This window comes from Camellia sinensis, chromosome 3, assembly GCF_055761805.1.
Source record: "Camellia sinensis isolate YWXY chromosome 3, ASM5576180v1, whole genome shotgun sequence".
NCBI classification, from domain to species: domain Eukaryota; kingdom Viridiplantae; phylum Streptophyta; class Magnoliopsida; order Ericales; family Theaceae; genus Camellia; species Camellia sinensis.
Window position 1 is genome coordinate 139,694,632 of NC_138963.1, and position 72,089 is coordinate 139,766,720.

Genomic DNA, 72,089 nt, shown 5'->3' on the forward strand with positions numbered 1-72,089 from the left:
AAAAAATTTATCAAAAAACAATCCAAAAAATAATAATTCACATTGTCCTAAAACTTGTACAATTACGATGAATTTGAAATAAAAATAAAAAATGTGTAAATTTATTTAAAAACAACATTTGAATTTAATGAAAAACTCTTGAATCTCATCTTAATAAGAGCATCTCCGACAATGAGTAAAAAAATTTTTTTGATATTAAGCCTCCGTTTGGAAAGTAGATTGGCTTTTTGATTTTTTAATTTTTTTGACTATTTTAGTCTGGGGCTAAAAAGCCTAGTTTGGGAAGGACTTTTTGGCTTTTTTGACTTTTTGACTTTTTGATGAGGTGTCTTCCTGTTCATTTACCAAAGTGCCCTGGTTGTTGTTGTTTTTTTTTTTTTTTTTTTTTTCTTATTTTCGGTTTGGATTTGGCTTTTTTTGCTAACTTTTTTTTTTTTTTTTTTTGATTTTGGGTTTGGATTTCGCGTATTTTGCTTAAATTTTTATATTTTGGTGTATTTTGGTAAAATATTTCTTTTTTTATTTTTTTATTTTGGGTTTGGATTTGCCGTATTTTGCTTTATTTTTTATTTTTTTTAAATTTATGTTTTTGTCATTTTTATTTTTTTATACATTAATTAGTTCTTGTTTTTTAATTTACGTTTTTTGTCTTATTTATTTTTATTGGTATACAATAACATTTTTTTTATTTATGTATTTCATTTATTTGTAAATTACGTGGCAAATGGTAATTTATGTTTTTATGTTTTTTTTATATATATTTTTGAATGAGGCGTATTTTTCTCGTTATTTTTTTTTAATTTACATTTTTGTCATTTTTTAATTCGTACATGTACGGGGAAGAAATAATTCTCCTCGTATAATCCTGTTGACTAAGTCCACGCTCCTCCGTACGACGTCGCTTTGTTACCTGAAAACACAAACATGAGCTAGCCGGCGGGTGTGTGTCGGAAACCTCTCCGATGCCTAAGTCAGAAAACTTGACAAATAGACAAAGCTCAATGTATTCAGGAAGCAAAATTGTATGTTGTGTTATGTTACCTCCTCCAAGGTGATGCTGTAAGCTTTTATAGGTTTCGAGTGGCCCAATCCTAGTAGGACTTTTATTTCTCCATGCAGAGTCCTCCTAGGATTCATACTCCTAAAGGATAATGCTTATCCTTTTACACCCCCCCACTACTTAAACCAAGTGGGATGGTTTTTACTACGGCCGAACTACCATTTAACCGAAGTAAACTGGCTAAGCTGAGCCACAGAGTAGGTCGAACTATCCTTAGCTCGGTTTTCTCCATCCACTCCTTATCTCGGTTCTCCTGTTCAACCATGGTGTGTTTAGACCGAACTACCGAGTAGCAAAGTTTTGGCCGTTCTAACCATACTACGTCGTAACTCTGAGACCGGCCTAACTCCAAGTTGCCTCCGGACCCGAAGTAGCTTTACAATTCCTGAGCCGAAGTAACTTCATCTCTTTTGACCGAAGTAACTTTATTTCTCATGGGCCGGAGTAACTTCTCGGCCCATTTTACCCGGTCCTTCGTACTTTGGGGCCATAAAGTTCATTTCATAGCTCGGCCCAATTTTCACCAAAAATTACCCTCTCAGTACACATTAATTTGTTTTTATATTTCAAAAATAGGTTTTCATGTGTTTTATTTATTTGTAAATTACATGGCAAATGGTAATTTTTGTTTTTTTTTAATCTTTTTTGATGAGGCGTATTTTTGTCGTTCGTTTTTTTTTTTCAATTTACGTTTTTGTAATTTTTTAATTCGCACTAAATATTTTTGAATGAGGCATATTTTATTTAAAATAATTTATGTATTTTAAGTTTTTTTTTTTTTTTGCAAATGGTTTTTTCATGTGTTTTTTATTTTTATTTTTTTTTTATTTTCATTTTCTGTGAAATGATAAAAAGTGAGGTTTTATTTTATTGTCCTGTGTAATTTAAATAATTTAATTTTAATTTAATTTTAATTTTAATTTTTATTTTAATTGTAATTTTATTTTAAATATTTAAATAATGTAAATAATCTAAAAAATTTAATAAGCAAAAATTTAAAATAAATATTCAAAAAATTTAAAGCGTAAAAATTTAAATAATTTAAAATGTTAATATTTTAAATTTAAAAATAACTCTACACTCAAATCGTAACCAAACACATAAAATAAAACTCAATTAATAAATTATTTTTAAAACTCATAACCAAACACATAACTTGAAACTCCATACTACTTTCAGAAGTCTACACTGAAATCATAACCAAATACATAACAAAAAAAATTAAAATATTTAAAACTTTTTTTTTTTGGATGAGCAGTATTTTTGTCATTCTTTTTTTAAAAATTTTCCCTACACACTAATTTATACAATTTGTTAATACATATTTTTTCATAAAAATCAAAAAGTTAACCCAAATATTCTTTTTTTTTTTTCAATTTTGTAGTCAAAAAAGATAAAAAAGTATACTTATTTAGGATACCCTAAACAATCTCTTAATATAATATTTTATTTTATTAAACTAAAAAATTTATTTTTATTCTTTTATGATTATTTTAGGGGGGGAAAAAAACCCAAAATCCTTCCATGTCAAAAAATAGTGACAGTGGGTCAGTACCCCAAAAGTCACGCTGAGGGAACAATGCCAAGAATAGCTTCTTCTCTTTTCAGGGTATTTTGGTAAATTTACCCTACAAGGGATTGAACCCAACACATTGATTTCTGTTTTGTCTGGACGTGGCTAAATAAACCTAATTTGTCCAGACGTGGCTAAAATAGCCTCAATTTTGCTTCCCAAACGGTACCTAAATGTTCTAACAGAGAGTTTTGGCTTTTCATCAAAGCTATTGAATAACTAGGTGGATGACTGGCCGGTCGACCAACTAGTGTGATTTTTTTTTATAGATTTTTACCTTAAGGTGGCCATTCAGGAGACATCCAACAACGACAATAAACAGTGATTTGATGAAAAAAAAAATTATTGATTTTCAGTTTGATAAAAGACAAGTAAAATCTTCAATTTAATACCTATTTGAAGCAATCGTTGGAGCAGAAAAATAACTTATTTTTTATCAAATTCAAATTTTTTAATGAAAAATTTAAGTAGTCATTAAAAATGATTTAACAGTACTAAGCCTATTTAGTATAACCCTTTCCACACTGAGGGCCATTTGACAATTTGATTTCTTTTTGTGTAATTGTTGTATATTCTTAGCAATATTGCTACCTAGTTTGCTTTTTTGGGCTGGATTCTGTAAGGTGTTGTTTGGACAATGGGGCTAATTACGGGAATAGTTTTGAAAATTCAAAATTATTTATATAAAGAACTAAGTTGATTTGATAATTTTGGTATATTTTATTTTAGGGCCTGTTAACATGTGTTTTAAAGACACATGATAAGGAAGCACCAAGGATCCTTTAGAGTATTTTTTTCTTAAAATTTTCTAAAGTGGTGTATTGTGTGGTTGAGATTTAATGTTGAAAAATTGATGTGACTTGTCATTAAATCTCAACCACACAATGCACCACTCTAGGAAATTTTAAGAAAAAAAAAACTCTAGAGGATCCTTTCTCATAAGGAAGTTTGAAAGTACTGTACATTCTTTATTACATTTACTTTCATGCAAAACGTATAAATAGACAAAATATCTTAACATATGTCTTAAGAGCACACATTAACAAAACTCTTTATTTTACAGCATTTGTCTCAAAAAAATGAATGGTTAGTGTATTTTTAAAAATTGACCATTTATTTTTTTTCCAAGACAAATGTGATAAAATAAATATTTTACAATTATTAGATCGACCAAATTTTTTGCGTGAATAATATAAATGAACAGCCCTAAAAAATTAACAGTATGAATCGTTGAAATGGGATGCCTAATAGATTTCATACACCCAAAACAAAACCTGTCCAGTTCAGATTTGGATTCAAGAGAATCTAGTCCCCTTTTTTAAAAAAAAAAATTGTGATTGATTGATCTAAACAGCGGCCTATAAAAAATAAATCGACAATGCTAGGTAACTCAAATTTTTGTGGCTCAAATGGCTCAAAACTGTTAAAACGACGTCGTTTTGACAGATTTTGAGTGTAAAACGACGTCGTTTTAACAGATTTGAGCCATTTGAGCCACAAAAATTTGAGCTACCAAACATTTTTCAAAATAAAAAGATAATGTAACTTAAAAAAAAAAAAAAACTTTTAATTAGTGTTTGAAAAATAACTTAATAATTACATAATATTTTGTAACCGAGAAAAGATATAACATAAAAATGTGTGGGTACCCCACCCTCTTATAATAATTTAAAAAAATTACAATTCAGTAAATTCTCCTCAAAATAATTATAAATTTATATAACATTTTATAAATCTTTAATAATTAAAAGGGAGATGATTCAGGGCCCGAAAACGGGGGGGCTCGAATGCCCCGTATTTCCACTTTAGGTAAAAAAAAAAAAAAAAAAAAAGGAAAAAAGAAAGAAAAAAAGAAAACAGTTTCCAAAATTAGAAATTAGGGGTATTAGGGGCAAATTTTTTAGGGCCACCAATCATTTTCCTAATTAAAATTATAATTTTTTTTCATGAATTTACAATTATTTTGAGAATCCTTTACAATTTCTCCTAATAATTTTCTTGAAGTCTCAAACTAGAGTCCGAACAATCCCAAAAGAAAATGCACGAAGAATTTGCTAGTATTAGCTTTTGTTTTCTTTTTGGTTCGTACAACACAACCTTTTGTGATTTCAAACGTTCTGTTCTATTTTGTATCCATCATCGTTTGACTTTCACTGAGCCACGCAAGCTACAAACCTCAACAAATACAAAACAGAGAGAGAGAGAGAGAGCTTGTTGTTTGTTATCTTTCTCTGAGCTGTATCATCCATGACCCTGTGCCATTTCGGCCTAAATCCATATAACACCCTTTGGTGATTTCAAACGTTCTGTTCTATTCTGTAGCCATCATCGTTTGACTTTCACTGAACCACGCAAGCTACAAACCTCAACAAGTACAAAATTGAGAGAGAGAGAGAGAGAGAGAGAGAGAGAGAAGCAACCGAGCTTGTTGTTTGTTATCTTTCTCTGAGCTGTATCATCTATGACCCTGTGCCATTTTGGCCTAAATCCATATAAGGTGTCGTTTGAGAAGTGGGTTGATTTTTTAATTTTTTGATTATTTTAGTCTGGTTTAAAAAGTTCGGTTTATGAAGGATTTTTTGATTTTTTAGGCTTTTTTTTTGTGAAAGAAGAATGTAATGATTATGGGTTGGATGTGATATTTTATTTGTTGTGATTAAAATAATTTATTTTATTTTTTGTAATTAAAATAATCAAAAAAAAAAAATCCCAAATAACTCTTTCCAAACGGAGCCTGAGACAGCCTATTCTCAGTTCATGGCATGGACACACTACCTTTTGGATCCTTTCGGACTTTTGGGAAAGTGAGTTAGAAATTAAAAGTTAATTTTTAATTTATTTTGAATTTTTGTTTGGTTTGTATCTCAAAATATAATTTTTAAAAAAAGTTTTTAGATTTTTGTTTAGTTTAAATTTTTAAATTTTTTTTTCTAAAATCACCTCTTCTATATATCAATCAATCATTTTTTTTTCTCTCATCTCTTATTCTCAATTACTTTTTTCATCACACACATCTACTCTACTTTACTCTACTCTAACAAAATATCAAATCATCCCAAATTCCTAAACTCTAAAACTATTTTCAAAATATATAACCAAATAAACTAAAAAAATTTCTAAAAAAAAATTTATTTCAAAACACAAACTAAACACACACATAATTTTTTACATTTTTATATAAATTTTAAAAAAACAATTAAAAAATAAAAAATTTAACTCTTAACTATCTTTCCAGAATAACTATTGGTGTTTTCATTCATACCATTTATCTATTTGCCTGCAGATACTGGAAAGCCCCTTGCTAATATAAAGGGAAATGATAAAGACCAATAAAAGTGGTGTTCTAAAGCAACTAGTAATGATGTGGCATTTACTCTTTTTTTTAAAAAAAAAAAATTAGACACAATAACACTGTGGCAGTAGGTAAGACCCACTGCCACATCATAAATAGTGACACTAATTAGTGCTCTCACTCATTTTCCATATAAAGGCATTGTTTATTGTTCTTATTACTATATGAGAGGGAGACTTATGGCCTGGCTTTGGGCCGTGGTAGAAGCCGGACAGGATAGGGCAGGGCATGTTTGGGCCGAGCTAAAGTGAGCCTGTTCAGAGTAGGTTTTACTCGGTCGATGCGCAGGCCCCGTTTAGACCGAGCTAGCTTGGCCGAGATGATCGCCTGCCAACCTGGGTTGCATGGGTCGCGCGTGTAGCTCGGCGGGTAAGGCCTTCTGTTCACCGACTCGACTTGTCTTTAGCTCGGCTCTGCTGGGATGCTACCGAGCTCGGCTGTTATGGAGCTTGGCAGGTGGAGCACTTGGGCACGTTATGCAGCACGGTCGTAGGAGACCAAGGTGATGCCTTCGATCTGCCGAGCTCCCGCCAATGTTGTCTGACGGTTTGGTTAGGTGGAGATTACTAGATTTGTGCTGACGGATAGGAGAGCAGCTCCACTTGTCAACAGGATAATGGGAACAGATTTGAGCGCAGAAAGTATAAAAGCATGACTGTGCCCCCCATGCTGGAGGGGACATCATTTTTGATGAGATAAGACCTATATTCGTTGAGTTTCTTTCTCTTTCTCTCTCTAAGTTAACTTGACCGTCGGAGGGGTTTTCGGCAACACACCGCTGGGTAGCTCACTGCCGTTGTGCTTGTAGGTCGATTGGATAGACAAGGAGCTTGGACGAAAGGAGTACGGGCTCCGCGGAATATTTGCTCCCCGTACAATTGGCGCCATTTGTGGAAAGTTTGATAGACAAAACCTTGTCTTCCAAGCTCATCTGATCGCCTTCAATGGCGAACAACGACGAGATATCGTTGTCCGCCATCGACGATGTTACCTCGAAGTCTGCCAGACGGAGAGACTGACTTCCCGCCGTTCCAAACATGGTGGGCCTGGAGATTTCCCCAGGAGGACATTCAAGAGACGTGCGGGATAAGTGCGGTAGAAGTTTTGGCAACTCTTAGAGCCCAGACGGGCACCGGCGGCGAAGAGAATCGCACGCTAGGCGTCAGGAGCACAAGTTAAGGGACCAAGACGTCGTCATCCAGAGAATAGCAACGGAGATGAAAGATCTCAAACGGCATGTCAAAGGAAGGGTGTTGCTGGAGTGGGAGACCACAGTGAGCGTACCCAACCACGCCGTTCAGGCAGTCAGAGCCAGCAGCACACTCCCTTCCTTTCTATCACCAGAAGCTACAGGGTTGGAGAATCTGACGCGCCTGTAGAGAAGTCTAGCGTGCAAGATAGTACCTATCAACCCTCACATCCGGCGACGACATCGAGGTATTCCTATTCCGCTTGCTCGGAGGACTTGCGGGCAGTCTTGAAGGAGCGGGCTCGCCGGCGAGAGACTCAAAGGGTGCCGGCGCTTCAGCGGCTATCTTACGGGGGCCGCGCCAATGAAGAGGTCATAATGCCACTACCCCGCCCAGCCATGCCTCTCCTTCTAGACACAGATTTGGCGAGGCTGAACGTTACCCCCTTCTCCCTTGAGATAGAAACCACTCCGCTCCCTGCGGGCTTTCACCAGCCCAAGTTTACGCTCTACGACGGAAAGACCGATCCATACATGTATGTAAGCCACTTCCGACAAGTCATGGCCGGACATAGGCACAATGACCCTCTTATGTGCCTTATCTTCCCGTCGAGTTTGGGCGAGCTGAGCTTGAAATGGTTTGAGACCCTGCCGGAGGGAAGTATCAAAAGGTAGCAGCAGTTGGCGGAAGCCTTTGTAACTCATTTCAAGACCAACACTAAAACGCCGAAGGAAGTGAAACACCTTCTTAGTGTCAAAATAGAGTCGAGTGACACACTCAAGGCATACAACTCCAGATACTAGGAAACCTTCAATGAGATTTTAGATTGCCCGATCAACCTGGCAATCACCCAATATAAGCGCGGTCTACCGGTCGGACATAGGCTGCGAGACTCGCTTACCATGAACCAGCCGACGTCCATGGGCCAACTAATGCAGCGCATCAATGAGCACATCCGAGTAGAGGATGATGCGGCGGCGTCCACCACGAAGACAACTCCGGTGGTAACAGACAAGAGGCCGGCTGGCAAGGTGCACGCGGTCGGACAGGATACTAACCGTCAAAATGACTGCGCCGAGGAATCTGACCGAGGGTTGAATCGTCAAAATCGGGAAAGGAGACGTCGGAACAACCGAGATAAATACCCCCGCGATGACGTAGCTGCTGCCAACAGAAGGTTAAAAGCTCGGACGGGCATCACCACGGTCTTTAAGATTCCAATCTATCGCATACTTAGTGAAATCCGTGACGAGGATTACGTCCGGTTTCCTGCTAAGTTAGGCGACGCGCAAAAGGGCTTCAACTCGCGGTACCGCTGCACATATCACCGGGAGCGAAGACACCGGACAGAGGACTGTTTGCCTCTGAAGCAACAGTTGAAGGAGTTAGTCACAGCCGGACACTTAGATCTTTACATCGATGGGGGTGTTAAGGCCGCGCATCTCGCCCTGGCTGATCCACATGGACCGGCTGACTTGGAGGCACCCCCTCAAGGAGTGGTTAATGTGATCCACGGCATAGTGGAGCCGGCGCGTGTATGCAAGCTCTGCGGAATGATCAAAAAAACAAAACACATGAGGGAAGTTTTGTCAGTCCAGCTCGCAATCAAAAGGGGGAAGATCGAGGAAAAAGATGTGATTAGTTTCTCCACAAGGGACCTAGAGCGCATTCAAACGCCACACAACGACGCCCTAGTGGTCACCCTCCGCGTCAAAGAGTTCGATGTCAAGCGCATCTTGATTAACCAGGGAAGCTCGATTGAAATTATGTACTACGATGCGTTCAAACAACTCAAACTCCAAGATACAGACTTGGCTCCAGCTACTTCGCTACTGGTAGGTTTCAACTCGCAACCGCAATGGCCTTTAGGAAAAATAATTTTACCAGTCAAAGCCAGAACCGTGGTTAAGCAGGTGGAGTTCTGGGTACTGCAGATGCCGTCTACGTACAATCTGATCCTCGGTAGGGGATGGCTTCACGCTATGCAAGCTATAGCGTCGACCTACCACCAGGTTATGAGATTCCCCTCGACTATGGGGGGAAATTGAGAAAATTTAGGGCGATCAAGTCATGTCGAAGCAATGCTTCCAGGCTGCCAAAGGCTTCGTCCAAATGATCAAAGGACCGAAGGACCAGGGAGTCCTTGAAGATATGGGCGCCAAGGTTGAGGACAAAGCTGCTGAAGAGTTGGTGGAAGTGCGGATTGACACGGAAAGTCCGAACAAGTTCTTTTTGCTCGGATCAAGCCTTACCGCCCAAGAAAGAACGGAGATGGTAGAGTTCTTGATGGCAAATATCGAAGGCTTCGCATGGTCGCCCTATGAAATGCCCGGCATCGATCCAAGCTTTATTTGTCATCACCTCAATGTTTTTCCCGGTGCACGGCCGGTCATTCAGAGAACGAGAAGATCGGCGCTGCACCACGTCGAGGTAGTCGCGAAGGAGGTAAGAAACTTGCTTGAGGCACGGGCTATTCAGGAAATGCACTACCCTCGGTGGGTTTCAAACATGATCGTAGTGCCCAAGAAGAATGGGAAGTGGCGAGTTCACGTCGACTACAAGACCGTCAACCGAGCTTGCCCTAAAGACAGCTTTTTCCTGCCCTGAATAGGCCAGCTGGTGGATCTAACGGCCGGACATAACAGGCTCAGTTTCTTGGATGCCTACAGCGGTTATCATCAGATTTCCATGCATGGCCCCGACCGTGAAATCACCTCATTCACTACTCCAAGGGGACTCTTCTACTACCGAGTCATGCCTTTTAGTTTGAAGAACGCCGGGGCAACTTTCCAAAGGATGGTGACCAAAATGTTTGCTTATCTGCTAGGTCGGACAATGGTAGCTTATATCGATGACATGGTGGTCAAAAGCCAACATCAAGCAGACCACTTGTCCGATCTAGCCGAGATGTTCGCCATTCTCAAACAGCACAAGCTACGCCTGAATGCATCCAAGTGTGCCTTTGGTGTGGGATCCGAAAAATTCTTGGGCTTCCTAGTCACAAATCGAGGCATTGAGGCAGACCCCACACAAATCAGAGCCGTACAAGAGTTAAAGTAGTCAAACTCGGCGAAGGACGTGCAGTATCTTGCCAGTATGGCAACCGCGCTTAACAGATTCATAAGTCGGTCATCAGATCACTGCCGCCCTTTCTTTCGAGCCTTAAAATCCAAGTTTTCATGAGACGAGGAATGCGACAAGGCTTTGGCCGAGCTAAAGGCATATTTGTCTTCTGCTCCATTATTGGTGACACCAAAGCCCGGCGAAGAACTCTACCTTTATCTGGCCGTCTCTCAGCATGCAGTTCGCGCGGTGCTTGTTCGGTCAGAAAGCATCCAGCATTTTCCCATTTTTTACGTCAGCAAAACCTTGCTACCAGCAGAGCCGAGATACTTGCCGTTGGAAAAACTTGCCTTGGCGTTGATGATGGCCTCAAGGAAATTGGCGCACTATTTTCATGCTCACACAATCATCATTTGACCGAGTTCCCCCTCAAAGCCTTGTTCGAGCGGGCGGATTTCTCCGGTCAAATCCTCAAGTGGGCGGTCGAATTGGGACAATTTGACGTCAAGCTCCAACCACGAACTGCCATAAAAGCACAGACCTTGGCCGATTTCGTTGCTGAATTCTCACATGGCATTCATCCGGTATGCCTGGTGAATCTTGCCACGACAGCTGAGGAGGTGAATGCAAGCTCAACCGAATTACACGGCAGGGCGATATTGGCGACACGGACTTGCGCGCCCCGCCGTAGAACCTCCAGCCGGCATGATACTGCAGCCCGGCGATGTGGCAACAGACTTGGGCATAACAGACCAACTTGTTGGGTCCGGTGTCGTATCACCGAGGGGGGATGAAATGGAACCGATCAGCATTGAACCTGAAGTCGAACAACCGAGTGATCGCGATCCAATCAACCTTCAAGCCTCCTAGGACCCCTCAGAGTGTTGGAAGCTCTTTGTCAGTGAAATATGAAAACTCTTTGTAGATGGAGCCTCGAACCGTCACGGTGCCGGGCTGGGCATAGTTCTGATTTCACCAGATGGTCTGACCATCGAACACTCCATCACCCTCGGGTTCCCTGCATCAAACAACGAGGCTGAGTATGAGGCACTATTGGCCGGGCTCAAGAGCACCCTTCAGGTGCACGCATCCAAGCTAATGGTTTACAGTAATTCCCAACTCGTTGTCAACCAAGTGTCTGGGGTTTACGAAGCTAAAGATGATAGAATGGCAAAGTACCAAGCTCTAGTGAGAGAACATATCAAGCGATTCCAGGCAATCAGGGTCCAACAAATTGGCCGGGAAAACAACGGCCGTGTGGATGAGTTAGCCGGTTTAGCTTCCATGATCGATAAAATATCTCCCAGCCCTCTATTGATTGAGTTTCTTCCTCGACCTAGCATCGAGGAAACTGAGCAGACAGAGGTACTTTGCACTGAGCTAGGTCCTTCTTGGATGGACCCTATTATCCTCTTCCTCAAGGAGCGGACCCTCCCGGCCGATAAAAAGGAAGCGCATAAAGTCCGGGTGAAGTTAGAGTGGTTTTAGCTCTCTCCATCTGGCGTTTTATACAAGAAGTCTTTCACTGGCCCTTATCTCAAGTATGTACACCCAAACAGCGTGAAAGCTTTCCTGTACGAAATTCATGAAAGTATATGCGGCAGTCACATCGGGGGTAGATCTTTGGCCTACCGAGCTATCTCGCAAGGGTATTGGTGGCCGTGCATGCAAGCGGACGCTCAAAAATATGTTCGCAAATGTAAGAAGTACCAGAAGTTCGACCACCAAATTCACCAGCCGGCTAGAGAACTTCTTTCTCTCATAAGCCCTTGGACTTTTGCGATATGAAGGCTGGACATAGTGGGACCACTCCCAACGGCACCAAGCAACCGAAAGTTCTTCATCGCGGCTATGGACTGCTTCACCAAATGGGTTGAAGCTGAGCCCTTAGCAACTATCAAGAAGAAAGACGTCAAACAGTTTGTCTGGTAGAATGTGGTAACGTGGTTTGGCGTCCCTAAAATTCTATTATCTGACAATGGCACCCAGTTTGATGGGCGTCTATTCAAAGGATTTTGTGAAGAATTGAAGATCGAATTTTACAACTCCACCCCGGCTTACCCGCAGTCCAACGGCCAAGCCGAAGCATCAAACAAGACCATTCTTGATGGGTTGAAGAAAAGACTTGAGAAAGCCAAAGGAAAATGGGCTGAGGAACTCCCAAGTATCCTTTGGGCATACCGGACGACCCCGAGGCGATCTACCGGGAAAACTCCTTTTGCCTTGGCATATGGCATGGAGGCGGTCATCCCATTGGAAGTTGGCATGCCCACCCTCTGTAGTGAAAGTTTTGAGTCCGAGCTGAACTCTGAAGCCATCGCCTTGGAATTGGACCTAGTGGAAGAGCGCCGAAAAAGGCTCTAATCCATGTGGCCGCATACCAACAAGAGCTTTCTAGAAAATACAACAAAACGGTGCACCCCAGACCGTTCAAAGTTAGGGATTGGATTTTAAGAAAGGTGATGGTCAACACACTGGTGCTGAGGGAAGGCAAGCTAGGGGCAAACTGGGAAAGACCCTACAGGATAACCGGTCTAGCAGGGAAGGGGGCATACCACTTGGAACATTTGGATGGCAAAGGCATACCCCGGCCATGGAATGCAGCCAACCTCAAACTGTACTATTTTTAAGTTTTTCATAGTTTTTATGTTATTCTTTTGAGTAAAGACTTGTTTGCCTTACACTTCAGAATGTAATACCCTTTTTTGTCAATATAATAGAAGTGACTTATTCTTGCTGAAGCATTCTGCTGTTTTCGATGCTTATTTTGAGATTTCAACCGAGATGTTTTACTCCGATTGAACGAGTTGATGATTTACTTAGCTTAAACTGAGATGTTTTTCTCCGGTTGGATGAGTTGAAGATTTACTCAGCTTAAACCGAGATGTTTTACTCTGGTTAAGCGAGTTGATGATTGTACTCAACTTTGTGATTTTAACCAAGACGTTTTACTCCGGTTGAACAAGTTGATGATTTTACTCAACTTTGTGATTTCAACCGAGATGTTTTACTCTGGTTGAACAAGTTGATGATGTACTCAACTTTGTGATTTCAACCGAGATATTTTACTCCGGTTGAACGAGTTGATGATTTTACTCAACTTTGTGATTTCAATCGAGATGTTTTACTCCAGTTGAACGAGTTGATAATTTACTCAACTTTGTGATTTCAACTGAGATGTTTTACTTCGGTTGAAAAAGTTGATGATTTACTCAACTTTGTGATTTCAACCGAGATGTTTTACTCCGGTGGAACAAGTTGATGATGTACTCAACTTTGTGATTTCAACCGAGATGTTTTATTCCGGTTGAACGAGTTGATGATTTACTCAACTTTGTGATTTCAACCGAGATGTTTTACTCTGGTTGAACGAGTTAATGATTTACTCAGCTTAAACCGAGATATTTTTCTCCAGTTGGATAAGTTGAAGATTTACTCAGCTTAAACCGAGATGTTTTACTCCGGTTAAGCGAGTTGATGATTTGCTCAACTGTCATTTAGCCCGAGATGATTTTGCTCTGGTTGAATGAGTTAATGTTTTATCAACCAAGATGGTTTATCTCGGCTATATGAGTTGATAATTCATTTAAGGACGAGTTGATGATTTGCTAAGCCAAGGTGCTTTACCCCGGCCAAAGTTGTTTAGTTTAAACACAGTGTAAACACTTAACAAAATCAGAACTTTTCATTAATGAGGAATAAAATTACATACGGTGGGGCTGGCAGCCCGGTTACATTCTTAAAAACGAAGAAGAAAAAGACAGAAAACTCCACTAAGGGCGACAAGTCGGCGAAGTCATCCCCGGTTGTGGTTGCCTCCAGGTCGACCGTGTTTCTTTGATGCTGGTCTCAACTTGGCCGGCCTGCTTTGGGCGGTTATCTCCCTCGGTAGTTTCCTCGGCTGCCTCCAAACCTTCTTTTTCCTCGGCCTCAGCCTGCAACGTGCTGAAGACGTCATTGGCATATGGCACCATGTATGCCGGCAGAAAGGCAATAGGGGAAGAGGCAAACACGTCGGTCTCAAATCCTTGGCCGAGCTGTTCGCAAGTAGCTTTCCACCCGGACTTGAAGAAAATGTCCTTGGTGGCCTCCACTTGCTCGGTATAGTTTTCCTCGACCTCATTGAAACCTTCGTTGTTTGCCTTGTCCAGTTTGTCCTTCCTCGATTGCTTCAACGCTTCCAGCTCAGCCCGGAGAGCGTCTCTTTCTTTCTCGGCAGTACCCAGCTGGTCGAGCAATCTGGAGTTGTCGGAGTTTGCGATCTCCAAAGAAGCTTTTGATTGGCCCAGCTCGGTCTGAAGGTGCTCAACCTGGCTAGCAGTGTCGGTTGCCTTCTGCCGGAGTCTGTGAATCCGCTCCATTACAAGGTTTTGTTTTTGGATGGCCTGCAAGAAGAGAGTTGATTAGAGAGGGAACCGAGCAAACACTTGGAAAAATTTGAATAAAGCATGCAAAACTCTTACCCGAGTCATGGACTTGACCGAGGACTTCACCAGCCTGGTGTCGGCACTTGATCGCTGTCGACCACGTCGCTCGGCAGTAGGAGGGCTTTTGTCAGGTCGAAGGCTAGGAGGTGTTCCTTGTCGCCTTTGACTGAGGCGGTTGCCGGGATCTCCTTACCCTGGTGCTTCAACTGGGGCTTCCAGGGCGGTGGTAGCTAGGTTGTGATCGTGGGTTGCTCAGTGTTCGGCTCCGCGACAAGCTCGGCTGAAGGATCGGCGGTTCGAGGCCTTTTTCCAACTCGGCGAGTGTTCTTGCTGGCCTGTGATGGGGGGGTTAATGCCAAGGCAATGACGGCCTCAGATGTTTGCCCGGCTCTTGAAGTGCGAGGTAGGATGCTCGGCAGCTCGGTGGATGTGGCGGTGATGAAATTTTTGATGCGGCTTCGTTTGGCCATCTCCTCTGCCTCGGTCAGCCGGATGAGGGGCACGTCAGGTAATGTGGGGTCAGGAAGTGGCGACGGCACTCGAAGGAAGTCTGTCACTCTGCTCCGGCGTGGAGCGGAGTATCGGTAGGTTGGTATGTAGCCGAGAAGTTCGTGACAATCTCGATTTCAGTACCGCAGCACGGTTCTGATGGCTGCTTCGTTGGGATAATGGTAGTTGGCTTGCAAATCCTCAATTGCTGCAAAAGAAGAAAATATATTAAGTACGGAATTTAGAAAGGAAGAAATTTTGACCGAGTAGTTAGCACGGCTTACATGTTTCACCGAAGTTTTTGCTTATATACCAGCCCGGCACGTCGGTCGTTTCGTAATTACCGGACACCTAAAAAAAGTCATCATTGTACATGTCTTTGTTCGGGGTGCCGGTCACTATCTTCTCCTTGCCCGGTCTGATCTTTAAATAATAGGCAAGGTCGTCGCCCGTATGCCCGAGGGTATACTGGCAAAGTATTTCGGCTAATCCTAGGTTGGTTCCTAGCCAGTTCTTCAGTTCGTGGATCCCGTTAATTATCCTGTAAGTGTTGGTTAAGACTTGGGTCGGTGCTAGCCTGGTGCGCCACAAGAACTCGCACAAAAGGGGGTTAACCGGGAAGCGGAGGCCACCTTCTATTATGGAGAGCATAGTGAAAAGGCACTGGTCTAGTCTGCCCCAGGGGGTTGTTTCCTCAGCACCGAGCTCGAGATGTACGTCGACTGGGATACCGTATTCTTCTCGGAACGCGGCTAGAGAGACCGGCGTATCGACCAGGAAGCGGTAGTGCCCCATGTGTAGCCGGCTGGTTTTAGCACGGTTGTGTTGATTTGGCACAAACTCTTGTTTTGTGGCTGCTTGGTCTTTGAGAGCCTCAGTGTTAGTGCGTGGTCCTCTTGGACTCTGCAGGAGAAGAAGGGTAAGTGTAAGTAGGAGCGCGGTCGCGCAAAACGAGCTTGACTTTAGCTAGGTCAGGTGGAGTGCCAGACCACCCCAGTCATGAAGGTAAATCTAGAAGCTCGGCCGCTCAAGCGGACCAGATGTTAGCCCGGTCAAGCGGTCAAACCCTCTATCTACCTCGGTTCCTACATGAGTTTTTTGCACACTCATAATTTGCTCGGTTTAGATGTTTTTTGGGATCAAAAGAAGACCTGGAGCCCGGTCCGCCCCTGATCTTCATGTGTTTATCACTGGAGCTAAAGAACAGCAAGGAGAATAGGGGGCATAAGAGGTTTTTGGGAGCTATATCCTAAAACCTATTACTTTTATGCCTTAAGATATGAAATACCGAAGGAAAAAGCAATAAAGGGGTTCGAAGAACTTACCAGAATGGGGCAGAAGTCGAATCTTCAAACACGAATACAGAAGAGGGCAACAATGGAGCTTGATGAGGGCACTGCAACATTAGGTCGTCTGGAATGGAAGTGAGTCAGTAAGAAGAAAATGAAGGGGGAGTTGGCATGTTTGTAGGGGAAAACAACCGCCAAAATTCGAATACGAAAAGACGTCGGGGTTTGCTGCACGAGGCCAATAAATGATCAACGCGCATCCCTATTGACGGCGGCGTCAGTACTGAAGAGACAAGATGTAAAGTTGAGGCGTCAACCGAGCAAGCCTTGAAACCGAGCATGGGAAGTAGCGCGGTTAACGTCTTCTAAACTGAGGAACAGCGGAGAATATACCCCGGTTGGATCATGTAATCCCAATCACGCTTTCGCGGACGGAATTAAGGGGCAATTGAGAGGGAGATTTATGGTCTGGCTTTGGGCCGTGGTAGAAACCAAACAAGATAAGGCTGGGCATGTTTGGGCCGAGCTAAAGTGGGCCTGTTCAGAGTAGGTTTTACTCGGTCGATGCTCAGGCCCCATTTAGACCGAGCTAGCTTGGCCGAGATGATCGACTGCCAACCTGGGTTGCATGGGTCGCACGTGTAGCTCGGTGGGTAAGGCCTTCTGTTCATCGACTCGACTTGTTTTTAGCTTGGCTCTGCCGGGATGCTACTGAGCTCGGCTGTTATGGAGCTTGGCAGGTGGAGCACTTGGGCACGTTATGCAGCACAGTCGTGGGAGACCGAGGTGATGCCTTCGGTCTGCCGAGCTCCCGTCAATGTTGTCTGACGGTTTGGTTAAGTGGAGGTTGCTGGATTTGTGCTGACGGATGGGAGAGCAGCTCCACGTGTCAAGAGGCTAATGGGAGCAGATTTGAGTGCAGAAAGTATAAAAGCATGACTACGTCCCCCATGCTGGAGGGGACATCATTTTTGGTGAGATAAGACCTACATTCATTGAGTTTCTTTCTCTCTCTCTCTCTCTCTCTGAGCTAACTTGACCGTCGGAGGGGTTTCCGGCAACACACCGCCGGGTAGCTCACCGCCGTTGTGCTTGCAGGTCGATCGGATAGACAAGGAGCTTAGACGAAAGGAGTACGGGTTCTGTGGAATATTTGCTCCCCGTACACTATACGAGGAGTAAAATAATGTTTCCTAAAAATCCCTAAAAGGCCATCTGAACTTTCCAAAGGGATCATGATGACAAACCCCAAAGTTGCACCTCCTTCCAAAATATTTAGGTTTTAAAAATGAAAAATGCGTGAGAGCTCGAAATTGAACGAGCTCGAATCCCTCGAATGTTAAAACGATGTCGTTTTGGCAATTTTTTTTTCTTGTTTATATCTGAGTTCAGAGGGGAGTGAGAGAGGGGGAGAAAGAGAGAGGAGGAGAGAAGAGAGACGGAAACAGAGAGAGAGAGGCGACGGCGATAGCGGGGCAAGCCGACGGTGATGAAGGGTGCGACGGTGGACGGTGATGGAGGGTGGGTGCGACGGTGACCGACCAGATCTGATGGAGCACCACCTAGATCTTAATATTTCTCTCTTTTTTTTCTTTTTTTTTCCTTTTTTTTCTGGCTCTGTGTTGATGATGGTGATGTTGATGAAGATGTTTTTTTTTTTTTTTTTTTTTCTCTGTAGTTCTGTGTTGATGATGGTGATGTTGTTGTTGATTTTTTTTTTTTTTTCTAGTAGATCTAGATCTGATGGATCTTCTTCTTCTTCTCTCATCTTCTTCTTCTTCTTCAAACAAACGAGGAAAAAAGGAAAAAAGGAAAAAAAAAAAAAAAAAATCCCAAAACGACGTCGTTTTGGGATTTCGGACGATTCAAGCCGTTGGTAATTCGAGCTACGTAGCGGAGTTGTTTAAAAATTTTGACCCAATTTTCCATATATATTTTATTTTTGGGTGCAAATGATTTTGTTATATATTTCAGTCTTTCTGTAGTACAGTATTATTAGTAGTCCTTGTTTACAAATAAGTTATTTTGATTTATTATTTACCCTTGAAAAATCTAATTATATATTCAATTGTCCTTATTTGGAACAAGATTCAAAATTCAGGTTCAAATGTGTCACAATTGAAAAGTCAAGGATCAAAGTGACACAAGTTCCAAACTATAGGAACTATTTGTATAATTTGTCTTTTTTTTATTATTTTAAGTTTGGCCAAAAAAAATTATGTTTGGAATAATAATTGATTTGGTGATGGTAAAAAAGATAATAATAATAATTATGGATTAAATGTGATATTTTGTATTATTAACTATTTTAATTTATTTTGTTTTTATTGAGCATTATAACTGAATAGCCTCTAGTCAAACAATGCATTTATTATTGGCCTTGCTTAGGAAGTTAACTATTTTAGTTGACTATTTAACTTTTTAGCTATTTTAACCTATCTAAAATGATTGTGTTTGAAAAGTTAGTTAATTTTTTATTATAGGTGATTGATGATTATGAGTTAAATGTGACATTTTAACTTATTTTTATTTTAATAAATTATTTTAATTTAATTTTATATTTTTAACTTTATATTATGAGTTAGACGTGACAGTCAGACTACTTATAGTCGAATATTTGCTAGTACACAGTTTCCATTCTAGTTCATTAGTACGCCTATAATTTTGGACTTTGACCATGTCCACTATATGTTTGTATTGAAATATTTTTATTTTATATCTAATGGTTATGAAATAAAAATATAAATTTATAATTATTTTAAATTAAAAAAATTACCATAGAGCATCTCCATCAAAATAATTATTTTTATTTTTTAGCTAAAATAATAAATAAATCACTAAATTTCACCTCTATCAAATTAGCTATCAAGTTAATTATTTTAGTTTTAATAATTTTAACTTAACCTATGTAATAGTAGTTTACCATACAGTATTATTTTTTATATTTTTGAAATAACTGTGTTGAGTTTTAACAAATAATTTCAAATTAAAATGAATAAAATAATATTTAAATAGTATAGAAAGTAATAAAAAGTTTGTTGAAAAATATACTAAGGGCTAGTTTGGCATGTACTAATAAGTCAAAAAGTCAAAAAGTCACTATCTTATTTAAGTCACATTATCTTATTTAAATCACATCACCTCTCTAACACATCAAACCCAACCCAACCCAAACCCACCAATAAGTTAAAAAGTGCACTTTTTTAGGACATCCCAAACCAACTCTAAAACGGATATAAAATCATAATAAAAAAAGTAATTTTAAATGAAAATATAATAAAATTTTAACTGGTTTAATATTGATACTTTAACGGAACCTAGCTATTATAAGTGGGTGGTTGGGAAGTGGATTTTTTTAGTTGTAGGATATTATTGGAGAATTTTTTTTTTTTGTGTTTGGGAAGATAGTTGAATTTTTTTGTGATTGGGTGTGATGTTTGTGAGAGCAAAAGTGAAATGATTATGGAGTTTGATGTGTTTGTTTGGATTTATTTTTTTTGATTTTGTAACCACTTTGTCTTTTAGTGAAAAAAAACAAAAAACAAAAACCAAAAAATTTCCTTCCCAAACATAGCCCAAATATGTAATATTGAGGGGTTGTTTGGGATGAACTATATCACTTTTTGACTTTTTGACTAAAAAAAATAGAGAAAAAAAAGATGTATGTTTTGGACAGCTTCTGACTTTTTTACAAAAAAAAAATGTGCATTAAAATATTGTATCAACTAGCAAAATTACCTTCCTACACTTCTCAGCACTGACATGTTTTTCGTGCATGTCAGTGAATTCCCACATCAGTGCATTGTGCTACACTTTTTTTTTTTACCAAAAAATGCAATGTTGGAAGAGGACAAAACCAAGGGTATTTTTATCTTTTTACCCTCTGTCTATTCAGCCTTTTTTTCTCACCCAAACATGTGAATAGTGTTAACTTTTTTACTTTTTCAATAATTTTTTAACTTTTTATTTTTTTTAAGAGATGTCAAACACCTACTCAATCTTTATATTTCTACCAGTTATTAGTACCCAATTCAAGTCCGCAGGGCCGGCCCTGAGTTCGTTGGGGCCTAAGGCGAATTTCAGAAATGGGGCCCTTTTATATTGAAAAAAATTCATGAATAAAACGATAAGTTACAATTTTTTTATTTGTTTGTAACCATAAAAAAATTTAATTACACATATAATCATTAAAATTATAAATAAAATAATTTAATAAAACAAAATTAGAACAAAAAAATTAGGAAAAAATTATTCAATTAAAATTGATATAGACCTAGGTAAAAAAATTTGAGCAAAATTATTTATTTCACTAAAATCTAATATATAAAGAAGGTAAAAATAAAAAATAAAAAAAAATAGGGCCCATATATTGTATGTATTATTTTTCTTGAGCCCAAACACTTTTTTTTTAATATATATTTTCATTTTAATAAATATGAACCAAACTACACTTATAAATAAATATGGAGTAAATCATACATGGACCCAAAAAAATATTTTGGAGCCCTTTAAATTGATCCTAAAACCAAAAAAAAAAAAAACATTGAGCCTATAATATTTTACCAAATTTAGGGGGTCTATGTTATATATGTTTATATGTTTTACCAAATTTAGAGGCCCTATTGTTTTTTATTTATTTATTTATATATTTTCATTTTAATACATATGGGCCAAACACATTTATAAATAAATATGAGTTAAATTATACATGGACCCAATAAAACATTTGGGGCCCTTTAAATTGATCTTAAAATCAAAAAAAAAAAATAAATTTGAACCTGCAATAATTTTTTAAATTTAAAACCTTATTTTTGGACCAAAATATGAGGCGTAAGGCACAAACCTTACATGCCTTAGGGCAGTGCCGGCCCTGCAAGTCCGGTCCCTCTAAAGTGAAAACGTGCAGTAAAATCATGCAATAACTATGGGATTAGACCAGGTTTCTCTCTACCTAGTTACTACTCAATTACAATTAGGTACTTTATTTCTCACTTTCACTTCTCTTATTTTTAGGGCTGGGCATAGGGTTATCCGACCCGTCCAACCCGCCCAACCCTACCCTACCCGCAGACTTTTGGGCGGTTTCGCAAACATGTTAGGGTAGGGTGCGGTTTGGATTATGGCTGAATTTCGGGTTGCGGGCGGGTTGCGAGTTTGAACCGCACCCGCCCAACCCGCCCGCTTACACAGATTTTTTTTTTTTTTTTTTTTTTTTTTTAAATGTGTGAATTCTGAACCGTTGATTTTCATCTTTATTCTACAAACAAAGGTAAAAAAAAAAACCCTAACAATTCATTGTCATCTCATCTCACACATTTGCGCAGCTGGAGCTTGGAGGAGAGAGTTGAGCTCCTTCTCTCATCTCATATCAGTCTCTCTCTCGTTTTTCATCGTCGATCGACCTCTGGTCTGTCTGCTCATCCTTAACTTTGCTTCCTCATCGCCGATCGATCTCTGCTTTCTCATCGCAACTCTGTGCGTGCGCAGCTTCACTTCGAATCTCACTCTCTTCGTGTTTCGCAAGATCGACTCTGCTCAGGTAAGACTCGGTCTCTGTTTTTTTTTTTTTTTTCTTCTTTGAATTTGTTGATGTTGAATCTGTTTTTTTGAATCTGTTTTTTTGATTCACAGGTAAGCTTCACTTCGACTCAGCTTCACTTCGAATCTGTTTTTTTTTTTTTTTTTTTTGAATTCGTTGATGTTGAATCTGTTTTCTTGAATCTATTTTTTTGATTCACAGGTAAGCTTCACTTGGACTCTGCTTCACTTCGAAGGCACACTATGATCACTGCTCTTCTCACTTCACACATACTCAACTTAAATAGGTAAATCAATGAGAAAACATTTGCATGTTAGAAGGTGCTAAAAATAGTGGAACAGGGTAATAATGTAGTTAGTAAGAAGAGATGTAAATGCTCATGTTTCATCTGAAAGAAGAAAAAAAAAAAAAAAAAAAGAGAAAAAGAGAAAAAATTATTGTTAGGATGAAGTGGCAGAGGAAACTACTTTAGTTTAAATTTCAAAAAATCAGTGCTGTATTTAATGGTCTTGGACTCTGCAATTAGATTGATTATAAATTCCCAAATTAATTTACTTTGTTTTTTTAGCTACAGATGCTGGCTTATGTGTTCTTGCAGTGAATTTAACTTTATTTTTTTAGCTACTGATCTGCTGGTTTATTTATATTTGTGATTCTGCATCACTTCATTGTTGATCATTCTGTAAGCTCTTTTAAATGTGTTTCATTGTTTTGTTAGGAGGGTCTTAGTAATGGAATATATTGATGGAATCCCAATTCTAAAGCTTGGAGATGAAATAGCTAAAAGAGGCATAAATCCTGGCGGTAAGATCGCAGCTGCGGCAAAGAGGTAAGCCCATTGATTACCTCAGAGAGTATGAAGTCCTTTTCTGCCAATTTTTTTCTTATCATAATCCCCATTTTTATGCAAAAAGTTCATATCATCTACTTTAAATCCATAACTTACTAGCTTATATCTTAGTTTCTTCTTTTAAGCTGTAAGACATTTTGGGCAGTTTTAATATGTTATTGTAGACGTGTGAGAGAGGTATTCAAACATTGGTTGTTGAAACTTCACATGACAGCCAATCTAATAACTGGTTGGCAGTCCAATGTAGTATAAAAATGATAACATAGTAATCAAAATGATGATATATTTAAAAAAGTTTGAGAATCCCACCATGTTTAGTTTCTTGTGATTCCAGCATTTTGCTCTTAAAAAGTATTTTAATGTAATTAACAAAACAAATGCATGGAATTAGAATTGGAATTAAAAAAAAAAAGGTTTAAAAATAAATTTTTGAAAAAAAAGTTCAATCCGCAAACCGCCCGCAACCGCCCGCATATCCGCGAACCCTATCCGCACAAACCGCAAACCGCATTGCGGGCGGTTGCGGGTTGACTTTTCCCCAAACCGCATACATGCGGGCGGGTCCAAACCGAACCGCAAACCGTCCCAAACCGAACCGCGGACACCCCTACTTATTTTTAATGGGTTATATATGTATACATATATATAATGTTAAATTGTATTTAAATCATGAATTTAAATAGTAATTTGAAAAGAAACTATAGGAAAGCCTGAAAAACTCAACAAAATATTACAATAACGTTTAAAATTTTCATCGTTGATATGACTGCCGCAATAACTTTACAACGTTTGAAAGCCATTGCTAAAACTATTAGACGACGTTTTTTAAAACGCTACAACTTCTGTTTCCGTCACAAACTAACGTGTGATGTCATCATGACATCATCTAGTGATGTTTTTGAAAAAAAATGCCACTTTTTTTTCTTCTCCTGATTCTAAAATAAACTAACGTTTTGACGTTTTGTAGTGTCATAAAATACTCTAGTTTGAAGGAGAATGAATGAGAGATGAGTCTAAGCTATTAAATTAGTGAGGTTCCTTCAAGCTTTAGCTTGTCTCAGTATCAAGAAATGTACTCCAAAAACATTCATTCTTTCTCCTATCATTCATTCATTCATGAAACAATAGGGGAGACCAAAAAAGTAGTATAAGAAACAAGTACAACAAAACCAATTACAATTAACTAACAACGACCTAAAACAATTTAGCCATAGCTGAATAAATGTAGTCTAACCAGTAAAATTTTTTTAATCTTTTTGAAACCAAAATGCATCACCAAACAAGGGTATAACAGTAATCTGTGCCTTGAATCTTTGTTTGTTGGTGGATTTCCTGCTCTTCGAATATTTCCATGAAACCAAATGTTGTTCTGCACTCTCTACTGTTGTGCTCCTCTGTCCCATCTCTTCTTCATTCCAAAGTGATTTCCATAATTCTTCGTTTTAGACATCACGCGATTTCTATATATTGTATTGAAAACAAAATAAACAAACAAGTAAAAGAAAATCAAATCAGTTATTTACACAAAAGTAATTTAACTCTTTTTGGGAAAGAGATTATAAGCAGTTATATATTGGTTTCGTTGCGCTTTTTCTCTCTCACCTATTAGTTAAAGATTCTGGCGCATGATTTAGACCCAGTAAAGCTTCACCGTTTTCTAAGAACGACACATGATCATCATCAGCCAAAAAAGTATTCCTACCAGCACTTGAGTCGACTGGCCATGTCATTGGGATTGCTAAATTCCTGCGCCAATAGAGAAAAAAAGAAAATCAAGAAAAAAAATAATAGTTATGGCTTCTAAATCATGTGTACAAGTAAATAAATCAATAAAATTGGGAAAAATATATGTCAAAAAAGGAAGATACATATCATGCATACCCTTCGAATCTTTTGCATTTGCATCGGTTCATAAAATCGATTGTGTAATTCCCAAATACAGTGTTAAGACAATTAGCTAGTTTTGGTATGTCAAACAATGGAATAATGTCCTAGACCTTTAGAACCTGGACGTCTTTTGAGTTTTCTCTTACAATGTCTACGCTCCAAGCGAGATTCAGTAATCCAATGACCTTGTACAGCTCCAACAGCTCAGAAGAAGTCCCATTCATGTCGAGAACTTTGTCCTATTCATGATACAGTCGCCACCCACTTGAAAGCTTTTCTAATGAATTCATATCTCATCTTGAAAAACTCATCAAATGTCAAAAGGTTATCGAACTTCAATTGAATTTTTCTCTGGCAAGGCTCCATCTTGTTCTGTTTTTTCTTGTTCTTGTTCTTTCTTTCCTTCAATGCTTGGACAATTGCCTTCTTCTAAATTTTTATTTTATTTTATCCGTGTCTTTCAAATCTTGATCATAGATATTGCCCTCGTTATCTTGATTGTTATTTACCTTCCTAATTCCAAAATTATCTCTTTCTCCTCATCCTCCTCATTGTCATCCTCATCCTTGTAATTTTTCGCCTTTTTTTTTCCAAATACAATTGGTACAGCAGTTCAGCATCTTCAAGCAGACATATCATTGACTCCACACTATTGTTCCACCGGGACATTAGAGCAAAACAACTAGCAAGAACAGAGATGCAGTAATCAAGAAAAACATCGATAAGGTCTTCATGATCATCGATCTTCGCTTTCTCCCCATTACAAAATGAAACTATATCTCCCAAACCATAAGTATCATACTGGAATGATTTTCTTACTAAACTCATAAGCCTTGTCGCGACTCCCAACACTGCAATGTTAGTTGGAGCACAAGTCAGTGTTCTGCATTTCATCCTAAATAAAACAAATAGTAATGAACCAACTGTCTTCGTCTTCCTGGTCCTAGGAGGACCCCAAATTAGTTTGACAGAAATCTGATGATGACATTCTCTTGTATCCAAACAACTTAGAACATCTGCCTTTTGGGAATCGTCTAGATTGAAAGAACTGTTGGCATTTCTAGCATTGTGTACAACAACACTGTCATTCTCTTGAGAGTCATACTGGGTACAATCTGTCTCCACCTGTAGAAAGAGTTAACACGAGAAAATCGAAATGAAGAAAAATCTAGCCTAAATCCACAGTAAGGAGAGAGAATGCTATGAGATTCTTACATTTGTCTCAGTACCAAATGCAACAACATAATAGAGCTATTATAAATTTGTTGTTTGTACATTACAAGTCAATGGTTGGAATATATAAGAATTTTCCCATTTCTATTGATGCAGTTGTTAGAATTGAACTTGTAGAAATGTGTTATTGGGCTTTCTTACATAGTTGATTGTCCAAATTTAAATAATTCTCTTGATATTAGTAAATAATCCCTTGTTAATTGAAAATAAAAACAAAAAAGGGACAGTTCTAACCTTGAATTCAGTAGACTCTAGCGGCCTTCTTTCATTGAATTTGTCCAATCTACTTATTCTTCTTCTTTTTTCTTTTCTTTGATATGTGAACCTGCATTTGATAAGAACAAATAACATGAATAAAATGTCATATTGAAAATTTCATAATTAACGATTTACTCACTTCCTCGCACGAACAATGGCAATTAAACGATGAGGTGTATGCATGGGACTGTTGTTGTGAATGCACATGTGTAGAAGCTGGTGCAACAGGCCCACCCATGGCCTGTTGAGACTCTAATTGCTCTATCTGTGCTTGTTAAGATTGGTTTGTGCTTTGCATCTCCATTTGTACTTTATGTTGATTAAGTGTAAAAATTGATGTATTATTGATTGATATTATATGTTGTGTTTACAATGATTCCTATATATAGGAGAGGGTGAGTGTGTAGTAGGTGAGGAGTAGGTGAAGTAGGTGAGTGTGTAGTGGTAGTGGTAGGTGTGTAGGTGTAGTAGGTGAGGAGTAGGTGGAGAGTAGGTGAAGTAGGTGAGTGTGTAGTGGTAGTGGTAGGTGTAGTAGGTGATGGTAGGTTTTAACAGCCCCCCGCAAACTCAAGGGGGATAGGAACTAACCAACTTGAGTTTGGAGAGAGTAACAAAACAAGAAAATAATCTGAAAAATAAAAAATGAATAGGAGACACTGTATGGTCGTGTCAGACCATTGGTGAAGACACTGGATGGTGGTGTCATAACGTTGTAGAGGACACTGGATGGCGGTGTCAGACCGATGTAGAAGACAGTTTATGGGGTCATGTCGGACCGTTGTAGCAGACAATGCTGTAACAGTTGTTGTGACAGTTTATGGAGTCTTGCTGGACCCTTGTAGAAACTAACCGGAATCAATGTCGGGACAGTTTACAGAGTCTTGTCGGACCCCTAAAAAGTCGCACCCTCAAAAGGTGTGCCCAATCTTTCAAAAAGGCGTGCTATCAAAAGGCGTGCCCAATCCATAAAAAGACGTGCCATCAAAATGCGTGCCCAATCCATAAAAAGGCGTGCCAGATATGATGGCGAGGCACGTGAGTGCCTTGGCTGGCGCGCCCGTTTGTCGTCTGGCGTCAAGTGGCGCGCGATACGCGTGGCTGCCTCGGCTATTTAACCAAGGTTGATGCTGAGGCTGAGGCAGACAAAAAACTTCTGAAAATCCTCTGAAAAAACTCTTCCTTTGCTGAGAGAGAAACTCTGTAATACGCTGTAACCAACCCGTCTCTGAAACACTCAGCAACATGGCCTCTTCTTCCCGTCCAGCTACCCAGAACATGGCCTCCTCTTCCTGTGGTTTGCTCACGCTCTTTCCAGAACTGAACGAGTCCACAAGAGAAATAACTGGTGCGGTGGCCAGTGAACCTCAACCAAACACCTCTAGTTTTGCTCCGTTGAACTTTCCGATGCGGTCGGTGGAGCAAAAAATGGCGGTGCAAACTGATATTGAGGCCAATCAGTATACTCTGAAGTCATGTGTGGAAACCATGACTGCGGTCACAAACTTGTCGCACCGGCTGCAGAGCAGGACAAATGAGGTGCAACAGTTAAACTCCCAGCTGGCTTTGCTCCAACGCATGTATAAGGATGCGCGAGCAGAGATAAGTGTGCTAAAGGCGGAAAACAAGGAGCTGAAACGGAAGGCCACCGTGATGTTCCGATTTGGAGGGCCGCCATATGCTGCAGTGGAGGAGCAGGGAGTAGTGATCATGCCCAGTGGAGTGGGAAACACGGAGGCAACACCGGCAAGGGCCGCCCAGGACGGAGGCAAGAAGAAAAGGCCGGCGGCAGAGTAGAGAAGAAAAATCCCACTGTTCCGATTTGTGTTGGTTGTGTTGTGTTTTGTTTTGTTTTGTGTTTTTTTTTTTTTTTTTTTTATGGTGTAAAATGCTGATCGGGGTTGATCCCCAGCATGAAGAAATGACAAGTTTGTAAAATGTTGTTTTTTTTTTTTTGTTTTTTTTTTTGTTTTTGTTTTTGTTTTGAGAGTGTTTTGTTGAAAAAATAAAAATAAAATGAAAGAAAACAAGGGAGAAAGAAAATAGATAAAAAATATTTATAGATGGATTATATGAAAAACATCAGTGCGATTGTTTCAAAATAAAGTGGGGTATTTAAAAAAAGAGGAAAAGTGATTTGGAAAAAATAAATAAAAATAAGTGATTTTTGAAATCAAATGGAGGAGAGAGAGGGACAAACCCATGTGATAAAGTGGAGAGAGAGTCGGTGAGTGGGGTGCAAAAGGTGAAGGAGAAATGATGGATTGAAAATGGTTTGGGTCAAAAGTGGACACTATTAGTGGGGAACATGAGTGCATTGATTATTTGATATAATAATAATAATAATAATAAAAATAAAAAGTTAGAACAGTTGGAGAGAATGAGTGGAGTATGGTAAGGGTTTCATCCAAAGCCAAAATTCCTGCAGCGAATCACTTCGCAAATCCTAGCATGAGCTTTTTCTCTTTCCAGGCTTATTCATGAATTTCCTGGTGATTTCAAGAGCCTCTGGTGGCATTGTGGCAGAGAACACCCCAACCTGGATTTTGGGTGGCAGCAACTGGAAAATATCATTGATCTGATTTTTAAAAACCTCGTGACAGCATTTCATCAGCTTCATCCAAGACAAACATTTTGATGCAAACAGGGCGAAGTGATTGTCTCCGCAACATGTCAAACACACGACCAGGAGTACCAACAACAACATGAACCCCACTTGAGAGAATGCGCTGATCTTCGCGCACACTAGTCCCTCCAACACAAGCATGAACCTTCACACTTTGCTGGGCAAGTTCACGAGTGGGTGGAAGAACCAAAGCTTGGCACTCAACCAAGCTATAATCTAGCTGCTGCAGAATTCCAGAGCAGAATGTTGCAGTGTTTCCAGTTCCAGACTGTCTCGTCATATGAGGTGAAGAATTCTTCTCCATCAGCCTCACACATGACTACAGTTGCACAAATCTTTGTTGATTTTATCAGCGGAATAGGTTGAGGTCCGGCGGGCGGCCAAGGCGAAGTTGCCGCCCGCCGGTGAAGCAAAAATACTAGATTCTAAACCTGCTCTGATACCATGTAAAAATTGATGTATTATTGATTGATATTATATGTTGTGTTTACAATGATTCCTATATATAGGAGAGGGTGAGTGTGTAGTAGGTGAGGAGTAGGTGAAGTAGGTGAGTGTGTAGTGGTAGTGGTAGGTGTGTAGGTGTAGTAGGTGAGGAGTAGGTGGAGAGTAGGTGAAGTAGGTGAGTGTGTAGTGGTAGTGGTAGGTGTAATAGGTGGAGTAGGTGATGGTAGGTTTTAACATTAAGCATAGCTTCCATCATCTCCTTCATTTGCATCTCCATTTGTGTTGTATATTGGTTAAGTTGCTCTTGGACTTGCGTTTGGATGATATGAGTTTATTCTTGTGATTGCCTATATCAACCTCCAAAGACATCTGTTAGAGAATGACCCAATCCATATGTTCGAACACGACCAGGTCGCTCAAGCCCTAGAACTTCTGTCATAATATCTTCATATGTAGCATTGGATTGCGCCCCAAGCTCCTTCATTTGTGTCAGCAATTGTTAATTAGTTAATTAGTAACTAATAAAACTTATATTAACAGAATTGATAAGAGTATCATGAAAACAATCGCAGCTACAAAGTAGATAATAATGGTGCTGCAAAGTATTTGATGATGAGCCATAACTGTAAGAGCGAGAGAGACAGAGAGAAGCAACCAAGCTATATACCATGACCTTAGCAACTTTATCAGTATTTGGTTTGTTATCCTTTGAGTACCCAGCCATCCACACCTCTAAGCGAGTTGCAGGAACTTCATTCTTCTTATTTGTTTCCTATAATTACAACTAAAAGTAACAAAATCAAAATATACAATTTCAATTTGAAATATAAAGAAACTATATACCTCTACTCGAACAACTGAGAATAATTTTCTACCTGTTATGTGATTTAATTTCTTCTTCTTTCGAATTTCTTTGTTTTTTGAACTTTTTTTCTATTACATATGAACACAAACACAAGATAATTTATTAATTAACAAACTCATATTATGAGATTACAATAGAGTTCAATAAACCCATGTAAAAGTATCTCTAATAGCAGCCGCCGCCAATTAAACTAGCAACATTAAATGATACTTGTGCATTCTGAGTGCCCTAATAATAGACTAGCTTCGTCATTGATGCTCATGTACTCTTTCGGGTCAATGAGTTAACCTATCAGCATCATTGTCGAATGACATATACCGCATTTTTTTTTTAACTCTGGCCTTCCACTCTCTCCATTTTTTTCCAACAGATGCCAAAACAAATTTCTTCATCGACTCATCAACATTTGTATTAACTTGCAACAGATGCCAAAACAAACACAGTAAACTAAATTTTATCTCTTGAACTTGACATAATTTTTCAATGTCATCCAACAACTTTCATATTAAAATTAAACATCATATACCTCATCTCTCTCAAACACTTGGCAGACTGAATCACTTGCACTTAACTGACTGTAACTCTCAGTCATCATAAAATCTATACTTAAGAACACTTTTCAAATGGGTTGGAGATCTACTTGTGACAGCAGCAATAGTCATGACAGTTTCTAGCAAACTTGGTAATGAGTGATATTAGCAGCTACCAAGTAGAATGATACATATACTTGAAAAGCAATGAAATGCTAAGCAAGAATCACAAGCTAATACAAATCTTTAATTTATGTGATAAAATGGGCAGTAAAGAAGGTGACAGATGGTTTTACTTTTCCAAAATATTGAGAAAGAAAGCTCATAGTAATTTACATTACATATTGAGAAAGGAAGCTCATAGTAATTTACATTACATAATAATATTGAGAAATAAACAGTAACAACAGCAGTAGCACACAACAACAGCAACAGCAAGCACACATCAATAGCACACAGTAACAACAGCAACAACAAGCACACAACAGTAGCACATAGCAACAACAACAACAACAACAAGCACACAACAGTAGCACACAACATCAACCAGTAAAGCGAAGACCACTATTGAAAAAGAGGTTGACAGAACAACAAAACAACAGTAACAAGTATCCTTTTACCTTAACTTCTCTCCAAATTCTCTCTTTATTTTCCTTTAGTACATGGCTTCAAGTTCTCTAAGTAAAGGGCGTAAGGTTCCCATCTCGAGCTAAAACACCCAAACAAGAAGCCAAATGTGTATGCCCGTCAACCACTTGGTTCAACTCATTAGGCACAATATGTAAAATGCCATCACTTGGGTTCCAATCACTACCATGCAAGACTGTCGGGCTTCTTGAACTATGACTTACTCATCCAAATATCAATATCAAGTTAGAAGATACTAGAGAGAATGATAAAACATTAAAAGAAAAAAGAGCATAAACAGAGAAATCTAATGGAATTAATGCAATTGAATAAAATAATTCATACCAGCTGCAATGTCATGTGTTGAACCAGTACTAGGCAAGCTACCTGGAGGATACCATGACATGGTTGGATCAGGTATGATGCGTGTACTCTCCTCTAAACTTTTATCTGAACTTCCACTATAAGAACTCTCATCTGAACTCCCACTATAAGAACTCTCAAAATTTGCAGAGGCTGAATGTTGCCTCTGCCTAGAGCATCATTGATCTGTCATGCTAGTTTATAGAAGACCACAAGTATAAGTGTAGAATTTTATGGGTTAACAATAAATATAAAGTACAATACATACAATAGTAAATACAAAAACAAAGATTTTATTAACAAAGCAAACAAATGACACATTATAAAAACAAAGATTTCATTAACATGAATATCTATACTGAAAGCACAAATGTAAAAGTGAATATGACACAAAATTATAATATCATATCATTTCTTCGTCATCTTTGGATTGTGTCTGTGTCTGTGTCGATATCCCAAGAGGTCCAATAGTTTCATCAATAATTGTTCCAAATTCACTTTGCCTAACCCAATTTATGCCTTCTTCACAAGCAAACGAAATTGCATCTAACTCTTGGTCGCCAAATCCTTTCACTTCATTGTGATGTACTCCATCATTAGTTGGTTGTTCTCCACACATCTCATACAAGTCTCTAGGTTTCATCTTGACTACAACATCCTAATCAGCTCGAACGGGATCATTAACATAGAAGACTTGTTGTGCCTGAGATGCTAGGATGAATGACTCATCGCTATTTTGTTTCTTTGTATATAACAAATGATTGAAATTAACAAGTGTGAAACCAAAACCATCCTGCTTCAGTCCTTTGTTGTTGTCAATCCAGTCACACAAGAATAACACATATCTATGGTCATATGAGTATTACAATTCAATAATATCTGCCACATATCCATAGTATGCTACTTCACCTTTCACAGGATTCATGTCTTTAGTACATGCATAGCTACAAGTCTTTGTTTTCACCATAACCCTACTATTTTGAGTTTTTCTTCTCTACTCGCGACTCCTCGTATGATATCTAGTACCATTAATTATATACCCACTAAAGCTCGTGGCCTTTTTGCTAGGTCCCAATGCCAAAGTTTTAATCTCAACTGACAACACAGCATTTTCAATAGCTAGAAGCTCTTTAACCTATTTTTACAAAGTTAACAGTATTAAACATCAACTAACAGAGAATTAAAAATCAAAAACATGAGAATTGAAAATTGGAAACATGTAAGTTATTAGCACTTACATGAGAATTGAACCATATGGGAAACTCATCATTGTGACGGCGATCCACATCAAAATCTTTGAGATGACAATGTAACCGCTTAATAAAATCACAATGCTCCCTACACATTTAAAGTACTTATAAAATGCAAGATACTGATTAATGGATCAATAAAATTTTGGAACAAAGATGTGTAACTTACTCTCGATATGGGACAACCGCTGCAGTGTTAAATAACACACATCGATGAGCTTGTACCCATGATGTGTTATCAAGCACAAGCCCTTTTCCTTTTCCTAAAGCATGACCCAGTAATATCCTAGGATTGTTGCTAACATCGTAATTCCTTATCGGTTGATTCAATTTTGACTCGACATCATCTAAGTACATTGAGCAAAAGGTCATACACTCTTCAACTAAGTATCCCTCTGCAATTGAACCTTTTGGATGACTTCGATTACACACATACAAGGTTTTAAAAAGCGACTGCAATCGTTACGTAACGTTACGTAACGGTTTTGGCGGTTACCGCCACCCGTTACGACCGCTTTTGCAGTGTGATTGAGATTAACAGGTGTGTCGACCGTAGCGACTGCCGTAGCGGTCGTAACGGTGCCGTAACAGTCGTAACGGCCTGTTACGTACCGTTACGTAACGGTTCCAAACTGTTTCTTTCGAAAAAACACAAAAAAAAAGCTAAAAATGGGAGGAGGGATAGAGAGAAGAGGGAAGATGAAGAGAGAAAATGGAGGAGCAAGAGATAGAGATAGAGAGAGAGAAGAGGGAAGATAAAGAATATGTTATTGACTTGTTGAAGCTGTAAGACCTATGCTATTCTATTCAGCTGCTATCACTCAACTATTTTGTTTGTGTGTGTCTATATATATATATTGTTTGAAAATAATAATAATAATAATAAGTGTGGTCATTATCTATTTTGATTGGTTAAAATATGTGTGTATATATATATATAAGCTCTTATTTATTCTCTTACTTTTGTCATTGTTTATCTTATATATAATAGTTAATGATTGATTTTTTGTATAATATAAAGTCATTAATTATCAAAATAAAATGTAAAAAACTCAATTTATAGTGATTTAAAAATATGAAATATATTGGACCATACTTAAAAATTTACAAAAATTGATTAATATTTATTTTTAACCCAATAAATATAATCATAGAAAAAAAATATGCATATCGGTAAAAAAATTTCAAATTGTGCAAAAAATAAAAAAATTCACGGTTCCGGTTACCGCAACCGTTACGCTACGGCCTTTACACCCCGCAACCACAACCGCGCCACCGCCACCATTACGACGACCGCAACCGCTTTTCAGAACCTTGCGCATATATGATTTAAGTGTCATAAGATAACTATAAACAAACAAATGCACGCATGACTTTCAATTATAAACAAACAAATGAATACAAATGTAAATTGGAGTAGAATTGTACACCTTTCTATAAAGTACATCCAACAATATTGCACTGGACCGGCAATCTTGGCCTCCTCTGCTAGGTGAATGGGCAAGTGCTCCATTATATCGAAAAAGGATGGAGGAAAAATTCTCTCAAGATGGCAAAGTGTAAGAGCACTTTGGGATTAAAGACGATTTAACCTATCTGGCTCTAGAGTTTTGGAGCACAATTGCTTGAAAAAATTATTTAACTCAATCAATGGTTCAACCACTTTCTTCGACAACAAATTTCTCACTACTATTGGAAGTATTTGTTGCATCAACATATGGTTGTCATGACTTTTCAATCCAAATATGCTATGTTGTTAAAGTTAACACGACGAGAAATATTGGATGCATACCCATCTAGAACTTTGATATTCTTCAGGAGTGAACAAAACAAACCTCTCTCTCTCTATTATTCGTAGCGAAACATGCATGCGGCAAATAGTACTTGTTCCTAACCCCTTTTTTAGGATGTAGTGCCTTTCGAATTCCCATATCTTGTAAGTCTTAAATTGTCCTTTCCTTTCCCTTCAACATTTAATATCGTCCACAATATATTATCACACACGTTCTTCTCAATGTGCATTACATTAAGATTGTGGCAAATCAAATTATGCTCCCAATACGGAAGCTCAAAGAAAGTACTCCTCTTCCTCCAATCATGATTCTCCTCGTCGCCTTCTTTTTCCTTTCATTTCCTAGTTTTTTTTCGTCTGTTAATTGGTTGATACTTAAGCCCTAACTGTCATAACACATTAGCCCTTGATAACTGAGTTGGACATGGTTCAAATTCAGAAGTTCCATCAAAAGATGCACCATCTTTTCAAAATTTATGACTCGCATTCAACCAGTGGTGATGCCCCATGTAACAAATTTTCCTTCCATTCTTCAAATACCGATGTCGAGTACGTATGTTACAACAAGGACAAGCTAAAGTGCCTTTCGTGCTCCATCCAGAAAAATTTGCATATGTAAGAAAATCATTTATTGTCCATAGTAAGATCGCGTGCAATTGGAACATTTGATTAGTTTCTGCATCGTACGTCTGAACACCATTTTTTCACAATTCATTCAGTTCATCCACTATCAAGCCCAAGTAGACATCAATGTTATTTCTAGGTGAAGAAAGACCATTAATGAGCAATATCATCATCATATGAGGTTGCTTCATACCCAACAACGGTGGCAAATTATAAGGCATCTCAATAACTAGCCAATTGTTGTGAGCAACATTCATTGCCTTGAATGGATTAAATTCATCCGTTGCTAAACTTAGTCTAACATTGCGAGGCTCACTCACAAACTTGGGATACAAAGTATCAAAATTTTTCCAGATCGGAGAGTCAGCAGGATGTCTCATTCTGCCGTCATCAATTCAGCCCTCTGCACGCCATCTCATTAATGAAGTAGTTTTGGATGACATGAACAATCTTTGAAGCCTTGGAATCACAGGAAAGTATCTCACAATCTTCTAGAGAATTCTTTGTTGCTTTTTTTTTTTTTATAATTATTTTTCTCACCCTCAAACTATTTGTATCTAGGCATCTGACACACTATGCAATCATCCTTACTAGCTGTCTCCTTTCAATACAGTGAGCAATCTCTTGGGCATGCATGTACATTGTGATAATCGAGGCCCAATTCCCTAAGGAGTACCCTTGTTGCATAGAATGACTTTGGCAAAGTTTCACCTTTTGAGAATGCATCCTTCAAAAGTTTAAACAACATTGTAAAAGACTTGCCGCTACATCCACTAAGGCACTTGATATGCAATAAGCGAACAACAAATGAGAGCGTTGAAAACTTGTGACACTCTGGATGCAACTCTCTTTCGGCCTCCTTCAATAAATTTTTTTTCAGTTTTCTTATTTGGGCCTAGTTCGATATTAGAACTTCTTGTCTCATTACTAGCAAGATGAACCAAGCTTGGTGGAGGAAGTCCGAACCCCTTATATATTATTTCAATGACTTCATCGCCATCATTCGAATCACTGATATTCTCATTGAATGGCACAGACACCAGTAAATCTTCCCCGTGAAAAATCCATCTGGTGTAGCTTGGAAGAAACCCATTGACCATTAAATGTTCCCTTAAAAGGTCTTTCTTTACTAGTTTGACATTCCAACACCATTTACATGGGCATGTGACTTCATTTGATAAAGGATTATTTTGGCATACAAGTTTAACGAATTCCTTAACCCCTTTTATATATTCTGGATGCAACCTATGTTGATTTATCTAATTTTTATCCATCTGACTTCGTCTTACACTACAATTGTCACTGCCTAATCAACAAAGTTCAAAATTATCATTTCATTTTAATTATTCTTAACCTTAATTAAGTACCTTAAAATGCATGTGACATGACACCATTCACCTCTAACTCTTCTCTAATAGGTTGGTTCATCTTACTTTCCCATTCAGGAATGCACAGTTTATCTTGTAAAAAGTAGCTCATACCACTCTATCCATCTCTAACCAAACTTCGGCAACATCTCCCCATGGTTCTCCAAGTACATGACATAGACTGGATGTATTACTATGCACCCGAAGCACATGAGGAGCTACTATACGAAATCTCTACGAGATAGACTACATTTAAGTGGTAGAACTACTAATTACAACATAGACGTGTGCTCCTAAATTGTCCAAACTGGACAATCCAAGAAGAGCCTCATCAAAGATAACTAGATATCTCTAATGAAGATTTATGGACGGGTCTAAGGCCATTTATGCATTCATGGATAATTACTTACTAAATAAACAATTGTCATGATTTTTGCATCCCGGTGGTGCAATCTGAATCAAAATTATCAAGCATGCTAGAAGCATTTCTAGCATGACGCATATTAATGAAGAAACTAAAAGTTCCTACAATGCTCTTGATAGATTATGATATAGAGCTTCATCAAAGATAACTAAGTATCTCTAATAAAGATTCTACAAGAACAACCAGATTATCATGATTGATCACAAAGCAAAAAATTCCATAATTGTAGTTGATGGCAAGTATTTAATAGGAATGTCATGTAGTGTCGAATGAAAAATTCAGAGAAATCATTCGGATCATATACCACTGCTCTCATTGGATTCACAAAATACCCTTGAGAAAATATTCTTTTAGAATCAAATAATTACATTATTGTTTTTCCATCATTTTTCATTTCCAAAGTTACTTTCAGATTTTCTAACATGACTTTTATCGTACCCTATTATCTCATCATCCCATAAACTTGAAGAATTCATGTTATTTTGAATGTGTATCAATTTTAAATGAAACATTAATAATACATTCGACATATAATAAATATATAAAACATATATTTTGATGGGGAACAAACTAACTTGATATTCCCAGAGAAAAATTGCAAAACTCAACAAATGCCATATCCTTCAAATTATGCAGTGCATTGATAGTTAAACTATGCAGGCAAGACAAGACCCTCGATTTCCAAAAAAAAAAAAAAAAATTCCATTTTCTTTCCATTGAACAGAGCAAAATAACAGAATTCTCTGAGATGGACTAATCTATCAAACAGAAGACGTAAAAAAAATGTGGTTAGCTTTCTTAACAGCTGCAATACAGTGTGAGCAGTATACCTATTGCGCCTACTGTGAACAAACACCATTACTCATAAAAAAAAAAAAAAAAGGTGCACCACTTAAACTACTGCAAAATATATTTTTGCTCAAACAAGCTTCATACACAATTACCATTGTGACAATTATTTAAAATTTTCAGCTCAAACATACACACAGTTACATACTCACATAAACAAATACACCAAAAACTAAATACAGGAACATAATAGTTAGTCAAATTCAATTGTATTTTGAAAGCCCCTGTGCAACAAAAACATAAAAGATCACAAAAATGTGTAGATAGTTCAGAGTTTTCATCATGGTGACCTGAAAAGAACACAGAGTCTCTCTCAAACTTAACCTAATATATAGGTAATTAAAGCAGCAAGGAAAAGTACAAATCAGTGTTTTATTTTATTTTCTCATTTCTCAATTTTCTCAACATCCAAACAGTGAACATGGAAAAGAAAAAAAAAGACTAAAAATGTAGTATGAATATAACCTGAAATTGTTAATATCCGATTAACAAAACACACTATACAATACACAATCAAATTTACCAAAATCTAAAGATCAATCATAGAAAGAAAAAAAAAATTGAAACAATACATGAATTTATTAAATTTTCTGAAAATTGTGCCTGAGATAAAGAGCAAGATAGATCGATGAAATTGATGAAGAACACTGATTAACACTGATTTGATCTGAGAATGAAACTCGTACACCGATTAACGGATTTGCGATATGATCTGATCTGATCTAATCTATGATATCGATTTCGGATTTGTGATTTGCAAACTCAAGATAGAAGCTAATAGTGAGAGAGATCGAGTTGGAGTTCAATTAACCTCAAGATCGATGAAGAACGGCTAAAGAGCGGCTTGTGTAAGAGAATGAAATCTTCGATCGTGAGAGAGAGGTTTGAGAGTGAGAAGAGCTGAGTGAGAGAGTGAAATCTGAGAAGAGCTATGTGAGAGTGAGAACAGTGTAACGGAGTATATTCACGGTCTTTTTTTTTTATATATAACTAAAACAGTGAAGCAAAAAGTGGCGTTTTTCAGAACGCCGTTGTGTGAACACCGTTATAACCCCATTTTCCTGTAGTGGAAGAATGAAAAATGATGAATAAAATACAAGTGAAATGTAAAAAAAAACAAAAGTCTGTTTATATGAGCAAAAATTCATTTGAAAAGTTAAATATAAACCAACAAGGGAAATTATCAAAATATTAATGTAGTAGGCATGGCCTTACAATTCTTGAATTAAAGGGATAGGCAAAACAAAGGTGAAAAACGGAACGGATTCGGAGTCGCGTGAAATTTTGTGAGTCAATAGCAAACGTGATTTTAAGCATGACCATGGCAAGGACCCCAGTGGATTTTGGGCAAATTTTATCGTTTAGGTGATTATTTCGCAAATTTTCTATTTTTTGAAGGATTTGAAATTTTAATTACTTCTAATACAGATCTAGAAATTTGATTTCGTAAAACTTGCCATGATTGTGAAAGCATATATTAGTAGTTTCTTTAATGATTCATCCCCCCTTTTCCACCCACCCCCTTTGACCCCCTCTCTCTCTCATTGGTTACCTTTTCTTTTTCTTTTTCTTTTTTTTCCTGCTCCTCCAATCACCCCCTGCCATGTGGCAAAGGGGGTGAGGGGGTGACCCCCAAAAGGGGGTCCCAAGCATTATTCATTACAATATTTTTATTTTTGGTAATTTTGTTATATTTTCTTATTTCTGCATTGCTAATTATGAATTTGTTAATTCTGGTGGCAGGTGGGTGGCAGATGGCGGGTGGTGGCGGGTGGGTAGTAGTGGTGAGTAGGTGACGGGTGGTGGTGGTGGTGGTGAGTGGGTGGGTGACGGTGGCGGTGGTGGGTGGTAGCGAGTGGGTGGTGGTGGTAGTGGTGGCGGGTGGTGGGTGGTGGTGGCAGGTGGGTGGCAGATGGCGGGTGGTGATGGTGGATGGGTGGGTGACAGTGGCAGGTGATGGGTGGTAGCGAGTGGATAGTGGTGGTGGTGGCGGGTGGTGGTGGCAGGTGGGTGGCGGATGGCGGGTAGTGGTGGGTGGTGGCGGGTGGTGGTGGTGGTGGTGGGTGGGTGGGTGACGGTGGCGGGTGGTAGGTGGTAGCGAGTGAGTGGTGGGTGGTAGTGGCAGGTGGGTGGTGGGTGATAGTGGTGGTGGTGGTGGTGGTGGTGGTGGTGGGTGGTGGGTGGCTGGTGGTGGATAGTGGTAGCAGGTGGGTGGTGAGTGGTGGTGGCAAGAAGGTGGCGGGTGGTAGTGGCGGTCGGTGGGTGGTAGTGGCGGGTGGTGAGTGGTGGCGGGTGGATGGCAGGTGGAAGGTGGTGGTGGTGGCGGCGACGGCGAGGGGTGGGTGGTGGTGGCGAGTAGGTGGCAGGTGGGTGGTGGTGATGGAAGACGGTGGTGGAAAATGGTACCAGGTGGTAGCTAGTGTTGGGTGGTAAAAAAAAAAAAAAAACTCAAAATGGAAACATATTTGTTGTGTTTTTATTTTTTGGCCAAATTTATAAACTGAGACCGCTGATTTATAAATCAAAAATTTTACCAAACAAGTTTTTATTTGAGTTTTTTAAATTTTTGTAAATATAAATAGAAAATTGAAAATGTAAGTGTTACCAAACGACACCTAAGTGTTTACTTAATATTCTTTGTGAATGAACGAGTTTGGAAAGAAATTTTACTTTAGGTATTTTTATTTTGAATCAATAAATTTTAAGATTATGAATTACTATTTCACATTTCGCATTTTACATTACACCAAATATCATCGCATATATGGTTTTTAATTAGGGTCAAATGGTAATTTTACAAAAAAAAAAACACGAGGGTAACACCAAAATTTTATAATTTTACAAATGATGTGATGCTATATTATAATAATTTTTTTAAAAGAAAAAAAAGTCAAAAAGGCTGTAAAGAAATAAGTAAAAAATTTGTTTATTTTCATCTTCCCAAAGCAACTGATCAAAGAAGGGTGGGACAGGGGACAGGGAGCCTAGAGAGAATGGGCATTGAGGTGGATGAATGCCAGTTTTGCAGGGAGGGAAGAGAAATGAGAAATGAGAAATGAGAAAGGAGAACGAAAATGGTAGATTTATAATTTTACAAAAGACTTTCACTTATTTGTGATTATTTGGGATAGAGGCTTCGTTTGGGAACAGGTTAATTTAGTAATTTTTTTGTTATTTGATTAAAATATGAGCTAAATAAATTAGTATGTTTGGGATGACTTTTTACGAAAAGAGGTACAAAAAGTAGAGAGAAAAGAGAATCTTTAACTTTTTGGTATGGGTTGTTGGCTTTTTGGCTAATTTAGTAATTTTTTGACTTTTTGACTAAAATAGAGGGTTCCCAAACGAGGCCAGAGTTATTTTTCTCCTTCTTCCAACGAATTGTAATTATTTTGTGTAGGTCTTGTTTTTATTTAGAATAATGTTAGAGATTATGAAAAAATATTATTATCATAAAGAATTTTTATCATTTGATTAAATGTAGTGTTTTATTATAGATGTAATTTAAAAATAGAGAATCTTTTATGATTATCTTCATGATATTTTTTTCATGATTCATAGCATTTATGTAATGTTTTATGGCCTATTTTGAGAAGTAAGAAAAAAAATTAAATTTTTAATTTTTTATAAAAAAATATGTAAAAAAAATAGAGAGGTGATATACTCAAATAAGGGTTGGTTTGGGGTACACTAAATAATACAAAAAGTCAAAAAGTCACTATCCTATTTAAATCACATCATCTTATTTAAATCATATCACCTCTCTAACACATCACATCAAACTTAACCCAAACCCAACCCATATAAGCCAATAAGTCAAAAAGTACACCTTTTTTAGAACATCCCAAACCAATCCTTAAGTCAATAATAAAGTGACTTTTTTCTTAATTGCCAATTATAAACCATATATTCTATAGAAAATGATGAATTTTAATTAATTAAATGAATAAATAGATGTTGTATTCATGCGTTTTATTATGTTGATAGAAAAATGTTAGATTGAAAATAATAAATCAAAAGTTTATATTTATCATTTCATAATAAATTAAGAACTTTTTTTTTTAAAAAAAAATCTCAAACATTTTCTACATATATGTAATTAAAATAAAATACAGAGTGATAAAAAAATGAAAAATTACAAGTCAGTCTATTTTTTTTTTTTTAAATCCAAATCAATGATAAAATTTGAGGTATTTTACAAATACACCCTTTTAGGTTTGCTTCAAATATGAATTGTCTCTTGTGATTTTAGAAATTACATCACGTCTTTTGAAATTTATAATTTTATAACAAGTATCTTTTATTAATAAATTATCAAGTTAATTAATAGTTTTCAATAATTTCAGAAATTTATTTGAATTAATAATTCAAGTAATTTATTATTAGGGCAAATTACAAACACCTCCCTCGAGGTTTGGTAAAAATACAGATTCCTCCTGAGGTTTGAGAAATTACAAATTACCATTTGAGGGTCAAATTTTCATAACAAATTAGGAGAAATTAGGGGGGAATCTGTATAAAAATAAAAACCTTAGGGGGTAATTTGTTATGAAAATATAAACCTCAAGAGGCAGAATGTAATTTCTCAAACCTCAGGGAAAAATTTGTATTTTTACCAAACTTCGAGGGGGTATTTGTAATTTGCCCTTATTATTATATAAAGGAACAATTAAGAATTATATTTTTTAATTAATTTTGTTAAATTAAAAAAAATTGATAATGAGATATTTGTAATTTTTTAAATCATAAAAGATAATTAATATTTTAAATAAATCTTAAAAAATATATTTATAATTTATCTTAAAATTTATAAACATTAATAATTAAATTCATTATTATTTTTTATTAATTTATAAATATTTTTTTAAAAAAATCACTGATGTGTAATGTTTTTAATAAAAAAAATCCGGGTGATAATGATTGGGATGATTTAAAAGATGGCGTAGCAGGAGATTGTGATGGTGAGAGAGTATAGGAGTAGTAGTATGTATAGATGGGGGCAAGATGTGACTTGGGTGATTGAGTGTGCGACCTTAGAGCCTGATATGGTGAGAGGCTCCAAATCTCCTCGCACACTTCTCTTCTCTTCCGCGTGGTATATGTATCATCATAGAGGGGTGATCTAGCATACTAAATTTGAAGTTCTAAAAACGTTATTATTGAGGTGATAATGTAAAGAAAAAAAATAAAAATAAAATAAAGGTTAAATTATCACATCAATAATGGAGTTCACATAATATTACATTATTAGTGATGCTAAATTTGAAGTTCTAAAAACATTATTAATGAGGTGATAATGTAAAGAAAAAAAAAATAAAACAAAATAAAGGTCAAATTATCACATTAATAATGGAGTCCACATAATATTGTATCATTAGTGATGCTAAATTAATGGCACGAAACATTTTTCATCATCATATCAGTCGTCGTCGACCTCTCTGTGCGCGAGAGAGAGAGAGAAAAAGAGATGTTTCTCCAAGCCTTCAAACCTTCGTTTGCAATCTGGATTGATTGTTTAGTTTTTTAATTCTTTAATTATTTTAATTTAAAATTAAAAAGTCTTGTTTAATATAAATTTTTTAGGCTTTGTTTGGTTTGTTTTTCAGAAAAATTTTTGAGAAAAATTCTCTTCAAATGAATTTCAAGAGTAATCAAACCAAACAAATTTTTTTTAAAAAAATTTCAAAATTTTGTTTGATTACCTACTTTCCAAAATCACTCTCTCATGCACATCAAATCAATCACTTTTTTAAAACTCTCTTTCCAAAATAATTTTCCAAAACTATTTCTGAAAAAAGATAAACCAAATAAGTTTTCGTACTTTTTATCTCAAAAATTACTCTACAAACACAAACCAAACACACCCTTAATTTTTTTATTTTTATAAAAAAAATAAAATAATTATAATTTAAATATAATATTTTATCTTATTTAATTAAAATAATTTGTTTTATTTTATACAACTATTTTAACCCAAATCCACATGCCAATCCGAAGCCTCTCGCTCTCTGTTTACCGCTTCCTCCATTTAAGGCTTATTTTGGTAAGTTAATTTATTAATTTATTTAGGTTATATTATTTTATTTTTATTATTATTATATATATATATATATTTAAAAAAAATTATATATTAAAAAAAAGTTAATAAGTAAAATAAAAATAAAAAAGCCATTTCTTGGAATAGGCCTGTGTACATGGGATTCGCATAATCTTATTTTCTCACCTCTCTTGGCCAATTTAGATTAATTTACCAAAAGAGGATTGGTTTAGTAAATAAGACCTTCGTATCTCTCGTTTAAAACTTAGGTTCGAGTGGGATTCCCTGCAAATATGATGTAGGTGTTAAGGGACAATACTCCCTGACGGATATGTTAGAGTAGTCTATCTGCATATTAATTTCCTGAATCAAAAAAAAAAAAAAGATTAATTTTAAATTACACTAGTGTACATATAGCGCTTCTCTCAATTGGCCTGTGTACATATTTTAATTTTAATTTTAAATTACACTAGTTCCTCTTAAGATTTAATTTTAATTTGCATATTACTCCATTTTGATATTTACTTTTAATTTGTAGATTGCTTCATTCAGTTAGTTTGACTAAAGATTTTTTTTCTTAATAATTAATTATTAAATTAGCACAGAGGAGATTTCAGTTCGGTTTATATAACATTTGAGTAATTATCCGTAAATTAAGAATAAAAGAAATCAATTAATTATTTTTTAAGTAAAAAAATTAATATGAATTATTGAAGTAAAATAAGAAACACAAGAACTTGTATATATGTAATGCAATAAATTATATATATAGTTAAGGGCAAATTACATATACCCCCTCGAGGTTTGGCTAAATTACAGATATCCTTAAGGTTTGAGAAATTACAAATTTCTCCCTGAATGTTATATTTGCATAACAAATTAGGGGGTAATTTGTTATGAAATATAAACCTCAGGAGGTAAATTGTTATGAAAATACAAACCTTAGGAGGCGGGATGTAATTTTCAAAACTTCAGGAGGTATCTGTAATTTAGCTAAACCTCAAGAGAGGTATATGTGATTTTCCCTATAGGTAAATTATGTGTATATTGAGAAATAAATTATTTAATACTACTCAAATAAATACAGATGGTGTTCCAATTTGATAAATAAATTATTTGTACATGTGGTAATCAAACTCATGTGAGTATTTATAAATAAATTGTTTCATATTATTCAAATAAATACATGTACTGTCTCAATTTACTTTTTATTAATTTAGATAGTGAGAAGGGTGGTCATTCGTCGGGCCAGACCAAGTCGACACTACATAATAAGAGATTTTGTGTTTGTCTAAGTTCGGCTCGACCCTAATATCGGGCCTCTACTTCTATTCAAACTCTGCCCAAAAAATAATTATAAATCTCAAGCCTACCCATTGGGCTATATGTTAAAAAAAATTAAAATATTCCATAATTAAATTTAATTACACATTATATTTCTTACATAAATATACTGATATCAATGTAAATTAAAAGATTTTGTGTATAAATTAAAGGATTTCTTAAATAAATTCAGGCCTCGTTTGGGAACATGCTATTTTAGTAATTTTAATTTTTTGGTTAAAACATAAGATAAAAAAATTAGTATATTTGAGATGACTCTTTGGTTTTTTTATGAAAAGATGTACAAAAAGTAAAGAGAAAATTGAATCTTTGACTTTTTTGTATAATTTGTTAGATTTTTTGTTTTTTTAATAACTTTTTGATTTTTTTGCTAAAATTTGATGTTGCCAAACAAGGCCGCATTACTACAAATGTGAATTTCAATAAAATTAATAAAGATAAAATCTAGATCCCAACAAAAAAATATATCTTTTAATATATTATAATTAATTGATTAATTTAATAGCGGCCAGGTCAAGTTGGATTGAAAGTATAAATCCCAAGTCTAGTCCATTAATATATTGGGCTAAAAATGTTGGCCCAGCCTGACTCTATAAGCTAAAATAATTTTTTCAAACTTTAAAAAAATAAAACTGGGTCGAGCGGGTTAACAGGCCGATGTCCCCCCCTATGTGAGTATGTACGTAATTATTATTTTTTTTAATTTGATTCACTATCCACTTTGTCATAATAATAAGTTATTTTAGAAAACGTATCATTTTATGGGTAATTCTATTTCCACACACCATTTTCACTTTGTACACATCATTTCTTAGTTCACACATTTATTAATTTAGTTACATTATGTTTTTCTTATTCCACACATCGAATGTTCTAAATATATCCCTAGCTCATAATTTAAACACACACTACACAAAACACATTTATACACATCACAAAAGTAACTTTGGCATATCTAACAATCCACCAACACATTTTCAGCAATTCTTTAGAGCCAATCAGTGATGAAATGATGAAAATATTGATAGAAGTTGATGATTTTTTTTTTGGGATTCGTGATCAACGGTGATAGTAAATTTTCATCGCGATCAAAAAAATCTTAAAATAAATCATATGAAAAGTTTTCATCATTGATTTTTTTTTTCTTGCCAAAAAAAAAAAAAAAAAAAACACTTCCACACCTAAAAGATCACATTTTCATCATTGCATTGGTTGTAAAATCATGGTATTCTCTAAATTTAAACTTACTATGATTTTGTAAATCTTTTATCACACAAATTAAGAATAACGGGAGTAAAATAGAGTGCAACAATGATAAGAGTGAAAAATAATAGAAGAACAATGTAGGCCTTGGCGTGATGTTTTTTTTTTTGTTCAAAAGATGTGCATTGAGAATTTTTGTTCTCAAAGATGTGTACAGAGAAAATTTCGTTTTAAGATTTGTTCTGTATTGATGTCTGTAACGCCCCAAATTTCTAGCCCAAATGATAATACAACAATCATGGGTTTTTCAAAGAAAATCGAATATAAATCTCTAAACTTATATTACATGATACAATAGTTCTTCATGTAACAATACATTAATCCAACAACAAGTAAATAAACAAATAAATACCCCCAAGGGTTTACAAGTTTCCAAGGCTTAAGCCTGATTACACAAAACGGTTATTCAAACCCACATACATATAGCCTTTGGCTTACACACAGAGTCAAAGCAAAATAAGAGTCTTGTACTCTCAGCACACATTTCCTCGCCTTTAATTAGGCGACATCACCACATCTTTTCCTACACAAAAATCCCGTAGGGTGAGCATAAAGCCCAGTAGGAAATCCTTAACAAAGTATATACATTTTATACAAGTCTCAAGAGATGAAATGCACATGCCATGCTATGCCCATTTTTGAAGATAAATCACATTTTCATCTTTTGAAAACCATCATGCTCAATGATGTCATACAATTTTAATTGTTCAAAACTTAACAACTTATTTTAAGGGCGGTAAATACGACTCTGGTAATCTTCAGGTTGGTGTCTGCAAGTAGACTATACAAGTACTACCAAATTGTCATTTTTACCAATATTAACCGGAAGGCTCGACACCTATCCGCGCAGGTTTCGGTCTTTCACCCCGGACTCTCAGGCCAACTTATTCAATATCATCTACACCACCTATCAAGACTTACCAACGTATTTACCCCAAAACCATTTCATGAAAACTTGTTTCTCAACATTCTTTTCTCAATGCAAGTTTTAAAATCAACTTTCAAAGTTTAACACAATTAAATGAATTGTTATACCAATAACACAAGATGAATATAAACAATTTTATTTCAATTCATCATCCAAGGAATAACACAATTCCCTCTTCTCAAGTATCCTCAACAATTAGTCATTTCAAGACTATTTCAACGTTTTGAATAATAATTTCCAAAATGAACAACAATTCTCATATTTCCTGAAATTCATCATTTATATAAATATAAATAAATTTTCCAAACATCTATTTATTTTGACACACAATATAAATATAACAATATCATTCATAGATTTTCAATCTCTTTTAAAAAAATTTCCAAATTCTAGGTTTTCTCACCAAAATTATACAACTCAAATCCTCTGAAAGAAATTTTTTCAAAATCATATTTTCTTCAATCAACGAAGATCAAAACCCATAAGATCATTTTAAAAGAACAAGAGACAAACCCACTTTCAAAATCGCTCAACTTCTTGAATCAACAATCAATTTTCAAAGCTATTGAAAGATGATTTCGAAAATTATATAGATCTTGCAAATATATATATATAACTCTAAGAAAATCCCTATCTTAAGTTTTGAAGAAGAAATGAGATGAAACTCCCAAAATCAATGGTGTCAAAACTTGATCTTCACTGCACACAACGAAACCCTCGAGAAGTTAACCAACTTTGATGAAGAACCTATAGCAGAACTCTAATGGATCTTGAGAAATCAAGGTTTTGATCCAATTTGGTGTAGGGAAATGTAGAGAGAAGGAAAATAAAAGGATTTTTAGAGAGAGTAAGATATGTAAAAGTGATCTAAAATATCATATTCACGAACTGATATAACATGGTCCGTTCAAGTGTCAAATACACTTTCCCAATACTTTTGCAGACAGGTCAAACTTCTGAAACAAAACATTCTTCGCTTGAGCGCATAAACGACCGCTCGAGTGGACAAGCAACTTCTAATGCATTTTGCATTTTTGCTTCGGGGCCGCTGCCGTTTAACCCCGCCAGGGCATTGTCCTAGGATCAGCCAGGGGGCGCTGCCCCCTGGACCCCCGCGAGCTAACTGGGCTGCTTGATTCCCGATATACTCAGCAAAGTGGCAAAACTGGGATCGCTACAACCTTTCCCCTTTAAAGAATTTCGTCCCCGAAATTTCAAATCAAACTACCCAAACAAAGGGTTTCTAGCAATCAAAACCATGCTATTTCATTTTCAAATCACAATACTAACTCTCAACCAAATTCCACCATTTTCACCATGGTTATCTCATTAACAACAACCTCCCAAATACGCATAAACATGAAATTTTCCAAAAAGTAATGGCAACTCTAAAAAACCTTATGCTTAAAATAACAACGGACATATCAACATGTGGTTAACAACTTTAAATACGTTTCCCTCAACACTGGGAAATATTACAAAGAAAAGCAACTTAAGCATTTTCAAATAAATCCAGATATTTGGAGTGGACTTTCGCCTTCCATTCCCACGTCGCTTCTTCAACCCCATGGTGTCTCCACAACACCTTTACCAACGGTATAGTTTTGCCTGTAGCACTTGCTTCCGGGTATCTAATATTTGAACCAGTCGTTCTCTGTAAGAGGCATCCTCATCTACCTCCAAGGCAGCCCAATCAAGTGCATGAGAAGAGTCGAGTTCATACTTCCTAAGCATAGCTACATGAAATACGTTGTGAACTCCCGAAAGTTGTGGCAGTAAAGCTAACCGGTGAGCCACTTCCCCAATTCGCTCTAAGATCTCAAAAGGCCTAATAAACCTTGGAGATAATTTACCACTCTTACCAAATCTCATCAAACCCCGCCTTGGTGAGATTTTTAGAAACACATGGTCACCAACTTCAAAAAATAAAGGTTGTCTCCTCTTATCGGCATAACTCTTTTGTTGGCTTTGGGCTGTAGCTAACCTCTTCCAAATGAGAACTTTCTCGGTTGTATCTCTAACAATTTCCGGACCTAGTAACGGTGCATCACGCACTTCGGCCCAACAAACCGGTGATCTACAAGGTTAGCCATACAAGGCCTCAAATGGTACCATCCTAATACTAGCTTGGTAACTATTATTGTAAGCAAACTCAATCAATGGTAAGTGTCTTTCCCAAGGCCCCTCAAAATCAATGACACAAGCTCTAAGCATGTCCTCCAAAATCTGAATGACACGTTCTAACTGTCCATCGGTTTGAGGATGATAAGTGGTGTTAAGAGTCAACTTAGTTCCCAACGTTTCTTGAAGGCTTTGAGGCTTCGCCATAACTAGGCAGTAAATCGAGGATCCCTATCCGACACAATAGTCACAAGGACTTCATGAAGTCGAACTATCTCTTTAATGTACAACTCTACCAAGTGTTCAACTGAGTCGTTGGTGCACATTGAAATGAAATGGGTAGACTTAGTCAACCTGTCAATAATCACCCAAACGGCGTCATTACCTGGTTGTGTTCGAGGAAGCCCAACTACAAAATCCATGGTAACACGCTCCCATTTCCATTCGGCTATCGGTAAGGGTTGTAACAAACCCGCTAGTCTTTAGTGTTCGGCCTTCACTTGTTAACAAGTAAAGCACTTCGATACAAATAAAGCAACATCTCGTTTCATACCCCTTCACCAAAACTGACGACTAAGATCATGATACATTAGCCTCCCGGATGTATCGCAAGGCGTGAGTGATGGAACTCTCGAAGTACTTCATCTCTACAAGATTTTGGTACAAACAAACGGTCTAGGTAACGTACACTCAGATCCGAGTGAACGTTCAAACCTTTCTCTTCCTTCCTTTTGAAAATCTTAACACGGATTGATTCCACATCACAGTCTTCTCGTTGTGCCTCTATGACCTTACTAACCAAGGTAGGTTGAGCATTCAAAGTAAACAAGGTAGCACTCTCTCCGGACTCACCCAAATGCAAATCAAACTTACCAATAACATCTAGCATATTCCATTCCCGAATGGCCACACTTGCCAAACTACTCATAGATTTTTGACTCAAAGCATCGGCCACCACATTGGCCTTCCATGGATGATATTGTAACTCAAAGTCATAATCCTCCATAAATTCCATCCACCTCCATTGTCATAAGTTCAATTCTTTTTTAGAAAACAAATACTTTAGACTCTTATGATCGGAGAAGACTTCAAACTTCTCACCGCACAAGTAATGCCTCCAAATTTTAAAAGCAAAAATCGCCGCGGCTAATTCTAGATCATGGGTGGGTAATTTTTCTCATGAGTTTTCAATTTTCGTGAACCGTAAGCCACAACTTTTCCCTCTTGCATCAAGACACAACCAAGTCCATCCCCAAACGCATCACAATAAGCAGTGTAATTCAAACCCCTTTCCAGAATTATCAAAACCGGTGCGGTAGTCAATCTAGTCTTAAGCTCTTGGAATGACTTTTCACAAGCTTCACTCCACACAAATTTGATACCATTTCTAGTCAACCTAGTCAAAGGTGCAGTTAGTCTAGAGAAGTACCTTACAAAACGTCAATAATACCCTGCTTATCCCAAGAAATTTCGGATTTCAAAAACATTCTTGGGTGGTTCCTAATCCAGTACGGCATCTATTTTTGAGGAGTCCATAATCACTCCCTCTCTAGACACTACATGCCCTAAAAACTTCACCTCTGTTAATCAAAACTCGCATTTTTCAAATTTGGCATACAATTGGTGCTCACTAAGTAAACCCAGCACTACCCGTAAGTGAGTCTCGCATTCCTCTTCAGAGGTTGAATAAATCAAGATGTCATCCACAAAGACGACCACAAAACAGTCTAAGTATTCCAAAAAAATTATATTCATCAAATCCATAAAGGAAACCGGTGCATTGGTCAACCCAAAAGGCATTACAAGGAATTCACAGTAGCCATAACGAGTACGAAAGGTCGTCTTTTGAACGTCCTCCTCCCGGACTCTTAACTGATGGTACTTCGACCTCAAATCTATTTTTGAGAAGCAACGAGACCCTCTAAGTTGGTCAAACAAATCATCTATTCTGGGTAGAGGATACTGGTTCTTAACTGTAACTCTATTTAACTTGTGGTAATCAATACACAACCGCAATGACCTATCCTTCTTCTTTGCAAAGAGAGTCGGCGTTTCCCAAGGCGATGTACGAGGGCGAATGAAGCCCTCACCTAGAAGTTCTTGGAATTGAATCTTCAACTCATGCAATTTGGCAGGTGTAAATCTATATGGTGACATGGAAATCATGCCAGGCACTAATTCAATGGAGAACTCGATCTTCCGGTGAGGTGGTAAACTAGTAAGATCTTCTAGAAAGACATCCGGGTATTCACAAACTATCCTTGGTAACTCAGCACGAGCCTGTAACAAGTCCGCGGGGGACCTCGCTACAGCTCGGACTCGATTTGTAGTCACGGTTCTAAGTCTGAACCAAAGAGTCCAAATCCGGCAAATCGTTTTGAGAAAAACAGATTTTTTTGAAAGAAGTGCCAAACATGGACTGCTTTGCCAGATACAGAGTCGCCACCTAAATGTTTTTTAATGGGAAATTTAGGAAACCCTGACTCGGTGCCAAAGGCCACGTGTCCGTCATCACCAAAGTTGCCTCGGCTCGGGAACTTGGGTACGATTGGGGAAGGTCACTTCGTGAGCACCCCCGCTCGCCCGATCAAAGATCGGCCTCTACTAACCATGATATCTATTTTTGAAAACATTGTGTGTTATTCCGATTATTAGCCTAGGTTACTATGTAATGCGCACAACATACAAGTATAGACTAGGTCGCCTGAATTAGAACAAAACATTTCATGCTTGTTTATTTGAAGGATGATTTGCTACTCGCAAGTAGGCTTAGAATGCAGATTTTGCCACCCTCAGGTGGGCTTAGAAAATATGGTTTTGCCACTATCTAGTGGGCTTAAAACAAATAGTTGATGATTTATTCCAATCCAAATAACCCAACCTTCACCCACAGGCATTCAGGCAATTATATCACATAAGCAAATAGCCTCAAGGTAAGCATGCTATCATAGCAGTCACTCACACGCATGCAAGGATGCTAAAGCATAAAACTCACCGAGTACTCCAAGCCAAAATAGAAACTTCATTAGAAATCATGCATGATCCTAAGTATGCAGAAATGCCTAATGCAACACATGCAAAAATGCAACTATAGTAGGCTCGGCTATTCTAAACATGGCATGTGGAATGCTACAACTATCATGTATTCAATTTGGAATTGAAAGTACAATGCAGTTAATATGGTGCGCCGAGCCCGGTGCATGCAATACAGATGAATGATGCAAACATGCTGTCATACTGTATGCTAATTTAAACATGCCCTAATCTAACCATCATAAGCAGGTAAATAAAGGGGAGAAAGACGTGGGGTTGGAAGACATACAACACACACACGCACACTTATTACAGTTGTGCCCTCGCGCAGAGGGTCCGAATAAATATACAGTCCCGAATAAAAGAATATTACAGTCCAAATAATATACAAATTCCTAATTAATTAACGAATTAACTAAGAAAACTGTAAAAACTGGCGTGCAAGCCAGGGACTGCCTTGCTTCTGATGAATGATGTACATTTAGGCTGCCTTGCGCGGAAATCCACCGGGATGCCCCAATTAGCCTCTGTTTAGCAGTTATTCTTGAAAAGCGTACCAAGTCCCGAAAAGTTGCTGATTCTTCATTTTGCTGCAACAGAGAGCAGGAAAGGGGCATAGCAATGTATTTTCACAAATATATGCATGCCTCGATCCTCGTGCCACCAATCACGCATACCGAGGGATGATGGCCGAGGAGTCGAAATGCACAATTCAATATAGGATGAATGCACATGAAAACACAGCTAAAACCTAACTCCATCATGGATAATCCGGAGTGTCGGTGACTGGGGAATTGAGACGCATTCCGTCACTCGGAGTACGAAATGCACCTCGTTTCCCGTGCCCGAGCTAACTCCTATTCCGAACACAATGCAATATGCATGATATGCATGAAATGCAACTAAGATACAATCCTAATATACACAATGCTATGAAAATGAGATGCCTCGAAATGCGTGCACACGAGCACGCAAATTGAGAAAAATGCAGAATGCGATCTAAGATACAACCTAGTGTGCACTATGCTGTAAAAATGAGATGCCTCGAAATGCGTGCACACGGGCACGCAAACCGAGAAAATAACATACGCAATGCAATATGGCTAAAATGGCATATAGAATGCAACATGGACTTATACTAACATGAGAGAGCCTCAGCCACACTCACATAAGAGGCCGATGGATGAAAAAGAAGTGCCTCGAAATGCGTGCACACGGGCATGCAAACCGAGGCAATGGCATATGCAATGCAATGGCATGGAAATGGCATATAGAATGCAACATGGACTTATACTAACATGAGAGAGCCTCAGCCACACTCACATAAGAAGCCGATGGATGAAAATGAAGTGCCTCGAAATGCGTGCACACGGGCACGCAAACCGAGGCAATGGCATATGCAATGCAATGGCATGGAAAATGATATGCAAACATGCTAATGGATTTTCAGCAATGAAATGTGGGGGAAAACAGCCCCGAAATGAGGCGAAAACACACCCGATGCATGGAATCTCTCCCGAAATGCAAAATTAGGCACATAGAATGAACTACAGCTATACAAAGCATGCATAATTGGTACATGGAATAAAAAGACAGAAGCAAGGCAGCCCCAAAATAAGCCTTTTAAAGTACAAATCATGGCCAAACAGCAAGCAAAGATAGGGCAACAATGGCATGCAAAAATGGCCCTAAACATGAGATTATGAAGCAACTCACAGCTGCTAACTCCAAATAGGTTAGGGCCCTTCAACAACATTTAAGAGGGGCCAAAAATAAGCCACTTTACAGAACTATAAAAACCCCAAAAACAAACATAGATATGGCTAAGCTCTTATGCAAGAAAATGGGCCAAAAGGTAGCCAAAGAAGCAAGTGGTATATGCAAAGCTCAAACTGAAAAATGCCCTTCTACAACACTGAAGAGGGACCAAAAATATGCACATTTACAGTTTATGGAAACCCCAAAATCAGTACACAAACATGCTAAAAATGCAATGCAAAATGAGGCTCAAAAGTGGCTTATAACACAAAGTATACAAACTATTCATCAAACAGCCAAAGACCCTTAATGAAACATGAAGAATGGGCCAAAATAAGACTATTTTTAGTACTGTAAAAAGGCCAAAAATCGAAGCACAATAGGCTGCCAAAGCATGTAAAAATGGGGACCAAAGAGGGAATATAAAGGCAAGTGTAGCATGGAGGTCCCAAACAGTGTTGAGCCCTTCTTCAATGTTGAATAGGGGCTCAAAATAAGCCTATTTTTAGTTCTTTAAAACGCCCAAAAATGGAAGCGTAATGGGCTGCCAAAGCATGCAAGAAAATGGCATTCAAGGGAGATATTGAAGCAAGTGCAAGATGGGGGGCTTAAACAGGGTTGAGCCCTTAATGAAACAAGAAAATGAGCTCAAAAGAATATCACTTTCAGTTAGGGCCGGAGCTCAAAACAATAAGCATGTATGGCTAAGAAATGTTGCAAAATTAAGCTCAAAAGAGGGGAAATAGGACTTACCTTTGAAGACAAGTCTTGGATGCTCCTTGGCTTGAGTTTGAAGCACCCTTAGGCCTTGGAGAACACCTTCAAACTTCTGGAATGGAGGATGGAAGGGTGGGGGTTGGTGGTGTAGAAGAAATGGTGGTGTTGGACTTGGAGGTTTTCAAGGAAATGAGAGAGATGGAGGAGGATTTGTGTATCAAGGCTTGAAGACTAATTTTTCTAACCTCTATCACCAATGCCACCTGCTGGTTATATGGAAAAAAAAGGGGGAGTAGAGGAGGGGCAAAGGTGGGGGAAAATTAGGCAAGTTTTCCCCCACAAAATATCCCCCGGATTGGGATATTTTCTGGGGAAAACAGCTATACAGCTGTAAAATGGATGTTGTAAGGATCATGGCCGGCTGGTTTTTGGAGCTCCAGGTGGCCGGCCAGCCACCTCCCCTAGCCGGCCGGCTAGGGGTCAAGAGGGTCAAGTTGAAATAGTGGCCGGCCACCACTTTTTAGGGTCCTCCCATGTGTGTACAACACAACCCTATGGTTCAAAATTCAAGAAAAAGGGCCTAGGCTGTTCAATATTAGCCCGGAAGGAGGGGTTCAAAAGGGTCAAGCAACATTACTGGCCGGCCACTAACTTTTAGGATCCTCCCAAGTGTGTACATCACAAATATGTGGTCCAAAGTTCAAGAAAGTGGCCCCAAGGTGTTCAACATTAGCCTGGAAGTGTGAAAAACGGGCATCGGAGGGCGTCAGAGGATATATAACTGGTTGCTGCAACAATTACTGGCCTCCCACCCTTCTACAGCCTTCCCAGTGATAAAACAGAGGTACCTGCCAAAAATGAACGAAAACCGTTGCAAAACGAATGTTCGGGGGCCAAAACGCGCAGTTCGGGGTCCCGAAAATGGGCTGTTAAGCACCGAAAGTGGCATTCGGCTACGAAGTGGGTTTCTCAGACCCCAGTGTCCCTCAAAAGGGAGCAAATAAGATGTATGCCAAAATTTAGAGCACACGGAGATGGTTAAGCGGTCCCGAACCGAGGCACACGGCCAACGGTTCCGAAAAACTGGAAACCGGGCTCCGAAATGGGCAAAATGGCCTACGGCCACAAAATGTAGCCCACGGCCACTGAGAGATGGTCTACGGGACCTCTCCCTCCCCTTAGGAAAAAAAACAGAGAAAACTGAGTCTGGTTCGCAAACCGAGTCTGGTTCGCAAATCGAGGCAAGGCACAGAAGAGGGTTCGGAAGTCCGGAGGCAGGGCTCACGGCCACGACTCTGAAACTTCTGAACGAGCACGATATGCAACGTCACTGAGCGCTCAATCGGTGATGTCTGAGTCTTAAGGTCGGTCAAAAATGGGGTGTCTACAGAGCCCCGTCACTCTCACTATCTAAGAGAGTTGCAAGAAGACCACTAAGCTTGCTCCTACTACGAGGATCAACAGTTGGCGACAAGGCTCTATCAACTCGGTTCCCCAGAAAATAGAAACGATCACCACCCGAAGTGCACACTGTAACTTTCTGACAGTAACAATCAATCATAGCTTGATAAGAACACAAGTAGTCCATGCCTAAAATGACATCAAAACTCAACATATCTAGCAACACAAAAGCAAACGGAAGTTGACGCGCGACAATTTCTATTTCACAATCACGACAACCCCGGTCTAAATCAACTGTACCCCCAACAGGTGACTCTACTCTGAGTGAAGGCACTAACCGTGCTACCTTTAACCCCAATGCAGCAGTAAATGCAGTAGATATAAATAAATGAGACGCACTCGTGTCTATCAATACATTAGCAAAAGAATTACACACAACAAAAATACCTCTCACAATTGAGGATTCTAGCAACTGCTCTGGCACGGTAACAGCATACACGCGTCCCTGTGGCCCCTGATTGACTTGCTCCTCTCTCGGAGCATAGGCCTGTTGTACTGACTAAGCCAAAGCGGCTTCCTAATTAACTCGCAAAGCTTGGAATGATTGAGCTTGCTGGTGGCTCTGAGTCTGCCTTAACCCTGATGCGCCAGATGCGCCTCCCAACTGTGGGCAAGTTCTCTTCATATGCCCCAGCTGACCACACTGATAACAATTAAACCCTTGACCTTTATTCTGAGACTAAGACTGACTTTGAGATCGGTTAGGTGGTGGTACCGTTAACTGCCCTCCTCCTTTCTGTGGGCATGAGAAGGCTTTGTAACCCGGTTGGCCACACTTGAAACACGAGAAGCTACTCAATGCACTTTTTCTGGACCCGCACTAGGCAAAGGAAAAGTGGATCTAGACTGCTATGGTTAGGACTGGGATAGATAGGTGTTCCTGCTCTTCTTGTTATGCCTATAGTCTCCTTGAGACTCTTGGCCTCTAGACCTCGAACTTCGAAGCCTCTCCTCCTCAGCTTGTATGGAAATTTCTACATGTGTTGACATCTCCACAAGACGGTCATATTCCCGAATCATATTTCCGACAAGCTTGAACATAATTTTTGTTTTCAATTTCTTTTCAAATTCAATGCAACAACGCTCCTCCGTTGCCACCAACTCTGGCGCAAATCTAGACAAACTAGAGAAGATCGCCTCAAACTCGGTCATAGGCATGTCGAGTTGTTTGAGGTCTTTAAACCCTTGCCTCAATCTCTCCCTAGCAATGGGAGATATGTACTTATCTTGGAAAGCAACCACAAAAGCTTCCCATGTCGATTCCACTCTACCCTTGGCATATTTCCACCATTGACCCGCGTCTCCCTTAAGGTAGTAACTCGCTAGAGTCACTCTTAGTTCACTATCTTCGATGTGAAGCATCTCAAATATCTTCACAGTTTGTTCAAGCCACACATCCGCTTTCTTGGGCTCGGGGCCACCATGGAACTCATCTGGTTTGGCCCACAAGAACTCTCTAGTAAGGAAACTCGCCCTTGACTCCGCAGTATTCTCTCGGGCTTGATTTTCCACCCTCAACAAGTTCATAGACTCTCTTAAACCCCTACCATTTCTTGAGCTAGGGCCCCCATTGCGGTTTGACCTGTTTGTCCCACCTGCTCGGCCACATTAGCTTGGCCTGCTTGCTTGGCCATATTAGCTTGGCCGAACCCTTCTTCTTGCATCGGAACCCTATGGACCGGTACCTCATGCACACCTTGGCGAGCCCTACCACGCCTTCCACCTCCCGTCTCTACCACCACGGGTTTGACCTCTTCCTGACATCCTATAAATGACAATAGAATTAATTTAGCACACTAACCCACACGTGCCCGCAACTTTCCTTACATGTTTGATCACAATAATGCTATATATTCCTCTACCATATAACAATTAAATTTCACTCCACATAAGCACTTAATCATGTAAACACATACGGATTATACTCTTATGATGAGATTCGTCCCATGAAAAACCAAGAATTCTTAGTAGAATGAGTATTGATCAAGTACCCTTCTAATAAGACCTCAAGGAATTTAACAGGCGCAAACAACATCCCAAAAGTCCAATCCCATACCCATTTAGTCACATAGGCATGTTATCACATAGTCACAAAATGCATAACACTTCCTAAACATGCTAAATGAACCCATTGTGGTTAAACAACCACTTCCCACGAGCTTTAAATATTCAAACCCGGTAGCTCTGATACCAAGTTGTAACGCCCCAAATTTCTAGCCCAAATGATAATACAACAATCATGGCTCTTTCAAAGAAAACCGAATATAAATCTCCAAACTTACATTACATGATACAATAGTTCTTCATGCAGCAATGCATTAATCCAATAACAAGTAAATAAACAAATAAATACCCCCAAGGGTTTACAAGTTTCCAAGGCTTGAGCCTGGTTACACAAAACGGTTATTCAAATCCACACACATACAACCCTTGGCTTACACACAGAGTGAGAGTCTCGTACTCTCAATACATATTTCCTCGCCTTTAGTTAGGCGACATCACCACATCTTTTCCTGTACAAAAATCCCATGGGGTGAGCATAAAGCCCAGTAGGAAATCCTTAACAAAGTATATACATTTTATACAAGTCTCAAGAGATGAAATGCACATGCCATGCTATGCCCATTTTTGAAGATAAATCACATTTTCATCTTTTGAAAACCATCATGCTCAATGATGTCATGCAATTTCAATTGTTCAAAACTTAACAATTTATTTTAAGGGAGGTAAATATGGCTCTGGTAATCTCTAGGTCGGTGTCTGCAAGTAGACTATATAAGTACTACCAAATTATCATTTTTACCGATATTAACCGGAAGGCTCGACACCTATCCGCACGGGTTTCGGTCTTTCACCCCGAACTCTCAGGCCAACTTATTCAATATCATCTACATCACCTATCAAGACTTACCAACGTATTTACCCCAAAACCATTTCATGAAAACTTGTTTCTCAACATTCTTTTATCAATGTAAATTTTCAAATCAACTTTCAAAGTTTAATGTAATCAAATGAATTGTTATGCCAATAGCACAAGATGAATATAAATACTTTTATTCTAATTCATCATCCAAGGAATAACACAATTCTCTCTTCTCAAGTATCCTCAACAATTAGTCATTTCAAGACTATTTCAATGTTTTGAACAATAATTTCTAAAATGAACAACAATTCTTATATTCCCTAAAATTCATCATTTATATAAATATAAATAAGAAATTTTCCAAACATCTATTTATTTTGACACACAAAATAAATACAACAATATCATTCATGGATTTTCAGTTTCTTTTAAAAAAATCTCCAAATTCTAGGTTTTCTCACCAAAACTATACAACTCAAATCCTTTGAAAGAAATTTTTTCAAAATCATCTTTTCTTCAATCAACGAAGATCAAAACCCATAAAATCATTTTAAAAAAACAAGAGACAAACCCACTTTCAAAATCGCTCAACTTCTTGAATCAACAATCAATTTTCAAAGCTATTGAAAGATGATTTCGAAAATCATATAGATCTTGCAAAACTATATATATAACTATAAGAAAATCTATACCTCAAGTTTGAAAGAAGAAATGAGATGAAACCCCTAAAATCAATGGTGTCGAAACTCGATCTTTACCGTACATAACGAAGCCCTCGAGAAGTTAACCAACTTTGATGAAGAACTTATGGCAGAACTCTAATGGATCTTGAGAAATTAAGGTTTTGATCCAATTTTGGCATAGGAAAATGTAGAGAGAAGGGAGAGGAAAGGGTTTTTGAGAGAGAGAGATAAAGTGATCTGAAATATTAAATTCACGAATTGATATAACATGGTCCGCTCGAGCGTGGAAAGCCCCGCTCGAGCGTTAAATACACTTTTCTAGTACTTTTGCAGACAGGTCAAACTTATGAAACCAAACATTCTTCGCTCAAGCGCATAAACGGCTGCACAAGCGGACAAACAACTTCTAATGCATTTTGCATTTTTGTTTCGAGAGCGCTGCCTTAGGCCCCGCCAAGGGGCGCTGCCCCTTGGACCCCCGCGATCTAATTGGGCGGCTCGATCCCTGACGTACTCAGCGAAGTGGCAAAACCGGGATCGTTACAATGTCTATAGTGGTCATTTTGTGTAATGGTAAAATTGAAATAAAAATTTAATTCATTAAGTGTGTGCACAGAGAGTAAATGATGTGTGGAAATAAAATTATCCTCATTTTATGTATGCCATATACAAGTTATAATATTTGTGGTCTTGAGATTTCTAAGAATTACACTAGTTGCCCCCCTCCCATTTTTTTGAAATTACACTAACCTACCCTATGACTAACGCTCCCATTAATGTTGTTAGTCACGAGGGAGATCAATGTAATTTCAAAAAAAATAAGAAAGACTAATATAATTGTCAAAAATATCAGAGGGTGACTATAATTTACCCATTTATTTTATTGGAGCATATCTACTAAATATTTTTTGGGTCAAATTTTATTTGAAATGTTATTATCTATTTTAGAGATTCAACAACTTCCAATAATATTCTTTATTTTTCTTATATATTTTTTCAATTAAATTTATTTTTTAAAAAAATTGACGTGACAAAGACAATTAAATTCGAGAGCAATAATTTTTAGTGTAAATTATAAATACACTCTCTGAGATTTGATTAAAATACGAATCACCCTTTGTGGTTTTGGAAATTACATTCCACTCCCTAAGATTTCTAATTTCATAACAAATCGTCCTCTTTTAGTAATAAACCATCAAGTCAATTAATAATTTTTAATGATATTAGAAATAAATTTCAATTAATAAGTTAGGTAATTTTACTCATTTTATTTTATTAGAGCATATCTACTAAATTTTTTTGGGGTCAAATTTTATTTGAAATGTTATTATCTATTTTAGAGATTCAACAACTTCTTTCAATAATATTATTTATTTTTTATATATTTTTTCAAGTAAATTTATTTTTTAAAAAAAATTGCGTGACAAAAACGATTGAATTCGAGAGCAATAATTTTAAGGATAAATTAAAAATACACTGTCTGAGAATTGATTAAAATACAAATCACCCTCTATGGTTCTGGAAATTACGTTCCACTCCTTGAGGTTTCTAATTTCATAACAAATCGTCCTCTTTTATTAATAAATCATCAAGTCAATTAATAGTTTTTAATGATATTAAAAATAAGTTTCAATTAATAATTTAGGTAATTTTATTATTATATAAAAGAGCAATTATGAATTTTATTTCTTTAGTTAATTCTATTAAATAAATTTTTTTAATAAGGGGCATTTGTAATTTTTTAAATTACATTATTATACTTTTAACAAATCTCAAAAGGTGTATTTATAATTTATCCTAATTTTTTAAGTAAAAAAAAAAAGGTTGTAACAGTCTTGAACGCAAAATAGTTGAACTTTGAAACAATGTTTAAGAATCGGACCGGACCGGACAGACCGATTCAACCAGTAGAACTAGTGACGGAACCTAGTTCCGGTCCAGATGATCCACAAAAACCGGACTAGGCCAAAAACCAGCCTTGTTTGCAAAAACCAGAAAAACCTGTGGTTCAATCGATAAAATTAGCAAACCAGTCGAGGCAAACCAGTCTTGTTTCTCGACCAACCCGGTTTTTTTTTTCTTCTTCGTTTCTTTTCTCTTTCTTTCTTTCTTATATATTTATACACACACACACACACACACACACACACACACATATATATATATATCAAAATTTTGACTAAAAACTCTTATTTCAAGAGTCTCCTCTCATGAGAAGGAGTCTTATTGGAAGTTTGAAGAAATTATGAAAGTCTATTCCTATTAATGGGGAAAAAAATTATTCAAATGCCTTTCATGTTTTTTTTATTTTTCTTCATTTTCTATTTGTTTAATTAATTAAAATTACAATTAATTTCATTGCTTATGAATAAAGATTTGAATTTCAAAATTCCTCCATTTAGATAAAAATATAAAAATTGAAAATTAATTTTATAGTCTATAGATAAAGATAAAAATTAAACAATTAATTTCATAACTTATAGATAATTTAAAATTTCTTCCCATAAATAAACACATAAAAGTTGGTAAATAACTTATAAAAATTAATTTCATGGCCTACAAATAATGATAAAGACTAAATATTAAACAATTAATTTCATAACTTATAGATAATTTAAAATTTATTCCCATAATAAACATATAAAAGTTGATAAATAACTTATAAAAATTAATTTCATGGCCTACAAATAAAGATAAAGATTAAATAATTGATTTTAAAAAAAAATGAAATTATTCCTTTTTTCCCCTTCATTTTGTACTTTAATTAATTTCATTATAGATAAACATATAGAAATTCATAAATAATTTATGAAAATTTATTTCATGACCTATAGATAAAGAAAAAAATTTAAAAAATTATTTAAAAAAATTAATTTCAAGACTTATAGATAAATAAACATATAAAAATTGATAAATAATTTATAAAGATTAATTTCATGGCCTATAGATAAAGATAAAGATTAAATAATTGATTTATAAAAAATTAAAATAATAAAATTTAGATAAAGATATGATTTGTTAATCTATATATCTATCAAAAACATATATATCTAAATCTTTATTTTGATTTACTCTTATTTTTTCTCCTTCTATCACATATCATCTTTTTTTTATTTTAAATTTTTTATCTTATGAAATGACCTTATTTATAACTTCTTATCTCTTATAAAATTCTTAACCTTTTCTTGATAATTTTTATTATTCATTATTATCTACCAAGTGATAAAGATTAAAAAAAATTATTGACTCTGAATGAGAAGAGTATTAATAATGAAATTGGTTAGATTAATTTCGTGGCCTACAGATAAAGATAAAGATTAAATAATTGATTTACAAAAAATTAAAATAATAAAATGTAGATGAAGATATGATTTGTTAATCTATATATCTATCAAAAACATATATATCTAAATCTTTATTTTGATTTGCTCATATTTTTTTCTCCTTCTATCACATATCATATTTTTTCTATTTTAAATTTTTTTTCTTAAGAAATGCCCTTATCTATAACTTCTTATCTCCTATTAAATTCTTAACATTCTCTTGATAATTTTTATTATTTGTTATTATCTACCAAGTGATAAAAATTAAAAAAAAAATTATTGGTTCTGAATGATAAAAGTATTAATAATGAAATTGGTTGGCTCTGAATGAAAAGTGTATTAATAATGAAATAATGTACAGCGATCCTGGTTTTCCCTCCATTGGTTATTGTAATCTGGACTCAGTTCCGTAGATGTCAGTTGTTGTATTTGTTTCTTTGTGTCCTTTAATTCTTTGTATTGGGGTTTTAAGATGTATTGGGCAGGTTTGTCACAGGTAGGTAGTGAGTTTGAACATATAGTTGCTGCCCAGAATTTTGTTCCTTCGCTCGAGCGAGGCTTTTGTCGCTCGAGTGAGATCTGTGTTTTAGATCCTTCGCTCGAGCTAGGGTTCCTTCGCTTGAGCAAGAGTTGGGTGATATGTCTGGTGGCTCGAGCGAGAAATCTTGCGCTCGAGCGTGTGTCTGCGTCTGGTTCAGGACTTGAAGGTTGTGATTCTTGGCTCGAGCGAACTTTCCTTTGCTCGAGCGAGCGAGCTGTATGTTTTGGGTTTCTTCGCTCGAGCGAGCTTTTCTTCGCTGCGTGCTTCTGGGTTGCAGATCTGAAGCTTCGTATTGTTGGCTCGAGCGAGGTTTTTTTGTGTCTGGTCGCTCGAGCGACCACTCCTTCACTCGAGGGAGCTTTGAATATATCAAATCGCAGCAGCTTCTTCTGCATCACTTTTCTTCATCTCTTTTTCTAAAAACCCTAGAACGGCTACTCCCTCTCTGTCTACATACCTTCTCTCTAAAAATCCACCTAGTTCTAGTGGTCTCCTACCCTAGTCCCTTTGTAAAAAGTGTGGAGCTTGGTGTGTGCTTCGTTTCAATCCGAGAAAGTTGGTGTTTAGAGCATTTCGGGTTTTCACCTTCTTCTCCTTTTGGTCTCTTTATTTGAGGTAGGGATATCCTACTCCTTTTTATGGGTTTTGACTTAAATATTTGTCATTTTGATTAGTTGGTGTTGTTGGGTAATTTTGGAAAAAGTTAGGGTTTGGTTTGTAATTTATAAAAGAGGGGTTTTGTGTTTAATAACTCCATGTGTATTTAAGGCCTTGGAAATATGAGTTTGAGAGTTAAATTGGTGGAATTTGGTCTTAGGACCAACATTTGAGAAAAATGGAAAATACCCTAATTTTTGTAATAAATTAATTTGTATAATTAATTTGGGGAAAATGTAGAAATATGAAATTGAGTTGATATCCATGAAATTGGGAAAATTATGGGATTGAAATGTGTAGTTGGGTAATTTAATCACTCAACCATGATGAAAATTCTAGAAATCCCCTAGATGTTAATTTGTGATTATGTATCAATTTTAAGCAGTAAACAACAATTCCAATCAAACAATCAAGACAAATCGACACAACGATTTTACGTGAAAAAACCACAATTGGACACCTCCAACTGTGATAAAAAAACCACGGGCAACAGCCACAAAACAATCCACTAAGAAGATATAAAGGAATTACACAGGTATACTCTTAATTACCTAGCGAATCCACGCCCGAATTGAACCAACCTCTATGTGCCTCTTCCAACACCGTCTTCACCTCGGAATTGTCTTGATGATGAGCCACTTCAGAATCCACTAAAGCTTCAGGATCATATTCTTCAGAATCCACCGAAGAACAACTCTATCTTTTTTATAGAATTAAACAAACAATCCTTTGATGTAAACTTCTAAAACCATGAGTTGAATACTCAATTAAAACATCAAAGAAAACTAGCAAAATATCTCCAGAGATAAACCTTAATATCCAAAAACAAGATCTGGAGAAGTAATCCTAAAATCTGACAGAAACCCGTACTTATAGAAATCTGGGATTGCGAAGCTCGCTCGAGCGAAGATTCTCTCGCTCAGGCGAGGAACCAAAAACGCGTGTTTTCCATAAGTGGCTTCGCTCGAGCCAAACACCCTGCGTTCGAGCGTAAAATCATCTCTTTTAGGTTTTTACACAGACGCAGCCTTCGCTCGAACGAGCAAGGGCGGACATGCAACTTTGAATGCAATTTTGCATTTTGTTTCGGGGGTGCTGCCCCTCGACCCTACCTTGGCGCTGCCCTGGACCCGCCAAGGGGCGTTGCCCCCTGGATCCCCGTGAGCTGACCAAGCAGCTTGATCCCCGTCATAATCAGCGAAGTGACAATCTCGAAAGCATTAACATCACAAACTTCTTTGCAAGGCACAATTCGGGTTGGATTCGCATCTTAAAACTCATAGCCTTACTGAAATAAAAAGTGCGAAAATAAGTACAACTGAAAGGAGTTTTTTCAAACGGGATTGCCAAGAATAAAAACCTAACACATGAAAATGTCGATATTTATCGGTTGATAAATTTACTATATGTTTAGAGATAACTGCTTTGGGCTATCAGTGGAGGATAGTCTTGATTATTGTAGACACTGTATGTTGATTAGGGAAAACTGAAACTAATTACATTGAATATGTCATTGAGCATGACGGTTGGAATAATACATGGAATATGTGTATTGATTGATCATTGTATATGATAATTGCCTAAGTACATTGTATATGTATCTTTGTTTGGGAGGAGATGGGGGATGTACTCTATATGTGCTCATATGCATAAATACTTTGCATATGCATCTTTGTTTGGGAGGAGATAGGGGATGTACTCTATATGTGTTCATATACTTTGACACATTGTTTATGTATTTTTGTTTGGGAGGAGATGTGGGATGTACTCCATATGTGTTCATATACTTTGACACATTGTTTATGTATCTTTGTTTGGGAGGAGATAGGGGATGTACTCCATATGTGTTCATATACTTTGACACATTGTTTATGTATCTTTGTTTGGGAGGAGATAGGGGATGTACTCCATATGTGTTCATATATTTTAACACATTGTTTGTGTATCTTTGTTCGGGAGGAGATGGGGGATGTACTCCATATGTGATTATATGCTTAAATACATTGTATATGTATCCTTGATTAGGGGAAAATGAGGGATGGACTCCATAGATAATTAAGCTAGCTAGAATGTTCGGGGTGAAAGTCCCGAAACCTTATAAATTGAAGTGCATGAATAGAGTTGTTAATTGGAGTATTAATTACATGAGTTGTAGTCTCATTTTGAATCGTGGATAGCGGAAGTATTAATGAGTTGAGTTGTAGTCTCACCTAGATTGATTGGTTAGATAATGAACCATATTGAGGAATTGAATTGGATAAATAAGGGAAGTGGATGGTAGCATGGATGTATTTGTTGTCGGGAGATGAGAAGGGTATGAATTGGTCTGCACATGTTAATCATTTGCCGAATGATAATGTTTTAGTTATTTCTCATATTGGATATAGTTTATCTCTATTGGGCATTGGCTCACCCTTCTTGGGACACCATTTTCAAGTACAGGAGACGTGCCAAGTTCAAGGCCTTTGCTTAGAAAGTTGTCAGAGTTGAAGACTCTATTTTGCTATTTGTTCTATTGATTTCATGTAAATGCAAGCCGATGGCTTTATTGGTAAAAGAGTTAAAAACCCTTCTTTTGTGTAACCAAGTAGCAACTTGGAAAGATGTAAGCCCGCAGGGCATTCTATTATTGTTGTAAACATTTGTTACTTATATGAAATCCTCTTTTGTAATATTAACTCTAATGTATGTATGGAAAAGTGATCTATCTTTCATTTATATAGAACTGTTAGATGTTGGATTTATGTATTATTTTGAGGACGTTACATAATGAAGTCTGCATGGGAGAAGGCAACACAAAAATCTCACAAAATTAATTTTTGTCACTATATTTATACAAGGTAATAACTTCATATTCTTTCTATTAGTTATTAAAAATAGTTTGCATTAGATCATTGTTATGTTTATTTTATTTTATTTTATTTATTTCCTATAAGGTTGTTATTCGTTATATTATTTCTTCATTCCCATCTCTAAATTCTCTCTTTGAAATTTTTGTTTTTTGCAATAATAAAGTTTAGAATCAATTTCTTATCAAATTTGTTTTCTTGGTCCTTATTTTATTGAAGGATTGAAACGAGTAAAACTTTTATTTGATATATGGAATTAACGAAAATAATACAAAGATGATAGGGAAGTACTATATATTTGTCAATATCTCTATGTTATTATTAATTGATTTGCTAGATTATACAATCAATTTAGAACTCACATGATTTAATTCAATGTCTATTACTTTATTTGTATTTGACCATTTTTTCGTTGAGTAACCTATATAATTTTTTTTTGGTATATAATGATTAAAGGTATCATTTGTTATATTTCTTTAAGTACAATTCAAATAGTTTTTCATCATTTTTTTTTAATAAATAAGATGGATTAAAACTATTTTCTTATATAATTTTATAATCTTACGAAATTCTTATCTTGATTAATTTTTTAAAAATGATGTAGAAACTATGCAAGTATTATTCAAACTATGGAGAAGGATATATACTTTGATATGATATACATGTGTCATTGATAGATAAAATCAAAGATAGAGAGTTGCTAACATAATCAATTAATTCACTACAAAAAAATTAACTTTTTGCGACGGCAAAATGCCGTCGCAAATACTCAAAATGTCTCAAAAGGTTTTTTGCAATGACAAATGACTTTTAGCGACAGCAAATGGAGGGTCGCAACAAAGTGGGTCGCAAAAAGATTTTAGCGATGGCACGTTGCCGTCGCCTTTTTTTTTGCGACGGCAAAGTGACTTTTTTGCTACGGAATTTCTTCGTCGCCATTAATATGAAAAAATTTGAGATTTTTTGAGACGGCGCTATGTTGCCGTCGCTAAAGGTGTTATTTGAGATTGCAAAAATGATGTCGCTAAAGAATTTTTATTGCGACAGAGATACCTGCTGTCGCTAAAAAACTATTTGAGACAGGACAATGAGCCGTCGCTAAAAGATTATTTGTGACGGCAAATAGTTCCGTCGCAAAAGGCTTTTATTAAAAATTATTGAAACGTATAAAATATCTGTTTTTTGCGACAATTTGGTGCCGTCGCAAAAAAAAACAAAAAAACAAAAAAACCTGCTGTAAATTAATTAAATAATATTAAAATTACATGTATTCAATGAAAAACAATTTAAAAAAAAAACCAATAATTACATAATAATATAAAAATTCCTGTCTAGAAATAATAATTTCTGGATAATAAATATATTCTTGCATTCACAACGATACATTAACAAAATTAACCCAGTACATAATGTTCCATAATACATATATGATGTTTAAATACATAATGTTATTCATAATTCAAAATAACACAAATCAAAATTAGAAGTTTTCCTCAGCATTCTCCATGGTAGAAAAATAAAAATTAGTGACATTCTTCACAGGCATGAAATCCACAAGAAGCAAAACTCCTACTCCGGAAATATCTGGAAAAAAAAAAATTAATGACAATATAATTATGTGTTAATATGTATTATTAGGAAGTGTAATGTTGTGTATAAATTGCCTTCTGAAGTGCCTAATATTGGTATCATTCTCAATTCAAAAAAGCTTGTACTAAACGTGGGTATAACATACTAAAATGGCAAACTTCCCAAACAAGGCCTAAGCATATCTAGCATTACTCTAAATTGTTACATAAAAGCATAATGGGCCATCTAACAAGTGACAAGTCAAGCATGGTGTGAACTATCTGAAACGTGGCAAACCATACTTGTCACTTATTAGATAACCCACCATGCCTTCATGTTGCAATTCAGCGCCCTCCAAATAACAAAACCTTTTTGTTAACTGCAAATCTCTTTAGTTGTCCTCCCTTGACTATAGCAAAGACACGTCCCCTAATCCTAATTCATGTGGCAATGCAGCAAAAGACATTCACACCGGTAATTAATGTGAGTTTATTTTAAATTTCTTTTATGGCATTACAGCATGAAGAAATAATTTATGGCATTACAGCATGAAGAAACACAAGATACTCCATGATACTAAACCATTTAGACATACCAGTTAAATTCATATAACACAAATTCTATTCATTAAAATTGAATCCCATTCGATATTATCACATGGAATTGAACTTAGAATTCTGGAATTCACAAACTTGTTTCTTTTGTGTGTGTTTTGGTGGGGATAACATGTCAAGGTTGTGTTGGAATATTGTGAAAAAATGAAGGAACAGTTATATCTCTTTATATCTTCTTTTTTCCTTCACAAATCACAGCTTAAAAAGGTGACCTCTTGAAATCGTCAGCATGTTAGCTTTTAAGACTTTGTGTAGTACATTTTGAAATTTTTTACAACAAACACAGCTCAAGCATATCAATATTTTCCTCATTTTCTTCACAAAGCACACAATTAAAAAACAAATGCACACAATTTCTTCAAGTTCTATTTAATTTTGTAAATGACATCAAAGTCAAAACACAATTGTTTTGCAGAGAGTATACTTAGAAAAACATTGTACGAGATTAGTATTAGTAGGTATACAAGCATTAAAAAAACAAGTACATGTTTTAATCGTAGAGGACAAACATGGTGACAAATATGACAATCATGATTCTATTGGTCAAGCAATAAAGCTAGAGGGTAAGAGAGATGAGATTGATGCATTGGAGTATGGGGTTTAGTTGACCCCAATCAAATTCAAAACAACTAACTGAATACATATAATGTATCTAGTTTTTTTATAGGATTTCTCATATGATCACATCAAGTTGAATGAAAAGTATGTAAAAATAAAATTTTTATGACAATCTATACTTCTTGTTTACCATTTGAGATCAATTTAATCTTTTTTGTTTACTATTTTGTAGTCAATCTAGTATGCAAACCAATATATATGCACACACACAAATTCAAGTTTAGTTCTTTGAAATTGACAAAAATAAATAAATAAATTTAAAAATTAAACTGAGTTGAACTAGAACATAGTTTTTAGGAATAATTTCACTCAATAATAGTTGGTCTGCTGGACTTCACCTTGAGGGAGGGAAATATGAATCATTTCATTGAACAAAATTTCTAGAACTGCCACTAAGTATATATATATATATATTAATTTCCCCTTCTCTTTCTTTTTGATCCGTAAATCTTCTACAAACCAAAATTCACACGGATAAAAACAATGGTTATTTTCACCTTTGGCATTTTCATCAAAATTTCCCTTTGCTCGCTCCATTTTCAATTGTGAAAATCAAAAATAAAATAAAATGGTTAAAGTCAAAGGGTCGTGCCTGCAAACAAGTCCAAAAGATGCTTATTTTTCTGTTTAGTCTTTCGTTCTTATATCATGCTGGAAAAAGTAAGATAGTGGCTTTCTTTTCCACCAATTACCAATTATTGAAATAAAAAATATTATGATAAACAATCTATTCCAGTTAGGCAATCAATGATGTGAAGTCTTTATAAAGGGAAAGTGAAATATGTCCACAAAACAAAATAGAAATCAACTCATGGACGCCAACTAAAATTATGTTTCAGAATCTGCCATTAACTATTTTACACAATCTTTAGAAACCTTGATGATTGTTGATACATATTGAAGAAGACCAAAAGGGCATATAACAAAATTCGATGAATATAATGTGGTACAATTTTTTTTTTTTTAAAGGTTCTCTACAGAACTGTAAATCTATTTAAGATTATAAGAAGATAAACAGGATGCCAAGATAAAAGAGTTGCAGTTTTCATCCATTCAGATGAAGGTCACGTATGCTACAAAATTCATTGTTCTTGACAGAAAATCAACTACATTTCACATTTACGAAAGTGGGATTTGATAGTTAGGGATAAACTAGATCGGAATTGGTCAGTTCATCAGCAATCATTATATTGTTTTCATGGTTCACAGTTTCAGACACCATTGAAGTTGTTCAGTATAAGAGTTGAACATATAATTTCCATCAGCAAACACAATTTGGAGGCAATTTAAAGGCTTGGTAATGGAGAAGTTTTAACTTGTTCAGGACTGAGAATGTTCTTTGCAGTCAGAGATATATCAAGCTCAAGATCTGGCTTCTATGAGTCAAACTGAAGTACACACTTATTATCCAAAGATGACTGGGGAAGTCTAATAAGATGCCTATACATGAGTTCCGTGTTCATCCATCTTCAAGGAGTCTCTAATATATGGTTGGGTATGGATTTTATTTTTATGTTTTCAATTTCTGCAATTTTTAAGTATATTGCATTTTGGTTTGTGCTCTCGTAAGTTTAAAAATTTAGGAATAACTCAGAAACAGTCACAATTTTAGTTCTATAGCAGTTTACAAAGGACTTGAATCCCCAAAGTCAACAAACTTGCTTGTACATGAGTTTTCTCCCTCCAGTGAACAATCAAAAGGGTAGAAGGGCACATCAATATTGATATGAAATTCCTCA

The 72,089-nt window shown here is 36.8% G+C and overlaps 1 protein-coding gene and 3 long non-coding RNA genes across 5 annotated transcripts in view; 1 reads left to right on the forward strand and 3 right to left on the reverse strand.

Moving 5' to 3' along the window:
• Positions 1 to 21,712: 21,712 nt before the first annotated feature.
• LOC145821137 (uncharacterized) lies at positions 21,713 to 23,439 on the forward strand. The gene is made up of 3 exons (XR_014363176.1): positions 21,713 to 21,982; positions 22,184 to 22,268; positions 22,701 to 23,439. It is a non-coding gene; the product is annotated as an uncharacterized LOC145821137 (long non-coding RNA).
• A 466-nt stretch (positions 23,440 to 23,905) lies between these two features.
• LOC114311029 (uncharacterized) lies at positions 23,906 to 26,535 on the reverse strand. The gene is made up of 5 exons (XM_082920968.1): positions 26,350 to 26,535; positions 26,187 to 26,277; positions 24,714 to 25,844; positions 24,435 to 24,578; positions 23,906 to 24,292 (listed from the first exon to the last, which is right to left on the reverse strand). Exons 1-3 carry the CDS (start codon positions 26,415 to 26,417, stop codon positions 25,245 to 25,247), a joined length of 759 nt encoding a protein of 252 aa, XP_082777094.1. The 5' UTR covers positions 26,418 to 26,535; the 3' UTR covers positions 23,906 to 24,292; positions 24,435 to 24,578; positions 24,714 to 25,244.
• Positions 26,536 to 29,515: 2,980 nt separating this feature from the next.
• On the reverse strand, positions 29,516 to 38,928 carry LOC114311032 (uncharacterized). 2 transcript variants are annotated; one of them, XR_014364517.1, is made up of 5 exons: positions 32,904 to 38,928; positions 31,648 to 31,859; positions 31,296 to 31,521; positions 29,905 to 30,052; positions 29,516 to 29,758 (listed from the first exon to the last, which is right to left on the reverse strand). It is a non-coding gene; the product is annotated as an uncharacterized LOC114311032 (long non-coding RNA). The 2 variants fall into 2 exon arrangements; XR_014364516.1 differs by having other exon boundaries at positions 29,948 to 30,052; positions 32,904 to 38,926.
• A 29,937-nt stretch (positions 38,929 to 68,865) lies between these two features.
• Positions 68,866 to 72,089, reverse strand: part of LOC145821136 (uncharacterized) — a 4,722-nt gene continuing 1,498 nt past the window's right edge. Inside the window, exon 3 of the long non-coding RNA XR_014363175.1 lies at positions 68,866 to 69,133. This is a non-coding gene — a long non-coding RNA (uncharacterized LOC145821136). The remainder of the gene's footprint in view (positions 69,134 to 72,089) is intronic.

Excerpts from the sequence above, each read along its gene's own strand:
- LOC114311029 (XM_082920968.1), bottom strand. The coding sequence starts at position 26,417 with ATGTGCATTCACAACAACAGTCCCATGCATACACCTCATCGTTTAATT. Across the intron at positions 26,278-26,349 it reads GCCATTGTTCGTGCGAGGAA|GTTCACATATCAAAGAAAAG; the intron begins GTGAGTAAATCG and ends TATCAAATGCAG. Across the intron at positions 25,845-26,186 it reads TAGAGTCTACTGAATTCAAG|GTGGAGACAGATTGTACCCA; the intron begins GTTAGAACTGTC and ends CTCTTTCTACAG.